At 34.0% G+C, this 62,374-nt stretch overlaps 2 protein-coding genes across 2 annotated transcripts in view; both read right to left on the bottom strand.

Annotated features, from left to right (window-relative positions):
• Positions 1-5,717, bottom strand: part of LOC148940227 (uncharacterized) — a 132,020-nt gene extending 126,303 nt beyond the window's left edge. Inside the window, exon 1 of the mRNA XM_089106102.1 lies at positions 5,671-5,717. Coding sequence (XP_088962228.1) covers positions 5,671-5,691 — 21 coding nt within the window. The 5' untranslated portion in view covers positions 5,692-5,717. The remainder of the gene's footprint in view (positions 1-5,670) is intronic.
• A 10,989-nt stretch (positions 5,718-16,706) lies between these two features.
• LOC148940228 (uncharacterized) lies at positions 16,707-54,295 on the bottom strand. Its single transcript, XM_089105922.1, has 5 exons — positions 54,213-54,295; positions 33,043-33,463; positions 29,141-29,400; positions 19,857-20,011; positions 16,707-17,045 (listed from the first exon to the last, which is right to left on the bottom strand). Exons 2-5 carry the CDS (start codon positions 33,458-33,460, stop codon positions 16,916-16,918), a joined length of 963 nt encoding a protein of 320 aa, XP_088962048.1. The 5' UTR covers positions 33,461-33,463; positions 54,213-54,295; the 3' UTR covers positions 16,707-16,915.
• Between the last annotated feature and the right edge of the window lie 8,079 nt (positions 54,296-62,374).

Below are 62,374 nucleotides of genomic sequence, written 5' to 3' on the forward strand. Positions count from 1 at the left end.
AGGATGACAACCCCTCTCCCCACAGTCTTCAGGGCAAGGGTTTTAAGTTATGCCCTGGGGGCATATAAAGTTCTTATTGAAAGCGTTGTAGTAGAAACTTCCAAAGGGCTCATTCAATTGGAAATTGAAAGGGCTAATGTCTTTTTTAATAGTTGAAAGTGATTGGATAGCGACTAACGCCCCTCTCACGCCCATCATTTTCCATAACACATCCGATCAAAATTTTGAGATAACAATTATTTTCAACGTAGTTGAAAGTTCTGGAAATTAGGTCTTTTAGGATGATTTTTCCCTCACAGCCCTCAGAGCAAGAGTTGTAAGTTATGCCCTGGGGGGGGGGGGCCTATAAAGTTTTTATTGAAAGCGTTATCGTAGAAACTTCAAAAGGGCTCATTCAATTGGGAATTGGAAAGGCTAGTGCCTTTTTTAATAGTTGAAAGTGATTGGTTAGCGACCAACGCCCCTCTCACACCCACCATTTTTCTAAACATATCTAATCAAAATTTTGAGATATCCATTTTGTTCAACATAGTTAAACGTTCTGGAAATTAGGTCTTTTAGGATGATAACCCCCTCAGAGCCCACAATGCAAGGGTTGTAAGTTATGCCCTGGGGGCATATAAGGTTTATATAGAAAGTTGTTGTATAAATCACAGGCAGCGCAATCGTGCTGCCTATGTAAAGAATGGGGACACTCGAGAACAAGACAAGAAGCGGGGACTAAGAAAAGAGGAGGACACTCCCCCACAACCCTTAGGGCAAGGGTTTTAAGTTATGCCCTGGGGCATATAAGAACGATGTTGGCACAATGTATTACTTAATATTTTTTTTGCTTTAGAGCAGGCCACTTCGTATCGAAGAAGTTGTCGTAGAAACTTCGAAAAGGGCTCATTCAGTTGCAAATTGGAGAGGCTTCTGTCCTTTTCAATAGTCGAAAGTGATTGGAAGGCGACTAACACCCCTTCCACGCCCGCCATTTCCCGAAATAAGTCCAATAAAAATTTTGAGATAGCCATTTTGTTCAGCGTAGTTGATTTCCAGATATAAATTATGTTTTTGAGGAAGACAGTCCCCCGCAGCTCTTAGGGCAAGGGTTGTAAGTTATGCCCTGGGGGCATATAAGGCTTCTTAGAGAAGGCGTTGTCGTAGAAACTTCAAAAAAGGCTCATTCAATTGGAAATTCAAAGGGCTAGTGCCGTTTTTAATAGTCAAAAGTGATTGTAAAGCAACTAACACCCCTTCCACGCCCACCATTTCTCTAGACACATCCAATAAAGATTTCTAGGTAGCCATTTTATTTCACGCAGTTCAAAGTTCAGGAAATTATACCTTTGAGCAGGACAATCCCCCCACAGTCTTCAGGGCAAGGTTTATAAGTAATGTGCTAGGGGCATATAAGGTTTTTATTGAAATTTTTGTCATAGAATCTTCAAAAAGGGCTCATTCAATTGGAAATTCAAAGGGCTAGTGCCCTTTTTAATTGTCGAAAGTGATTTGAGGGCAACTTCTCACACCCATCTTTTCCCAAAACACATCCAATCAATATTTTAAATAGCCATTTTATTCAACGTAGTTGAAAGTTTCGAAAATTAGGTATTTAAGGATGACAATCCCTCCCCCCCCACAGCCCTCAGGGCAAGGGTTGTAAGTAATGCCCTGGGGGCATATAAGGTTTTTATTGAAAGCGTAGAAACTTAAAAAGGGCTCATTCAATTGGAAATTGAAAGGGCTAGTGCCTTTTTTAATAGTTGAAAGTGATTGGAGAGCGATTAACGCCCCTCTCTCGCCAACCATTTCCCCAAACACATCCAATGAAAATTTTGAGATATCCATTTTCTTCAACGTAGTTGAAAGTTCTTGAAATTAGGTCTTTTAGAATAATAACCCCCTCAGAGCTCTCAGTGCCAGGGTTGTAAGTTATGCCCTGGGGGCATATAAAGTTATATAGAAAGTTGTTATAGAAATTTCAAAAAGGGCTCATTTTATTGTAAATTGAAATTGCCCTTTTTAATAGTCAAAAGTCAGTGGAGAGGAATTAACCCCTTCTGACGCCCACCATTTCCCTAAAAACATTCCATCAAAGTTTAGAGATAGCCATTTTGTCCAGCGTAGTTGAAAGTTCTGGAAATTATGTATTTAAGGATGACTAACCCCCCAGAGCCCCAAGGACAAAGGTTTTAAGTTCTGTCCTGGGGGTATATAATTTTTTATAGATAGAGTTGTCGTAAAACTTCAAAAGGGGCTCATTCAATTCGAAATTGTGTCCTTTGGGCCTAGTGTCCTTTGTAATAGTCGAAAGTGATTGGAGAGTAACTAACCCGCCTCTCACGCCCACCTCTCCTCCAAATACATCCAATCGAACTTTTCAGATACCCGTTTTGTTCAACGTAGTAGAAAGTTCTGGAAATTAGATCTTTGAGAATGAAAGCCCCCTCAGCACTCAGGGTAAGGGTTGTAAATTATGCCCTGGGGGCATATAATATTTTTATTGAAAGTTTTATCTTAGAAACTTCAAAAGGCCTCATTTGATTGAAAACTGAAAGGGCTAGGGCCATTTTTAATAGTTGAAAGTGATTGGAGAGTGACTACCACCCCTCTCACGCCCACCATTATAGTTCTGGAAAGTTGGTCTTAGAGGATGACAACCACCCTACCAGACGTTAGGGAATGGGTTGTAATTTATGCCCTGGGGGCAAATAAGGTGTTTATAGAAAGCGCTGTCATTTTCAAAAGGGCTCATTTGATTGGAAATCTAAAGGCCTAGAGCCCTTTTTAATAGTCGAAAGTGATTAGAAGGTTTGACATTTTTATAGTAAAGATCGATGTGGGTATAATGTATTATTTTTTGTTGTCCAGATTTTTGTTGTCCAGATGTTGTCCAGATTTTTAAAAGTTTGTATGTTGTTAAAAATTGCTGAAAATTTTTCTCCAGCATACGAATAGCAGGCCAAACTACAAAGTCTTAAAAAAACGAAAAGATTTAAAGTATTATTTTCTTTTTCCCTGAAAAGACTATGTCAATATAAAATGAACAGAAATTAATTAAAAAACTTTTTCCATAGAATTAGTTTTTCAAAGAAAAGTAAAGAACTCCATTGAACAAAAAAATGAGCAAAAATAAAATAAAATAATCTACCAAGCGTGAAACTACCACAAATCAGCATCGATAAATAAATGAAACCCAAAACGAACAGAAATTACAATGAATAACCGAGTCAAACTCAAAACGAGCAGAAATTAACATAAAAAACCCCTATGCCTTCCCAAGGCCAGAACAAAATTTGCACTTTACTGAAAAAATACAAATGAATGTGCATTGTCAGTTTAATATACATATACTACTATTTAGTTATCAAAATGTTAATTATATTAGATTTATTAAAGTTATAAAAGTAAAAACATTTATATTTTTTCAGTAAAGTGCAAATTTTGTGCAAATTGTGTTTTGGGACGAGGGAATTTACCAGAATTCTTATACAATTTTTTTTTTTATCTGATTTACTTTCTTTTTGCCAATTAAATTTTACACGTGGAGATATTCCGGGAAAACTTCTCAGGGAAAACTGTCAAATGACAAAAAACAGATTGTCTAGGGAATTTTTCTGTGGGGGGACTTTCTGCGGGAGAGATTCTCTGGGAGAGATTCTCCCGCAGTCGGTATTAGAGGATGACAACAACCCTAACAGACCTTAGGGTAAGGGTTGTAATTTATGCCCTGGGGCATATAAGGTGTTTATAGAAAGCGTTGTCGTTTCCAAAAGGGCTCATTCGACTGGATATCGAAAGGCCTAGTGCCCTTTTTTTAGTCGAAAGTTATTAGAAGGCTTGACATTTTTATAGTAAAGATCGATGTGGGTATAATGTATTATTTTTTGTTGTCCAGATTTTTGTTGTCCAGATGTTGTCCAGATTTTTAAAAGTTTGTATGTTGTTAAAAATTGCTGAGAATTTTTCTCCAGCATACGAATAGCAGGCCAAACTATAAAATCTTAAAAAAACGAAAAGATTTAAAGTATTATTTTCTTTTTCCCTGAAAAGACTATGTCAATATGAAACGAACAGAAATCAATTAAAAAAATTTTTTCCACAAAATAAGTTTTTCAAAGAAAAGTAAAGAACTCCATTAAACAAATTCTTTTTGTATTCGAGAATTCTTATACAATTTTTTTTTATCTGATTTACTTTCTTTTTGCCAATTAAATTTTACACGTGGAGATATTCCGGGAAAACTGCCCAGGGAAAATTGTCAAATGACAAAAAACAGATTGTTTGGGGAATTTTTCTGTGGGGGGACTTTCTGCGGGAGAAATTCTCAACGGGGAAATTTTACACGGGAAAAACTTTCCATGGAGACATTGAGAGGGGAGAACTTGAAAAAAACATTCAATAGGGGAAAGATTTCCGGCATGATTTGAAAAACGATTAGAAATTGAAAGAAAAACAAGTCTTTTTTCAAACGAAAGTAGGCTTAAAAATAATTTTTAGGAGGAATGGTCCACAAGAAGTTATTTTGGGGAATTTTCAGCAAGGATGGAATTGTCTGGAAATGGGAGATCTTACGCGGAAGGAACCTTCCTAGGAGGAATTTTCCTGGGGGGAGAATTTTCCATGGAGCAAAAAGACGGATTTTCTGGTCTTTAAAAACCCCGTTTTTGCTCGTTTTTCTTTCTTTATGTTTTTTTCTGGTATTATTTTAAAAACAATCAGACTAAATAAAAAACAAACTTTTTCAACTGAAGGTAAGGAGAAATGAGAACTTAAAACGAACAGAAATTATCCTCAATACCTCACTCTTTACCCTAATTTTAACTTTTTATCCCAGCTACTTAAGAACAACTCCTGAAACATATTGTTTAAATACAAAAAGAAATTCTGGCGTGAAGAGCAAGGATTGAGGAGGAGTTATCCCCCTAATATATGGCACTATTTCTCTTCTTTTGATTTTTAGTCTTGCTCCTAACTTTCAGTAGAAAAAACAACGATTTTTAAGTTAATCACTGAAAGGCTGAACCAATTCTCAGGGGAAAATATTGGCATGTTGATCATTTGAATAGCCAAAAATAGCCAATAGCTTATTTTTTTTTACCCTGAGCCCGAGTAATTCCAAATCATGGAATTAATATTCGTTCATGTAATAGAAGTTTTTTTTTTATAATTTATTAAAAATTTGGGAAAAAATTGTGCAAAGTACTCTTTAATTACAAATTTTGTCCTTGAATTCTACCAAATCCTAAAGTTAATCTGAGCAAGAAACTGATCTGAAATATCGAAATCGATATATCAATTATCGAATATCCAAAGTAAAAATATCGATATATGTGTATATCTCTTAATCAAATTATCACCTAAAACAATGTATATATATATATATATATATATATATATATATATATATATATATATATATATATATATATATATATATATATATATATATATATATATATATATATATATATATATATTTATATATATATATATATATGTATATATATATATATATATATATATATATATATATATATATATATATATATATATATGTTATTTATATTTGTACTATTTATGTTTCTAGTGTATTATATTTGTATTACACATATAATACAATATAGTGCGTATGTACGTTTGTCTATACAAAGAAAATTAGTTTTATAATATTGTGTTAATGACCTGCAAAGTAGATTTGATCATCCTATTTCAACTTCACCAGTTTGAACTAAACTAATGTAATCTATCATAAAACCGATGAATTTTAAAGTGTCCTTTTATTAAGTTAGAAAATATTTACTCAAGTGGAAATAACACAGCTTCAATTTTATGTTTCTTTTATTGTTCTTTTTCATTGTTTGAAGAATAATAATCAAAAATTTCTTAGTTCGCTGGCAGCTCTCTTCTATGAATTCGAATTTACTGGAGCACAAAATTGGAGCAACTTGAATTCACAAAAAGGTTCTTTTTTCAAAACTTCTGTACTAAATTAGTGTGTCCCTGATTAAACCGTAATAGAAAGCGACTATTAAATTATAAGGTTAGGTAAGTTTGGTAAGTAAGGTAAGTTAGTGAGGTAAGTTAGTTAAACCTCGAGAAAAACCCTAACGGTTAGTCGTATGCGGAATGGCTTAAGTAAATTAAATATAATTAGGTGTCCCATTCCCTATTAAAATCCAAGCAAGTTCCATCTACATTTCCTAATTACAGAAAATAGAGACTAAGAGACTACAAAGTATACATTGTTACAAGCGACGGGAAATGAGTTATATTGGGCTATTAAAGCCTATGTCACTACTGGTTATGACAAAGCAGTCAATTATTAGTACACTAGACGTTAGGTCTGGTGAATAGTAAATCTATTTTGATCGATTCTAACAACTTTATTTTCATCAATTCTAACAATTGGTATAAAAATTCGCCTGTTAAAAAAGATTTTTTCTACCCAACCGTTATACATGTAGATGGCATACCCACCAGGGTTGATGCCACGGTCAGTTCCTAAAATACTACAATGCCCAAATTTGCGTGCTACACAGCGATTTTCAGTGCTACAGTTAACAAATTTTTTGCGCTTGTCACGGCTTGCGTCTCGACACGTGCATGTTCCGTTTAAGTGTACTTCGGTTAATTTTTAGGTCAATTTTATAATCTTTTTTAATTTAAAAGAATAAAAGTGTATCCTGGGCTGATCAGAGCAGTGAATGGGAAAATGTAAGCCCACACGCATATCCTGTATTTAAATATATTTATAATTATTGTCATGCGTAAAAGAAAGTTCTGACACATATTTTGATTTGAGACACATCACGTAATTGCGTTTTATATGTGCATATTTTCAGTTTGGTCACATAAGAGAAAAAGTGCTACATTCAATGTAGGACGTGTTACAGTGCTACATATGACGAAATAGTACTAAAATAGCACTTTCGGGCTACAGGTGGCAACCCTGATGGATACAGATATCTGTATACTGCCTCAATTTTACAAAGAGTTTAGTGTGTACCGTGTTAATTTCTAATTTACTGCATTTTTCTAACTAATATATAATCTTTGACCTATCTGCACGTTATTTATATATCCTTTATTGAGTACAAAGGACAGCTAAAATAAAATCTTATTGTTTGAATTTGTTAAGTGAAAACTACAGAGCTCTGTATGAATTAAAAAAAAATAGGAAAAAATATCCGAAATTCAATTTCTAATGAAAAGGACTGCAGGTTTTTGTAATAGGAGCAATAAATCAAACAGTTTGAGGTAACGAACTGTAAGTAAGGAGTGACCCGGCTCAATTGTAACCGAAACTCTACAAAACGGGTTTTTGATACCAATAGATACATCAAAAGAATCAGAATTCAATGCTGAATTCAAATATATAACTTTTACAAATATATAAATATATACCCATCAAAAGTTACGCGCCTGAGAAAATTTGGCTGATTTTCAAAAAAAGGGGGAAAGACCCCCTAAAAGTTATAGAACCTTAATGAGAATCACACCTTCATATGATGGTGTGAGAACCCTACCATCGTATCAGAGAACCCTACTGTAGAGGTTTCAAGTTCCTATCTACAAAAATGTGGAATTTTGCATTTTTTGCAAAGATCACGGATGCGTGTTTATTTTTTATTTATTTATTTATTTTTTTTTTTCCTGGGGGTGATCGTATCTACCCAGTGGTCCTAGAATATCGTGGGAGGACTCATTGGAACGGAAATTAAAAGTTCTAGTGCCCCTTTTAAGTGACCAAAAAATGGAGGGCAACTAGGCCCCCTCCCACGCTCATTTTTCCCAAAGTCACCTGATCAAAATTTTGAGATAGCCATTTTGTTCAGCATGGTTGAAAATATGATAACTATGTCCTTTAGGAGGACTTAATCCCCCGAAGTCCCCGGGAGGAGGGCTGAAAGTTATGGACTTTACCCAACGTTAACATATAGTATTGGTTATTAGGAAGTATACAGACGTTTTCAGCGGGGATTTTTTCTGGTAGTAGCGGGGTGGGTGGGTCGGGGGTTATGTGGGAAGATCTTTCCATGAAGGAAGTTTTCTTGGGGGAAGGGACATTGCTATGAAGGAGGCGCTGGATTTCACAGCATTATTTAAAAAAAAGATCAGAAATTAAATACAAAAAAAAACAAGTTTTCCAACTGAAAATAAGGAGTAACATCGAAACTTAAAACGAACAGAAAATATTACGTGTGTGATTGGGTTCACCCTCTAGTCAATACCTCGCTATTTAAGCCAACGAATTTTTAATACTTTCATAAGAGCTATTTATTCTAAATCAAGGGCATTGTGATTAAGGGGTAATTTATAAATAATTGGAATAAAATTCAAACTTTAGCTTCAAGAGCAAGGTATTGACTAGGGGGCGAACCCTCTAATATACGTATTAAAAATATATGAATCTAGAAGTTCATTACGTAAGTTAATTCGTAAGTTACGCATATTTATTACTAATAAAAACGTTCGTAAATAAAATTAAAGAAGTTTCGAGAAAGCCATTTAACCAAAAAAAAGTAAAATTAATATGGAATTTGTTTTTTTTAATTATTCATGTACGGTGAGCCAAAATCAAACCTGCATTAATTCAAAAATGTTCAAAAGTTAAATAAAAAAAAACAGGTTTATTTAACTGAAAGTAAGGAACGACGTTAAAACTTAAAACGAACAGAAATTATTCTGTATATGAAAGGGGCTGTCCCCTTCTCAATGCCTCGCTCTTTACGCTAAAGTTTGACTTTCTCACAACTCTTATTTTTTTTTAAACAATAAAAAACTTTAGCATAAAGAGAGAGGCGTTGAGGAGGGGACAGCCCCTTTCATATACGGTAAAATTTCTGTTCGTTTTAAGTTTTAACGTTGTTCCTTACTTTCAGTTGAAAAAACTTGTTTTTTTTATTTAATTTGAAAAAAAGAAGTATGGGTGAAAAGTTAAAAAAGGCTGAAAGTCTATTGCGCAAAACAGGTTAAGAAGGCGTGGCTTTCCTTAAAAGGTGTTGTCTTTATGAATTGATAGATTGGGTGTTAAGGTTCGAGTTTTTACGGATGACAAGCATTGTCAAATTCAACTAATTAGTTTTGCTTATTTATTTTCAAGTTTAAATGTGGCAACACTGATTTAAACGGCACAACTTAATAAATTTTTAAGCAACAAAATTGTTTATAGACATTCGTGGTTTTCAGATATGAATAGACGTAATGTGAGTCCAGGAGGCAAAAAAGTTTTATTTTAATATCATTGCTAATTTAAATTATATTGAATAACCTTCATAATGAAACTGTTTACCCTAGGTAGACAGTTTATACCCAAGGAATTGTTCCCCTAAATGGCCTACAAGGTGGCAAAGGAAAGACTAGACATACTAGGTTAAAGGATGCCAGATGCTACCGCTTAATGCCTATTATCACTTATATTTTGGCAGTCAGCTATATCGGGATTACTCTTTGTTCTTGTTCTTCTAATTTGAAATTATTCACCCGCTCTTTCTTTGCCAAAGGAAATTATACGCTCATTCTTTGCCAAAGGACGCTACCTGGAAATCTTAAATCTGGTAGCCTTTCGTAACCAGGGTTGCCACCAAGGTTACGTTCGTACCATTTAGGTACGTTTTAAATAAAACGGTACGTTTTAAGTTAAAGTCCAAAAAATGTTACTTTTTTGTTACGTTTTTGAATTTATGTCGCGCTTTTGAATAGTGAGGAAGTTTCACATTTTCTGAGTATTTTTTCCCCGTGAAAAAATCCGCTGTTCCCATTTTAATTACACTGACATGAGTATCGACATTTTTTCACATTTAATCTTACCAAACAATCATTCAGTTATTAGGATGGGAAAATACCCACTTCGCTTACTCGCACAGTAAGTTAAGATAACATTTTCTCTCACGAGCATAAGATTATCATTTGTATAGTGACAAGTAACAATAGTCAGTTAGTCATCTCACCAACTTTCAAATTCATTAGTTGACTTTGAATCTTGTTCCGTCAACAGTCATACTAAAATTATCAAACAGTTCGTGGTAACGAACTGTAAGTAAGGAGCGACCCGGCTCAGTGGTAACCGAAACTCTAAAAAAAGGAAATTTGATACCAATAAATACATCAAAAGAATCAAATTTTAATTATAATTATAAATATATAAGTTTCATCAAGTTTAATCTTACCCATCAGAAGTTACGCGCCTGAGAAAATTTGGCTGATTTTCGAAAAAAGGGGGAAGACCCCCTAAAAGTTATATAACCTTAATGAAAATCACACCATCATATTCAGCGTATCAGAAAACCCTACTGTAGAGGTTTCAAGCTCCTATCTACAAAAATTTGGAATTTTCCATTTTTTGCCAGAAGAATGATCACGGGTGCGTGTTTATTTGTTTTTTTTTCTTTTCCCCATGGGTAATCGTATTGACCCAGTGGTCCTAGAATATCGTAGGAGGGCTCATTAGAACGGAAATTAAAAGTTCTAGTGCTGTTTTTAAGTTACCAAAAAATGGAGGGCTACTAGGCCCCCTCCCACGCTCATTTTTTTCTCAAATTCCCCTATTAAATTTTGAAATAGCCATTTTGTTCAGCATAGTCGAAAATCTAATAAATATGTCTTTTAGGATGACTTAATCCCCCACAGTTCCCAGGGGAAGGGCTGCAAGATATGAACTTTGCCCATTGCTTATATATTGTATTGGTTATTGGGAAGTATACAGACATTTTCAGGAAGGATTTTTTTCTGGTGGGGGGGGGGGCTGGAGGAGGGGGTTACTAGAGGGAATCTTTCCGTGGAGGATGCTTCTTTGGGGTATGGGACATTTCTATGAAGGGGCGGCGGATTTCCAAGCATTATTTAAAAAACAATCAGAAATTAAATTAAAAAAAAAACACTTTTTTTCAACTGAAAGTAAGAAGCAACATTAGAACTTAAAACGAACAGAAATTATTACGTATATGAGGGGGTTCTCCCCCAAGTAAATACCTCGCTCTTTACGCGACAGTTTTTTTTAGTGCTTTAAAAATAGCTATCTATTATAATTAAACGGCCTTTGTGATTCAGAGGTTTGTGAATTAAATTTTTTTTTACTTTTAATGTAAAGAGCGTGGTATTGACTAAGGGTAGAACCCCCTCATATACGTAATAAAATATACGAAATAAAAAAAAACAATAAAAAAAAAAAAAACAAGCGATACGGCTCAATAGTAATCAAAACTTTTAAAAACGGAATTTTGATGTCAATAAATGTATCAAAAGAATGGGCTTATAATGCTGATTATAAATATATAAATTTTATTAAGTTTTGTATTACTCATCAAAGGCTATGAGTCTGATTTTTTAAAGAGGGGTGAAACATCCCCTACAAGTGAAAGAAATTTAATGAAAATCACACCGTCAGATTCAGCGTATTAGAAAACCCTTTAACATAGATTTCAAGCTCATATCTGCAAATATCTGCAACTTTGTATTTTTTGCCAGAAGAAAAACATACGAATATGGAAGTTCGTTACGTAATTTAATTTGTAAATTACGTCAGAACCAAATTGAGAGACAGCCATTTAGAAAAAGAAAAGTAAAATTTTTATGCAAATTTTGTTTACTTATTCAATAACGGTGAGCCAAAATAAAAGCTGCATTAACTACAAAACGATCAGAAATTAATTAAAAAAACAAGTTTTTTAAACTGAAAGTAAGGAGCGACATTAAAACTTAAAACGAACAGAAATCATTCCGTATATGAAAGGGGCTGTCCCCCCTCAACGCCTCGCTCTTTACGCTAAAGTTTGACTCTGTCTCCCAACTTTATTTTTTAAAACAATAAAAAACTTTAGCCTAAAGAGCGAGGCGTTGAGGAGAGGACAGTCCCTTTCATATACGGAATAATTTCTGTTCGTTTTAAGTTTTAACGGCGTTCCTTACTTTCAGTTAAAAAAACTTGTTTTTTTTATTTAATATGGAGAAGGAGCTAGTTTCATTAGTTAATGCTAATAAAATAAAACAAAATATGATGAAAATAAAAATGTTTAGAACCAAATTTGGGCGATATATTTGCACATTAGGGGGTTAGGGGTGGGTCCTCTCAATTTTCAATCGAATGAGCCCTATTTGAAGCTTCTACGACAAAACTTTCTATAAAAACCTTACATGGCCCAAGGGCTTAACTTACGACCCTTGTCCTGAGGGCTAGGGGGAAAGCGTTGTCATCCTCAAAGAAATAATTTCCAGATCCTTCAACTACGTTGAACAAAATGGCCTTATCAAAATGTTGATTGGAAATGTTTGGGGAAGTGATGGGCATGGGGGGGGGGCAATTCTCCCTTTGATTACTTTCGATTATCAAAAAGGACACTAGTCCTTTCAGTTTCCAATTGAATGAGCCCTTTTTGAAGTTTCTACGACAATGTTTTCTAGGCAAACCTTATATGCCCCCAGGGCATAACTTACAATCCTTGCCCTGAGGGCTCTGGTGGGGTTCTCCTCCTCAAAAACATAATTTCCAGATCTTTCAACTACGTTGAACAAAATGGCTATCTCAAAGTTTTGATTAGATATGTTTGGGGATATAATGGGCGTGGAAGGGGTGTTAGTTGCCTTCCAATCACTTTGGGCTATTAAAAAGGGCACTAGAATTCTAATTTCGAATCGAATAACCCATTTCGAAGCTTCTATGGCAGCTCTTTTGATACGAAGTGCCCTGGTCTAAAGGGAAAAAAATAATACATTGGGCCAACATCGTTCTTTACTTAGGCAGTGCTATTGCGCTGCCAATGATTTTTTGCCAGTGATTTTAAAAAAAGGTGATTTAAAAACCTCTACAAAGATGATTTTTTAGGGGTTAGTTTCTTTTTCTCGTTAATATTAGTCAAATGTTACTTGTAAATTGTACAAGCAAGTGAGAAACTAGCAATCAACTGTACAGTTGTCTACTGTAGCCACTAATCCTCTCCTTGATTCTTACCAATTATATTTACTCAAGTTTAGTATATACATATTTTTTGAAAAAAGTATTGAGTATCTTCCGCTGAGTTTTCCAGAACCCAAGTTTTAATAGAACCCAATAGTCGAAAGTGATTGGAGGGCAACTAACGCCCCCCTCACGCCCACCATTTCCCCAAACATATCCAATCAAAATTTTGTGATAGGCATTTTGTTCGAAGTAGATGAAAGGGTAAATATCTACCAAATCATATTATTGACTTACACATAAAGTGAATATACCACTTGATGCCTTTTTTTTATGCTGATTACAAATATAATAATCATTTCTATCGGAAGTGAATTTCAGCCCCCCTATATATGCCAATTCAGGGTATATATTTCTACATTAGGGGGGGGAAGGTGTTGACAAATTTCGTTTCTGATGTAAATGGGAGGTAAGTTTAAACTTTACCCCCCCCCCCTAATGTAGAAATATATACCCTTAATTGGCATATATAGGGAGGGGGGCTGAAATTCATTTCCGGTAGAAATGATTTTATATTCGTAATCAGCATAAAAAAAGGCATCGAGTGGTATATTCACTTTATGCGTAAGTCAATAACATGATTTGCTGGAAATTAGGTCTTTGCCAGCGTTGTCGTACAAAACTTAAAAAAGGACTCATTCAATTGGGAATTCAGAGGGCTAGTGCCCTTATTAATAGACAAAAGCGATCGGAGGGTGAATACCCCCCCACGCCCATGATTTCCCCAAATACTTCCAATCAACATTTTGATATAGCCATTCTGTTGAACGTAGTTGAAGGGTCAGGAATTATGTTTTTGAGTATGACAACCCCTCACAGCCCTCAGGGCTAAGGTTGTAAGTTATGCCGTAGGGGCATATAATGTTTTTTATAGAGAGTGTTGCCGTAAAAACTTCTAAAAGGGCAATTTCGATTGGAAATTGAGTGGGCTATTGTCCTTTTTAATAGTCGAAAGTAATCAAAGGGAGAATTCCCCATCCCCCATGCCATTCATTTCCTGATGTGCCTGTAGGGCAACTAACCCCCGTCTCAAACCCACCATTTACCCAAACACATGCAATCAAAGTTTTGTGATAGCCATATATTTATGGCTATCTGAAGAGGTTTACAAAAACCTCTTTTCCATACCATCCAAGAGGTAAAGATCTTGGTACTCTTTTTAGAAGTTTCGGCCGATGCTTTTTCTCGTTAAGATTAGTCAAATATTACTTGTAAATTGTACAAGCAAGTCCGAAACTAGTAGCCAAATTATCAGTTGCCTACTGTAGCAACTAATCCTCTCCTTGTATTTTATCAATTATATTTACTCAAGTTCAATATAATATGTATATATATATATATATATATATATATATATATATATATATATATATATATATATATATATATATATATATATATATATATATATATATATATATATATATATATATATATATATATATATATATATATATATATATATATATATATATATATATATATATATATATATATATATATATATATATATATATATATATATATATATATATATATATATATATATATATATATATATATATATATATATATATATATATATATATATATATATATATATATATATATATATATATATATATATATATATATATATATATATATATATATATATATATATATATATATATATATATATATATATATATATATATATATATATATATATATATATATATATATATATATATATATATATATATATATATATATATATATATATATATATATATATATATATATATATATATATATATATATATATATATATATATATATATATATATATATATATATATATATATATATATATATATTTCAAAAGTATGGAGTATCTTCAGCTAAGTTTTTCAGAGCCCAAGTTTTCCCATATGAAGTAACTGTAAGGGGTATGTTTATTTTTTAGTATAATTCGAATAAAACACGTTATGGTCAGCATAACTAAAATAAAACATTCCAGTGTTCGAACCTTTTTAATAGTCAAAAGGGATCGGAGGGCAACTAACGCCCCTCTCACACCCACCATTTCCCCAAACATATGAAAATCAAAATTTTTGAGATAGACATATTGTTCAACGTAGTTGAAAGTTATGCAAATTAGTGCTTTGCCAGCGTTGTCGTAGAAACTTCAAAAAGGACTCATCCAATTGGGAATTGTGTTATTAATAGTCAGAATCGATCGGAGGGCGAATGTCTCCCCCCCCCCCCCCCCTTCACGCCAATGATTTCCCCAAACACTTCTGATCATCATTTTGATATAGACATTTTGTTGAACGTAGTTGTAGGGTCAGCAAATTATGTTTTCGAGTATGACAACCCCTCACAGCCCTCAGGGCTAAGGTTGTGAGTTATGCCCTGGGGGCATATAATGTTTGCCCCCAAAGCATATAATGCTTTGGGGGCATATAATGGAGACACATAGGATTTTTATAGAAAGTGTGGTTTTATAAACTTCGGAGGGGGCTCATTGGATTGGTAATCAGACGCTCTAGTGCTCTTTTCAAGATTCAAAGCTAACAGAGGACAGCTACCCCCTCCTCCTACACACTTCTTATTGCCCCGAAATACGTCTAATAGAAATTTTGAGATAGCCATTCTATTCAAAATAAATTCTATTCATGTAAATATCATATAACAAGGCTTTTGGGGTTGAAACAAACCCCAGAGAATAGGGGAAGGGTTGTAAGCTATGCCCAGGAGGTATTTAAAGTTCTTATGGAAGGGACGGTTGTTTAACTTCAAAACAGGCTCTGTCTTTTTCCCTGAAAAAGACTATGTCAATATAAAACGAACATAATTTAATCAAAAAAAATTTTTGCACAAAATACGTTTTTTCAAAAAAAAAGTAAAGAACTCCATTAAACCAAAAATAAATAAAAATATAATCAGATAATCTACCAAGCATATAACTACCATAATCAGTATCAATAAATAAATGACACCCAAAACCAACAGAAATTAAAATAAGTCAAACTCAAAACCAGCAGAAGTTCTAAACCTTATGCTTTCTAAAAGCCAGAATCTAATTTGTACTTTACTGAAAAAATTCTTTTAAAAGTTTTCACTTTTCTAACTTTAAGAAATCAAAAATTATTTAATATTTTAAGGAATAAATATCAGCAAATGTATATTAAACTGACAATGCACATTTTTTTTCACTAAATTCATTTGAATTTTTTTCAGTAAAGTGCTTTTAGAAAGCTTACAAATGCTTTTAGAAAGCAGGAGGAACCCTACTCATATTAATTTCTGCTCCTTTTGAATTTGATTCTGTTATTTATTTTAATTTCTGTTCGTTTTGAGTTTCATTTATTTATTGATACTGATTTGTGGTAGTTGTATGCTTGGTAGATTATTTGATTCTGTTTTTGTCCATTTTTGGTTTAATGGAGCTCTTTACTTTTTTTTGAAAAATGTATTTTGTGCAAAAAATTTTTTGACTAATAAATGTGCCACCATCGTTCTTGACATAGGCAGCGCTATTGCACTGCCTATGATAGAAGGATAATAAGTAATTTTTTAAATACAACCTGACAAGATCGACTTAAGCATATGATGTAAAAGCAGGTGAGAATCTGAGGTATCTGAGGTAGCTGGGGTATTGGAGGTTAGGGTAGTATGGCATCTGGCGCCTATTACTGACCCTTATTACAGGCTATCTCTTTAATATAAGATTTTGAAACTAATAGGGCACCTGAACTTTATGTTACTAAAGATGTTTATGACTAAAGAGATTTTATTTCATAACTATATTTAAATATAATTCATAAACAATAACACTGGCTAATTAAAGACACTAAAATCTAGTACATATATACGCAGTTTTAAACATACATAAAAACGAAATAAATATGTATCTTTGGCTGCCTTATTCATGCACTTATACTCATAATAAAGCTATGAGTCACTCAGCTTCGCTTTAGTTGCTTCGTTTTAGCTGGTTAGCTCCGGACATTTGTGGAGGTAGCAACGTCCCTGTTCTGAACCATGTTTTGCTGCTACACGCAAACGATCTTTGAAAGCCGGGCTTACCATTTTATTCCCCATGATACTGTGCAAAACTCTAGAATAAATAAATTTGTTTTAATATGTTTGGGCTGTCGCAAAGGGGTTGCGCACTTTTGAATATCGTGTACACCATATGGCTCATACCACAAGCGGTAGAAGTGGGTTAAGTGTGCCACAGTCAAACAAGTGACCCTGCAAGATATGCACAAGGTGTCAGAGAGTGGGCAATCCCTTGGCTAAGATTTTGACCTGAAGAGGAATTTGGAACTTTATTGACACAGTTTTAGTAGGTTTACTTTTTTGAAATATCATTGTTTGAGATGATGCTCTGGATCATTAACTAAGAGATATATATTCTATATTCTCCTTTTATTGCCAAATTTAATGCTGTGCCCAAACACAATTCGGGCTAAATTTTCCTTTTCAAATTCTTAATGAGGAATGAGGGGAGCAAAAGGATTATGATTTCTATAAACAAAAGGGAAGAAAAATAAAAAACCATTGGCGGATCCAGGGGGCCGGCCCCCAAAGATTTTGCTCATTGGCACCCTTGTTACATTTTGCTTCAGATCCGCCGCTGAAATTAACAACAACAAAAGAGAGGAAATAGAAGATGAAATTCCATTGAAGTATTAAAAATATATAAACAGATTAAAGAAAAAGCAAATGTAACACAAAACAACGGAAAAAAAACGCATGATTCTACTCCCGTGGCTATATTCAACTAAAAAAAAAAAAATCTACAGTCACTTCACTACAAGCAAAAATTTCTGCTTTGAAATTAAATTAATATATTGTTTAATCAGATGTCTCTCACCCGAAAAGTGAGAGCCACTTTTTGGGTAACAGGGAAAGTGTTTATTACCACCGCTTTTGTAATGTTCCCAGATAATTCCCTGCATTAATGCTTACTAATGATCACGGCTAAGGACAGAGAAAAACCATATCTTATGTAAACGCCATCTTTTGATAGTGTTGTATGAAAAATCTATGTCACTACAGCTTCTGTAAAGATCCCTGTTTAAAGTTTCGGCTACTGGGTCAAGTTTCGCTCTTTACTGTGCTGCAGTTACTGCTGCAGCCATAATAACTTTAAATGCCTCCGTATGATTTGAGGCGGAAATAATGAGACAAAGGAATCTTATAATAGAATGAAGTCCAAATGCTTGTGCACTGTCAGTACTTTTTTTCATTGTTGGTTGCAGCATGCACAGTCAAACACTCCCTAAAAGCCGAACTTCGAAGACCTAAAAGTATCTTTAAGAACATCACTTGCCGGTTTAGGTCCTGTCCATTCTTTCTTTCAGCCTCTAATGAGAAAACATTTGAAGAGGCTGGCTGCACTAATTCAAAAGAGGTTATACTGCATAGCATAATTTTTTGTTAGAAAACGGAGACTAAACCAGCTATTTCTATAATACATATGTTTCCAGAGCTCGCTTATGAGGCAAAACAAGCTTTATAAAAAAAAAGCTTTATTTTATTTTGACTGTAAAGAGACTACTGGGATTCTGAAAAATAGAAATATCTAAATTCCTTCACAAACCAACCGAACCATGAATTATTTGGTTTAACTCGTTTAAAGGATAGGGTCTTACTGAGATGATATATATATATATATATATATATATATATATATATATATATATATATATATATATATATATATATATATATATATATATATATATATATATATATATATATATATATATATATATATATATATATATATATATATATATATATATATATATATATATATACCTTTTATCTTATTAAGAAGTTTGCCAATAAACATTTGTCAAGGAAGCTTGCCATAGAGAAGAGAAGCCAACTAACGACAATATGAGTCCCAGGACAACGAGCCGAGCCTCTCATAGAGCTGAAAGGAAAATAACATCGAACGACATCACTTGTAGCTCTTTCAATAGACTCTAATGAAAAGCTTACCTCCCTCCAGTCATAATGGAAGCTTAGCGTAAGAGAAAACAAGTTTTTTGACGAGACCTAGAGTTCTCATACAGCGAATCAGACTTCTTAGCTCTGACAGATAAACAAAAGAGGCTTGCTCACATTGTAACTAAATCACTTTCAAGATCTTTTAATGAGCTCTCAGTTTTCTAGCCAGCAGTCATCAGAGAAGTTTGCTTCTTAAGGCTGACAGAGAAATAGAAGAAGCATAATCACATTGAAAAGACGCCACTTTCTAGATCTTTCAATGGCTTTCAGTTTACAAACTAAAAGTCATCAAATAAATTTGTCGAAGAAGCCTGCAATATAGAAGAGAATCCAACTAATGAGAATATGAGACCCCTGACAACCAGCCAAGCTTCTTACAGTTGAAACAAAAATTGAAGAAATACACTCACATGGAATGACGTCACGTTGAAGGTCTTCCAATGGAATCCAGTGAGAAGCTACCCACCAACCCGTCATAAGAAAAGCTTAGCGTAAAGGATAAGAAGTTTATCAACGTAAACTAGAGCCCAAAACAGCCAATCAGGTTTCGTATTGCTGACAGAAAAGTGGAACTCTGAGTTTACCGGCAAGCACTGAACTCTGAGTTTACCGGCAAGCAGTCACCAGAGAAGCTTGCCGCAAACGAAAAAAAGTTTACTGACGTGAACTAGAGCCCCAAATGGCCAACCAAGCTATTTAGACCTAATGGAAAAACAGAAGAAGTATTGTCATATTGAAATGATATTACCTTCTAAATCTTTCAATCGGCTTTCAGTTTACTAGCCGATATTCATCGAAGAAGTTTGTCGTAAAAGGAAAGAGCTTCGTTAACGTGAACTAGAGTCCCAAAACAGCCAATCAGGGTTCTTTAAACCTGACAGAAAAATAAAAGAAGTATACTTACATTGAAATGACGTCACGTTCAAGATCTTCCAAAGGACTCTCAGGGTCTGAGTATTCACAGACAATGCGATCCATGCATTTATTTGACGACTCCATAAAACCAGAACAGCTTAAATACCCAGCCATCAGCTTTTCATTTGAGTTTGTGGATGGAATCTGAAAAGAAAATAATTGATGAAAATAAAACAGAAATTGATAATTTTTTATCGTTGTCATCCCTAAGGATCGTAATTGATATTTTCACACTTCCAAGATCACTGTGAAAAAAAATTTGCTAAGCTGCTCTCAATGGGAGCATTAGCAAATCGATATTTTTTCGATCGCACATTGATCCTCCTGATCTAAATTGTTCTCATAATCCTCTTTTTAGAAAGAGGTTATCAAAGTGTTTTGGTAATTATCTCGGAAAAGTAAGCATGTCGAATCCAGCCCTTAGAAGTGAGAATGATAATTTCTTTGTTTTACGAAATGCTTGTAACGAATTTTGCTAGTGTGTTTCTGAGAGCCATAGAGGCTGTCAAATTAATTTGCTTAAACTACGGGTCAAATTAAGGGCTTAAATTACTGAGATTTCCTTTGAAGTTTCTTACAACTTTTAAAGGTCCCTTTTTCAGTCTGAAACTCAATCTAGATAGAAGTTTTAGTTATCCTATTAATACCAAAAGTTTCGGAGAAATTAATCATCCTCTAATCTGATTCAATAAAATTTTGGTAAGTACTGAAAATTAGGTTGACAATCTGGGCAAGTAAAATTATTCTATAGGGAAAAATTGTAAAAGTCTTACAATATTGGACTTTCTGCGCTTCGGCTTTTGAACTTTCCTCAGGATTTATATCACTCTGAATTTCATGTTCTTAAGGAGGACAGAAGCGAAATGTCTAGTATGACAATAATTTCTGTATGAACTAAGGCCAGGGACATAATTTGCTATGGGACAGGGGGTCAACTACCCCTCCAAAACCCTCTTTTGCCTAATCCCCCGTCCCAGCTGAAATTTGGCTTCTTCAAAACTCTTTTCAAAACTAAGACAAGCCTGCACAGTTTAAGCATCAACAGAAATGGTTCAGTTTTCTTTAGTATATCTTTACCTGTATGGTACTATATGGCTCATTTTTCAGTTTTCACTGTCATTTTCAGTTGATTTGGGAAAGTTGGCTCCAACTTTGCCCCCCCCCCAGGATTTTAATGGAATTACGCCACTGACCAAAGCCCATGTAAAATCTTGGCCAATCAAATCAACCCATAGGACAACCCATAGCTATACAAAGGATTATCTTGAAATAATATTTGGTTGTTGCGTCATCGGGTATTCACATAGTGGGATAAAGGTATTTATAATTATGTGAACCCTTCATATGTGTCAATTGGTAAAACTATAGAGGGAAGTAAAATGTACTTTTCAAAATCCAAGGGAGAGCAATTTTACTGTTTCTTCAATGTTTTTCAGTATAAACACCAAAAATTGGTATTTTTCTAAGCCTAGCGTGAAAGGGACTCTAGGCAGGGAAAATGTCTTTCCTGTCCCCCTCCCCAATAGACCTGACTGAAATCCCTAAATTCTTCCTTTAGGACGAGTGACCCGTTTCTGAGTTAAGGAAAGGACCCCAACCTTGAAGAAGACAGTGAAATGTATACTTTAGGCGTTCTGCTACCAATTTCTTAAGTATATTGTTCAATAGGTTAGCTAGGCCCATCTAGGATAGGTTAACTGACCCCATCCAAAAAGGTTAGCTAACCCCATCTACCAGCCATGAAGTGAAGACCCTGACCCTGCAGACTTGTAATAAAGGGATGTTCTACATTAATAGGCATCTTCTTACAGTTAAAACTCAGTCAAAACCAGTCCATCCAAGCCAGCTCAATCTAAAGCCCTTTTCAATACCAAGAATACCGGGAGAAATGGTTTGTCTGTCAATTTGAACTGGTTTATACTTAACTCTCAGTAGATATTGAAAAATGAATTGGAACTCTGGATAAGTGAATTTGGCTCATCGAAGGAAAAAATTGTAAAGGCATATTTTCAATTTCGGATTTATGAAACTAAGAGAGGATAGAAAATTTCGAACTCTTATCTAGAATAACATCAATTTGGAGTTGTTTCCTCCAGCAACGGGAAATGAAAAACTTATCCTAATCAAAAGATGTTTGAAGAATCACAGATGGATGTTCTTCAAAATTGACTTTTACATCCGCACTCAAGCTTCAATACCAAAAAATAAATATTTTATTAAATACGAATAAGGTATAAGTAAATTTAAAATAAATCAATATAAAATTTGAATAAATTGATATAAATACAATCTCCACCAAAAAATATCAACCATAATTAGCAGCTGTTGTTGGGTCTTTTGTAAGTCTAAACTGTCACTGAGAACGCTGTTTTGATAAATCGCGCTACTATTTGAATAAATTTTGAGTAGTTACGAGGAGTGACGAGTAGTAGTAGTACTCGTAATTGGAAAATTTCTGAAGCCTTCACACAGTTCACTATTCGATTATAGTTGGTTTGTGCTAAGGGGAGATTGACCCCTGAGATTTGGTATTCTTAAACAGGAAGAATACGAAGGTTTCTTAACGGAAAAATGGAAAGGTATTTTTCTCAAGGTTATACATTTCGCTCGGTTATGCCTACCTTTATCCCCTCACTAAGATTATCGGGCCAAGTACGGGCCCTTAACTTCAAAACATTCAATGTGTACATATTGTTAGGTATTCCAACTTGGGATTATGTTACTTGAGTAGAAACATATTTCCAACAGTTTGTAATTGCTTGTGAAAAATTGGATAAAATACAAGTAACTTTCATTGATTTAGGAAGCAATATTAAAAAGATTTCTGAAAAATTCATTATTTGAAAAGCACGGGTCTATTATTAGTCTAGGCCCAATCATGTCCTGCTTCTCTTACCTCCTACTGAGTAAAAAAAAAATAAAGAAAGAGACTTAATGAAAGAAAAAAAAAAACTTTTTTCTCCTGCTTAGGAAAAAAAGAAAAAAAGAGACACCTCAACGCTAGCCATTAAAGAATGGAATTGATTTTTGTCGTCCAAGGTGGGAAACCCTTAGCCTTATATTAAGGGATCTTGGAAACAGGGCTTCCACTATCCCTGAATTTTCGGGGATTTCCCCGAAAATCTATGCGTCTCCTCGAAAAAAAATTCGGTTCCCTGAATCCCCGAAATTTCCCCGAAAATCATTCAATCACGGTGTCACCCCTAGTGACTATCCCTAGCAAACATTACTTTACATACCATAATTTTTCACTACACTTTTGTTCGTTAATTTTCGTCACCTGTGGTACTTTGCATAAAAACCAGGCCGATATAATTTAAGTATTGACGGTTCTTCATATTTTCACAAAAGTGTCATTTTTCCTGGATTTAGATAAAATCATTTTGAATGCAGTATTCCAAATTCTATAAGATTCTTTCGTTTATGGTCATTCGTGGTCAAGAGACTTTTGACAAAATTGGCCAAGAATTATACTTGAAGTTGTTGAACGGAATACTCAGCTGGATTTTGTGTTTGGGAGTTGAGCTTCTAAAGAAGGAGAAAGGCTTTGAAAGTCGAATCATAAGTTTAAAATTTTGTTTTCTTTTGCTATTTTTGGTTTTGGACTTACTGCACTAATGTTTAATACTTAATGATTGAACGCATAACACATTGAAGGAATTGATCTTTTTGCCAGGAATTCTTACCATTAAAATTTATCTTTCATTCGGAGTGTAAATTTTAAGTTGTTTTTTTTTATCTGAGAATTGTGCTTGTCACACCACCCTTTATCGTCAATTCACCTTCCCTTCCCCTCACAATTATTATTCTGGTCCCTTCACCTGTGTAATATTTTCAGTGGGCGGAGTATTTTAAACTGCAGTTTTAGGATCTTTTTACGGTCTTGCCAAACTGTTAGTTAGGCAAAGAAAATTTTACGGAAAATATGTTCTGCTAAAATTCAGGATAGCCAAGTAAACTTGTTTAAATATTTAGGCCTATCTTTGTACCCTCTAATGCTAGAACAAATAGTAACCCTTTATGAAGGCTAATTCTAGGTTAAAAACAAATTAATTTGAAGAATTTGTGGTGTAATTATTTCTCCTTCAAAACTATCCCTAAACACCATATTCTTAACATTAGAAATGCACAACCTCCTCCCCCTCCTAATGGGGTAAAACTTAGCCATATACTATGTACAAGGTTGGGAAATAAGGGATTTAAGCGGAAGTGACCCCAAAAATATTATTCATAAGAAAATTTTTATTACAGCTTAAAGTAAAAATTTGGTTATTAGACTCATATTGTTTTCTTGTCTAGATTTATATTATTGTTGGACTTATTTATCTCGAACTGCTGGTTAATAATGCCAAATAATGTTAGTGTGAAGAAAAATAATAAGTAACTTTTATATAATTTGTAGCCTAAAGCTATCATGTCCAGGCATTAGATGGGCTGTTAAAAAAAATTGAGATTGCAATAAGTACTACATTTGGAACAGGGATGGCCGCAGGGTTGGTGGGAGGGGTGGAAGTTAATCCGTGACCACATAGTAATTATAAGGTAACGAATGGAAAGGAAAGCGTAGCAGAAACAAACAATAAAACAAATATATTTTCCGCAGGGGGGGGGGGTATTTTCCGATTGTATTTTCCACGGGGGTAATTTCTGCGGGGTATTTTCAGTGGGAGAGTATTTTCTGCGGGGGTATTATTATGAGGGGGAGGGGTATTTTTTGGTTTCGGTACTTGTTGAGAATCCAGTAAACATGCGATAAGTGAAGTTTCGTTAAGGTTAATGAAATAAAACAAAGTATGATAAAAATATAATAGTTTAGAAACAAATTTGGGCTATTTATTTTCAAATTGGGAAAGGGGGAGGGTGGGTTTAAGCATATAATATATTAAATGCGTAGCCTAACCTAACCTAGGTTAACTTTTTTTGCCCCTTCAACCCCAAAAAACTGGAGTTCAAACATTTTTCACGGAGTGAGCAATAAGTCAAGGCAACGGAAACCTGTTTTTCATTAGAATTTCATTAGATTCTAAATGTGATTCTCGACATGTTTACCAAATTCTTAATAAGTACCCCGTTTTTTTTCGCGGGGGGATTTTCCGGAGGGGGGGGGCGTAAACACCTAAAACATTAGAATCAGTATGAAAACCTAATTTCATTTAGTTCTTGTTTGTTTTAATATATATATATATATATATATATATATATATATATATATATATATATATATATATATATATATATATATATATTGCTGTCTGAACACTTTTAATTATAAGAATTCCAGCTATCTCTGTTTTATTTACACTTTCCGGAAACTTTTATAATGCTCCTCTTAGAGTCAAACACTATCCAATTAGAAACTGAAGTTGCCCCTCTCGAAATCAAGAGTAGCCGAAGGAGTGTTTTTTTCTTCCTATTGACTCTAGATATTTCTTCGCAAATATTGGGAATTAAAATTGGTAATTTAGATAAGTGCAGTCAGCTCAACCAAAAAGAAAATTTAGGAGCAATATTCATATTTTCAGTTTGGACTTTGGACATCAATCTTTTTGTGTATTTACCCAAGGAATCTCAACTATATCTTTGAGGATAAAAAGATACAAATACCCCCCACAAATATTTTTCCAACAAGCACTGACGATGTTTTTAGAAAAAAATCCTTATCTATAACTCAAGCTTAAGTATATTGACTAAAAACTTGATTTTAAATGAGAATGAAAGTGTATTTGAAAATTGAACTAGTAAAAGTTTCTCTGTCTAAGATGACGAACACTCCTCTCGTGAAGGGAACTTTATCCCTCTAGTTCAAATAAATTGTTATTACATCTTAGAAAATTGAAAGACTACTGGATGCTCCTTGCAGGGTTGCCACTTTTACTAACCTGTCACTTATTTAAATACTTTTGTTTTTTCTCTATATATTTTTTTTCTTCCCTAATTATGTTTAAAATATTATAAAGAATACAAAATTTGTATTTTCATTTTAAGAAATGAATTTAAATGGATCTCTAAAGTCAAATGAAAATAGCCTCCAAGTTCAAGCACACGATACTAATTTTGAAGCTTTTTCACTGGATGATTGATGCGCTAAAATCAAAGCCACGAGCAAATCATGTCTTGGTTCTATCCTCTTTTCTATTTTGTGAACTGGTTTCTTGGTGGTTAAAATAACTTTCTTTTAGTTACATCTTAAAAGTTTTTACATCTTTAGTCACATCTTTCGTACTTGTATGATATAGCCCCTATCGATCAAGTTGTTCATTCATTGACGCATTATAGAACCGGTTTTTTCGTTTCAGCTTTCAGCTTAGTGTGAGAAAATACACAGAGAAGTGACAGAATAAATGGGAAATATATAGTTTGGGCTATATATTTGCACATTAGGGGGGGGGAAGGGGTGGTAAAGTATTTGGACAGCGTGAATTTAGGAAACAATCCTTACTTCATAATATGCAGAATAATTGTAGCTAACAAACTTTACATGCAGGCCCGCTGTACTTTACCCCACACCCCTTATGTGCAAATATATAGCCGAAATTTGTTAATAAAGTATTATATTTTTATCGTACTTAGGTAGATTTTATCAGGATTAACCTAACTTCTCTTTTGGAATGGTCGGGAGTATATCATACAAGTCCCCTATTTTTATTTTGTGGTCTGGGTGGTTAAAATGGCTTTCTTTTAGTTATATCATAAAAATAATTTAAAGTTGAATTGAAAAATAAATAAAAACTGAAATTTTCTGATATCGAGCGTAAAACAGGCTTTCCTTTTGAAGCCAGTTTGAAGTCTACTCTAGAATAAACTTAATAATGGAGAGTAATCTATAAGTCTACCTGTATAAGTGCCTAGTATCCGTAACTCTAAACCATTGACCAGTTTTCAACTCTTAAAACAATTGTACGACATTATACAACGGGTAACTGCAGCCCGCAATCAAGTGATTATTACTCATAAAAGAGGATGCATATAGTCAGAAGGTTTCGTTAAAAGGTGACAAATATCAAGATTATGCATAGATGTAAAAATATTTTCCTCCTTAATTTTGGGTGGGAGGACTGAGGGGTAACGATATTTTAAATGTTTGTGAGAGAAGGCCCAATATTTTTTCACCGTTTCTCCTAAAAAAGTGCACGCAATTTTTTTCCCTTTTTTATATTTATTTTGTCGTCTTAAAAGCCTTGCTAAGAGAAGATATATAGATTAGAAATAAGTTTCAGAAAAATAGAAAAAACTGTTGGCCTCTGAGATTGAGCTGAAGTGCCACCGTAGAAAAATGGAAAAATAGGTGCTAAAACTTGTACGTCACTTCATCAGGGCGGGGGGGGGGGAGGAGCTATATGGAGAGGAAAAAATCAAATTTGTTCATAATTCAGTCAAAGCCAGAGTTTTAATTTTTGTATATCCTCTTTAGAATGTGATTTTCGCCTCTTTTTTTCACTGAAACTACAAAAAAAGAAGAAGAAGAGATTTGCTTGTCCCTGTGTCTCTTTTTCTTCCCCCTGATTTGTCCAATTATTTGGAGAGGGGGCTCTGTGGTCCTGCCAGCAAATAGTGCTCTTTTAGAATTTTTTTCTCTGCTGTTTATTTTATGAATAAAGACATTAGAAAATGATATATGCCTGCTTTTTTCACTTAAAACACTGAACTAAAACCAAAATCCTTAAGTTTATTCTAACGATACTTTTTTGTGTTACTAGTAAAAATCACTTCCTTCCTTTAAATGATAGAATGGGTAAGATTAAATTGGTCTCCAAATGGCTCATAAGACCATCATTCAGTTAAATTTATCAAAGGTCCATTTTTTATGTTTCCGGTTTAGAACTTAATGTCTGCACTCCCTGTTAGTTTAAAAAACCCTAAAAAACTCAAATAATATTTTTCTCTGTTGCTATTAAAAATGTTTACACCCCTTCAAATAATTCATCTCCATTATAGCATTTAAATCATTGTCTTTCCAAGCTATCTTTATAGACTCCTTTAAAATTAAACCTATACTTAAAAATTATATGTCTAAAATGAAATATGGTTAGGTATATTGTCAGCAATTCATTCATTTTCTTTTTTTATTTTTGTTTAACGAGGGCCCTCTGCACATAACATCACTTACAACAATGAATATTTTCCCTCCTTTTCAGTATATTTGCACGCCCAATTATACACATATTTCCTCGTTATCCTCTGCCAAGCCTTTTAAATTCCAGCTTTTCGCTACATTCTCGCTACTGAACGTTATTTAAACTCGTTCAGGTCTTTCTTGCTTTCTTTTATTTTTAGTGTCTTCATTAACAAATCAAGTTAGTTCAAGCAAGAAGCCAGCGGAGAAAGCAACAGAGATGTTTCAGGATCTCACGGGCTAGACTTTCTCCTGTAATGCGAGTTATATTTGAAAATACATTTGATGTTGGTTCCTAAAGAGTAGTCATGGATTATTTTTAACTCTTTTTGTGTCGTGCGTTTTGGGATTAATCAAGTTGCATATATCTTAGGAATAGGGTACAAATTCAAATGAAAAGTGGCTTCTGGCCTGAGATCAGGCCAGACACAGCCTAACATTTGGTAGGGAATTTGCTAAGAATAGAATATATAAGAGGCATTTAAGTGATTGGACAGCAGTTTGAATAGAATAATTGAATATACTACGTGCTGCTTTTTTACTGCCCCGGCATCTAAGTTGTACATGTCACGCTAAGAAATACCCGGAAAATACCTGGGTCGTTTGATTCTTTTTTTGCATTGTCATTATTTTCTATAACTCAATGACCAGTTTGATGTACCAGTTAGAGTGGACATATTAAAAACCCTCTAAAGCTCCAGTAACATATTGAATTCTACCAAATCATCCGCGAAGTTATAACCACTGCTAATAAGTAAAAGTACGTATATAAGGCGTTTTACTCCTTTCCAATTGATCGGCATAACAAAAAAAGAACTTGTTAAATTAAATAGTATAGATGAACAGAGGTCAGAGAGGACAGAGGACTCAAATAAAAAAAGAATTTGGGGTATGCTCTTTATTTTTTCAGAAGGTGTTTCATATCAATATCGGGGGATGTACTTACTGAAGACATATACTTTTCTATTGTTTTTTTTTTCAAGGGGTGCTTCAGAACAATATTAGGGGGTTTACTCACTGAAGACATATACTTTTCTAATGTTTTTTTTTCAAGGGGTGATTCAGAACAATATTAGGGGGTTTACTCACTGAAGATATATACTTTTCTAATTCTTTTGTTTCAAGGGGAGTTTTAGATCAATATCGGGGAATATACTTACCAAAGATATATACTTTTCTAAAGTCTGTAGTTCCTGTACTTTTTCTGAGAACAGTGGATCCAAGTTTGTTATGTTCATATTATCCAGAGCTAAAGATTGTAGATTATCTTCCACTTCACTTGCACCTCTCTTTTTTCGCCCACTTGTTAATACAGCAAGTGTTAGTAGCACTGGATTAGTAGCGACAGCAGCTGCAGCACCAAGAAGTGCCAAACCTGCTAAGGGAGCGATCAGTGATGCCACAGGATTTGCACTTTTACCTAGATAGTAAAAGTTGTGTAAGAATCTCATATTGACAAGTATTGAGTGGTCAAGGGTTTTGGGTTAGCCCCTCCCTTCAATTTTTACACTAATATTTCATCAGTTCGTCATTGATCAGCGATGCTTATCGACTGCACTGACTTTTGTACTAATCTTGTGGCTACTGGAATCAAACTCTGTGCCATGTACGTAGTCTATTGATATGTTTTAGATATATACTTTGTTATATATGTTATATGAATATCCAAAACATTATATGTTTTGGATACTCTTGATGCTTTGAAAAATTTAACCTCTAAATTGGTCCTTTCAAACTAAATAATTTTATGAAGGGTAATTGAATAGACTAGTTAATATAACTAATTAGCTTAAACCTTTATGAAAAAAAATCATGTGTCTATAAGTCAAAAAATGAGTTAAAGCCAGCAACAACAGAAAATGGGTAAATATCACAAACTGTCATTAACAACTGTTAATTTTATATCTAGTAACAAAAATGGAATTAGAAACGTAAAAAAAAATATACATATTCTGACCGCTTAGTCGCATATCTAGAAACTTCAAAAAATGTCTCTGAATATTTCTTAGCCTTCCAATGATTTCTGAATAATATACAGCTTGTTTACCTGTTTTCTTAATTGAAAAAAAAACTAAAATTTTAAAAAAATAAGAAAAAAGGGGATACCGCAGTAACAGCATACGTGTGTCAGGTCCAAGCATTCACAAGGTTCTTACGTATTTAACGAAGATACCGTGCATGATCTAAGTAATGACGTTTTTCCTTTAAGCCAATTCACATTAGAAAATTCTTTTTTGTTAGAGATGAATTCCTTTATTTGGATGAGCCCTCTCAAAGTGAGAAGGGAAGTAACTTCAAAGCTAGGGCTTCTTCTCTAATTGGGCCTCTACCATTAATTATATCCTTTTTTATTAGTTCTACCCTCTTTATAATTTTCCCTCTCTAATTTTTACCCTCTCAATTTTTATCATCTCTAATATACCCTTTCGAATTGGGACAAGTAAACTCTCTTACGTGCACCACTACGACAACCCTTCAAAAACTTAGTACTACCAATATTCTATGACAAAGTTTATCGTTTCCAGTCTACATTCCTATTTTCTAAAATTAATTTAAAAAAACTTTCCGAAAAATAAGTTATCAAAGAAAAGTAAAGGCTATTTTAAACTTAAGCTCGGGAGATATGAATACCTGTTAAAATTCAAACTCAAAACGACCAGAAATTACTATTAAAGAATAAATGAAACCCATAAGGAACAGAAATTAAATAAACAATCATAGCAAAAAATATACAACAAGTAATAATATAAATGAATAAATAGATTCTAAAGCGAGTAATGCTTAGATTTAATATGAAAATAAAGCTTAAAAAAAAAAAAAAAAAGTTTGCTATTAAAGTATAAATGAAACTTAAAACGAACAGAAATTAAATAAACAATCAATGCGAACAAATATACAATATATCTTAATGTAAATGAATAAATAAATCTTAAAACGAGTGAAACTTAACTTGAATATGCAAATCAAGTTTGAATCGAATAAAAATAACTACAAACAAGAGTTTGGCTATCGCCTCAGTGCAGAAGCCTAAAACCTACTGCGTCATTGGCGCCTTACTGAAAACTATATGAGTCTTGAACAGTCTTGGAAAGTATAAACAAAATCAAATTGAATATTAGATATATAATGATATTAATCGTTGAAAGATCCATCAGTGCAAGATTTTTTTTTTCACTGTAATTTTTATTTTCATTTTCATTGCTGTAAGAACTGGAAAAGAATAAATTTGTAATATAAGAGTAATTCGTTTTCAGTGAAGCGCCAATGACGCAGAAGGCTTTAGATTTTTACAGTTAAAGAAGGGGGCAGAATCCAAATTTTGTTTGTAGTGAAACTATAATTTTCTTGACCAATCTTGAAAAGAACTAATAAATTAAACTGAATATTTGATGTATAATTATATTAATTGCTGAAAGCTCATCAGTTCAAAATTTTACTGTAATTTTAATATTTATTTTCAATATTCAGTACAAAAGAAAACATTTGTAATATAATTCGTTTTCAGTAAAGCGCCAGTGACGCAGTAGGTTTTAGGCTTCTGCAGTCAGGCGATACCCAAACTCTTGTTTGTAGTTATTTTTATTCGATTCAAACTTGATTTGCATATTCAATTTAAGTTTCACTGGCTGATAAAATCCTCGTTTTTTCACCTTTTTTGGTTTTATTTTTCATTTTGTTATTTTCTTTCCTCTCTGAGTTTCATTTGTCTCTGTCACTTTTTCTCTCTACTTTTTTCTAGATGCCTTTGTACCTCTTTCTCTATCTCTTTATTCCTCTGTGGGTCTGTCTGTCTGCCTCTCTCTCTCTCTCTCTCTCTCTCTCTCTCTCTCTCTCTCTCTCTCTCTCTTTCTTCTTAGTATCTTTTGTTTTTCTGTATCTAAAAAACAAAAAGATACTCAACAAAGGCTTTTACCTTCCAGTGATATCGTTAAGACCGTTGGCCATATACCTGGGTATCCCTAATGGCACCTGTATTCACCACATTTGTAGTCTTCTGATTGCTCACATTTCCCGTCAACAATCTGCCCCCTATGCTCTACAAGAAATTTCGTTTCAACTATTTTACCTTGCCAATCTCTACAATACTGTAAAAATACCACGTTCTCTGTATGCTATGCCTTCCTGGAAGATTTAAGATAAAATTGATAGAGTAAATATCTGCCCAACTTCTTCCATTTCACCAAATTTCTGCTCCACATACCACCATGGATATACACCTCAAGACTTATTAATAAACGTGGCATAACCGACTGAGAAATTTCCGTTTCAAAACTATGTGAAAAAATTAAAAAAATTTCACAAAAACAAAATTGCAGGTCACCAATGCTTTAAAATTCCAATTTGGTAATCAAATTGTCGATTTTTTTCTTATTATTTAATAATTTACAATTTATTGCTGTTACCATTCTTTTGCAGGTGAAGATAATCGTTCAAATATTCATTTTTCCCCCTTGCTTTTCAATTTATATTTTGTCATTTTCTTTTTTGAGAAGGCGGATTTTCAATTAAATTAATTGCTATTAATAAGGAAAGACCTAAAAAGATGCACATACTGCATTTTGAAAACTGAAGATCATATTGTAAATATTGACGAATTAAATTAATCATAGGAACAAGTCAATCTGATCAATAAACTGAAAAAAGGGTTAAGTATGGGGTTTTAACGGCGAAGAATGATACATACCAATATATTCTTATTTGTAATTCAATTGTATACTTCTACCGTTTTTTCTACCTATATCGGTAAAAACCTTGTGTTAACTATCACTTTTAATTCACTTATTAGATTAATTTGTATTGAACAGTAAATTGTAAAGTAAAAAACTATAAAATGGTTTCTGGTGCGCCAAATTACATGAACACTATGGAAAGCTACCCAGGCTTGTGGGTCAACCCCCAAACGAACGGGAATAAAAACAAAAAATGACAAAATAATTTATAAATTCTTTTGTAATTTATAGATCTTTTAAATTATTATAAAGCTTTTGTAATTCCTTTATGATATTATAATTATTTTATAATCTATAAATTCTAGTTATTATCATTTACAGGAAAGACTCACCGTATCCCCCACTATAGCTTCCACCGTAACCACTACTGCTATAAGATCCTCCATAATTTCCTCCATAGCTTCCGCCATAACTGGTTCCATATACTCCACCATAGCTATTTCCTTCATTGTAATTCCCTCCATAATTGCTGCCTCCTCCACCATAGCTGTTAGCACTGTAAGTATTTCCTGAGTTGTAAGATCCACTGTTTGTGCTGTTGCTAGCATTGGTGCCTGTTTTTACATTTTGCACAGCGTTACCATCTCTCGCCATGGTGGCATATCCTCCTTCGTATGCAGCAAAGATGTTATTGTCCTTAATCGCATTTTTATCTTTATCCTTGTTTGTTTTAGCGCGACCAAAACTAAAACGTGCATGAACGCATAACAGAAGTGATAGAAGAACTCCGAACAAGAAAAACAGCTTCATACTCTGTAAGATGTTGAACTTTGTCTTATTAATTCAACCAAACAAAAATTAAAGCTTAGGAGCAAAATAAGCTATAGTACTATGACATCTATTTAAGTCAAATTAGTAGCCTACACTGAATATTCCTCAAACTATCAAGAAGTTTAGTTTCTAGAAGTTTAGATTCTGTGTGTGTTAGACACACACACACACAAAACACACACATACACATTCTTATTGAACTCAATTAAAGGGTAAGGAGCGATAGTATTGTGTTAGACTGTTTCACTGGATAAATAACTCGATTAAAAGGAAGAAAATTCCCCCTCCCCTTTAATCGAATTAAAAAGTAATTGTTATTATCTTCGTATTAACTTCGAAGAATACGTATTCTTTACGGAAATAGGTATTTGTACAGTTATAGTTACAGTAAATAGGTATTTGTATTGTACGCCCTCTTTTTATTGAGAAGAGGGCGACCTCCCTCACATGCACAATAATCTCTGTCCGTTTTAAGTTTTAAAGTTGCTCCTTACTTTCAGTTGAAAAAAACCTGTTTTTATTTCTTAATTTCTGATCGTTTAAAAAATCCCAAAAGCCATTTAATTAGAATAATAACCTCTTTTAAAAGCTCTAAGGAAAACTTTAGCGTAATGAGAGAGGTATTGAGGAGTGGACGACCTCCCTCATATGCATAATAATTTATATTCGTTTTAGGTTTTAATGTTGCTCCTTTAAGTGAAGTGCAAATTTTGTTCTGGCCTTGGGAAGGCATAGGGGTTTTGCACCCAACTTAGGTTAATTTCTGCTCGTTTTGATTTTGACTCGGTTAATTATTGTAATTTCTGTTGGTTTTGGGTTTCATTTATTTATCGATGCTGATTTGTGGTAGTTTCAGGCTTGGTAGATAATTTGATTTTATTTTTGTTCATTTTTTGTTTAATGGAGTTCTTTACTTCTCTTTGAAAAACTTATTTTGCGGAAAAAGTTTTTTTAATAATTTCTGTTCGTTTTATATTGAAATAGTCTTTTCAGAGAAAAAGAAAATAATACTTTAAATCTTTTCGTTTTTTAAGACTTTATAGTTTGGCCTTCTATTTGTATGCTGGAGAAAAACTATCAACAATTTTCAACAACATACACCTTTTTGAAAATCTTGACACAAATAGTACTGTTTAATTTAGTTATACCTCCGCTAGTTGACCTGATATGGAAAACTTGATACCATTCCCATAAAAATCTGTTTACTTTCTTTTATAGCATGGATACACTTACGCTATTTTGATTTTGTCAAATTTTAAGAGCAGAAGTAGCCCCGAAAGTTTGAACATAATACCCTCAGTCGTTCTTGGGATACTGCTGAGATGCCTTATTTGTAATGAGCATTATCACAGTTTATTTTGATTTAATCTTAAGGCAACATTTAGTTTTTAACCATATTCGACAAATGAGAGGGTGGGCGAGGAAGGGGGATTAGTTGCCCTCCAATCACTTTCGACTATTAAAAAGGGCATCAGCCCTTTCTATTTTCAATCGAATGAACCCCATTCGAAGTTCCCACGATAACTCCTTCGATACGAAGTGCCCTGGTCTAAACAACAACAACAACAAAAAAATATCACTAATCACTTTCGACTATTAAGAAGGGTACTAGCCGTTCGAATTTTCAATAGAATGAGCCCTTTTTTCAAGTTTCTACGACAAAGATTTCAATAAAAACCTTATATGCCCCCAGGACATAACTTATAGCCCTTGCCCTGAGGGTTGTGGGGGAGTGCCCTGCTGAAAAATAAATTTTATATCTGGAAATCAACTACGCTAAACAGAATAGCTATCTCAAAATTTTATTGGATGCTTTTGGGGGAATGATGGGCGTGGGGGGTTAGTTGTACTTCAATCACTTTCGACTATTAGAAAGGGCACTATACTTTTGAATCTCCAGTCGAATGAGCTTTTTTTGAAGTTTCTATGACAACGCCTTCTATAAAAACCTTATATGCCCCCAGGGCATAACTTAAAACCCTTGCCCTGAGGGCTGTGGGGGGTATCCTCCTCAAAAACATAGTTTCTATTTGAAAATCAACTACGCTGAACCAAATGGCTATCTCAAAATCTTGATTATGTGTGTTTGGGGGAATGATGGGCGTGGGGAGGGGGGTTAGTTGCCCTCCAATCACTTTCTACTTTAAAAAGGGCACTATGCCTTTGAATTTCCAATCGAATGAGCCTTTTTTGAAGTTTCTAAGACAACGCCTTCTATAAAAACCTTATATGCCACGAGGGCATCACGTAAAACCCTTGCCCTGATGGTTGTGGGGGAGTGTCCTCCTCAAAAACATATTTTCCATCTGGAAATAAACTACGCTGAACAAAATGGCTATCACAAAATTTTGATTGGATGTGCTTGGGGGAATAATGGGAGCGAGGGGGGGGGGGGCTGGCTGCCCTCCAATCACTTTTGACTATTAAAAAGGGCACTAGCCCTTTGAATTTCCAATCAAATGAGCCCCTTTTGAAGTTTCTACGACAACACCTTCTATAAAAACCTTATATACCCCCAGGGCATACCTTAAAACCCTTGCCTGAGGGTTGTGGGGGATATCCTCCTCAAAAACATAGTTTCTATTTGGAAATCAACTACGCTGAACCAAATGGCTATCTCAAAATCTTGATTATGTGTGTTTGGGGGAATGATGGGCGTGGGGTGGGGGGGATAGTTGCCCTCCAATCACTTTCTACTTTAAAAAGGGCACTATGCCTTTGAATTTCCAATCGAATGAGCCTTTTTTGAAGTTTCTAAGACAACGCCTTCTATAAAAACCTTATATGCCACGAGGGCATCACGTAAAACCCTTGCCCTGATGGTTGTGGGGGAGTGTCCTCCTCAAAAACATATTTTCCATCTGGAAATAAACTACGCTGAACAAAATGGCTATCACAAAATTTTGATTGGATGTGCTTGGGGGAATAATGGGAGCGAGGGGGGGGGGGCTGGCTGCCCTCCAATCACTTTTGACTATTAAAAAGGGCACTAGCTCTTTGAATATCCAATCAAATGAGCCCCTTTTGAAGTTTCTACGACAACACTTTTTATAAAAACCTTCTATATCCCCAGGGCATAACTTAAAACCCTTGCCCTGAGGGTTGTGGGGGAGTGTCCTCCTCAAAAACATATTTTCTATCTAGAAATCAGCTACGCTTAACATAATGGCTATCTCAAAATTTTGATTGGATGTGTTTTTGGGGGAATGATGGGCCTGGGGGGGGGGGCTAGTTGCCCTCTAATCACTTTCGACTATTAAAAAGGGCACTAGCCCTTTGAACTTCAAATCGAAGGAGCCTTTTTTGAAGTTTCTACGACAACGCCTTCTATAAGAACCTTATATGCCCCCAGGACATAACTTAAAACCCTTGCCCTGGGGGTTATGTGGGAGTTTCCTCCTCAAAAATATATTTCTATCTGGAAAACAACTACGCTGAACAAAATGGCTATCTCAAAATTTTTATTGGATATGTTTGGGGGAATGATGGGCGTGTGGGGGGAGGGGCTAGTTTCATTCCAATCACTTTCGACTATTAAACAGGGCACTAGCCCTTTGAATTTTCAATGGAATGAGTCTGTTTTGAAGTGTCTACGACAACGCCTTCTATAAAATACTTATATGCCCCCAGGGCATAACTTATAACCCTTGCCCTGAGGGTTGTGAGGAAGCGTCCTCCTCAAGAACATATTTCTATCCGGAAATCAACTACGCTGAACAAAATGGCTATCTCAAAATTTTTATTGGATGTGTTTGGGGGAATGATGGGCGTGTAGGGGGGGGCCTAGTTGCCCTCTAGTCACTTTCAACTATTAAAAAGAGCACTAGCTCTGTGAATTTCGAATCGAATAAACCATTTTTGTAAGCTTCTGCTACAACGCCTTCTTTAATAACCATATATACCCCCATGGCGTAACTTAAAACCCTTGCCCCGTTGTTTGCGGGAGAGTATCCTTCTCAAAAACATATTTTATGACTAGAAATCAACTACGCTTAACATAATGGCTATCTCAAAATTTTGATTGGATGTGTTTTTGGGGGACTGATGGGCGTGGGGGGGGGGGCTAGTTGCCCTCTAATCACTTTCGACTATTAAAAAGGGCACTAGCCCTTTGAACTTCCAATCGAAGGAGCCTTTTTTGAAGTTTCTACGACAACGCCTTCTATAAAAACCTTATATGTCCCCAGGACATAACTTAAAACCCTTGCCCTGGGGGTTATGTGGGAGTTTCCTCCTCAAAAATATATTTCTATCTGGAAACCAACTACGCTGAACAAAATGGCTATCTCAAAATTTTTATTGGATATGTTTGGGGGAATGATGGGCGGGTGGGGGAGGGGCTAGTTTCATTCCAATCACTTTCGACTATTAAAAAGGGCACTAGCCCTTTGAATTTTCAATCGAATGAGACTGTTTTGAAGTGTCTACGACAACGCCTTCTATAAAATACTTATATGCCCCCAGGGCATAACTTATAACCCTTGCCCTGAGGGTTGTGAGGAAGCGTCCTCCTCAAGAACATATTTCTATCCGGAAATCAACTACGCTGAACAAAATGGCTATCTCAAAATTTTTATTGGATGTGTTTGGGGGAATGATGGGCGTGTAGGGGGGGGGGCCTAGTTTCCCTCCAATCACTTTCGACTATTAAAAAGGGCACTAGCCCTTTGAATTTCCAATCGAATGAGCCTGTTTGTAAGTTTCTACGACGACACCTTCTATAAGAATATTATATAACCCCAGGGCAAAACTTAAAACCCTTGCCTTGAGGGTTGTGGGGGAGTGTCCTCCTCGAAAACATATTTTCTATCTGGAAATCAACTACGCTGAACAAAATGGATGTCACAAAATTTAGATTGGATGTGTTTGGGGGAATGACGGGCGTGGGGGTGGGGGGCTAGTTGCCTTCCATTAACTTTCGACTATTAAAAAGGGCACTAGCCCTTTGAATTTCCAATCGAATGAATCGGTTTTGAAGTTTTTACAACAACACCTTCTATAAAAACCTTATATGTCCCCAGAGCATAACTTAAACCCTTGCGCTGAGGGTTGTGGGGGAGTGTCTTCCTCAAAAACATATTTCTATCTGGAAATCAACTACGCTTAACAAAATGGCTATCTCAAAATGTTGATTGGGTGTGTTTGGGGGACTGTTGGGCGTGGGAGGGGGGCCGCTTGCCCTCTAATCGCTTTCGATTATTAAAAAGGGCACTAGTCCTTTGAATTTCCAATCGAATGAGCCTGTTTTGAAGTTTTTACGACAACGCATTCTATAAAAACCTTATATGCCCCCAGGGTATAACTTAAAACCCTTGCCCTGCGGGTTGTGGGGGAGTGTCCTCCTCAAAAACATATTTTCTATCTGGAAATCAACTACGCTGAACAAAATGGCTATCTCAAAATTTTGATTGGATGGGATTTGGGGAATGATGGGTGGGGGGGGGGTAGCTAGTTGCCCTCTAATCACTTTCGACTATTAAAAAGGGCACTAGCCACTCCAATTTCCAATCGAATGAGCCCTTTTCGAAGTTTCTACGACAACTCCTTCGATAAGAAGTGCCCGGGTATGGAGAAAAAAAAGCACATTGTGGCCACATTGTTCTTTACTTAGGCAGCAGGGAAATCTGGCGCCCCCTTCATAGAAATGTCCCTTCCCCCATGAAAATATCTTCCGTGGAAAGATCCTCCCCCGTAACCCCTACTCTGACCCTGACCCCCCACTAGAAAATAATTCTCCTGAAAACGCCTGTATACTTCCCAATAACCAATACTATATGTAAACAATGGGCAAAGTTTATAACTTGCAGCCCTTCCCCCGGGAACAGTGGGGGATTAAGTCATCCTCAAAGACATAAGTATAGTCCTTCTATTGAATTCTAAGGGCCCTCCGTACCAAACAGGTTTTTCTGGTAGGTAAAGATTTCTACAGGTCATTACACCTTTCAAAGAGACGGGTTTTCTATTGTGACATCGATTTTTTGAAAGTCAAACTCATGGATACATGTTTATTTTTTTTTTTTTAAACTGGCATTTTTTCAATGAAGTCCATAGCACTTTGCAGAAACCCGTGAATGTAGGACTGAAAGTCCAATTACTAATCAAATTAGTGTGACCGCCATTTTTGATCTGGTTAAGTGGGTATAATCTGGTTTGGTTTGTTATTGCGAGAGGATTGCTCAATTTACATCTTAGTATTAACTGAGCAATGACTAAAGGAACATTTGAAGGTGGAGAAAAAAAAGGGGTAATTAGCGATTGGATAATTTTAACAAGAAATGACCGAAAAGTGTTTTGGTTTGCACAGTGTTGTCAATTTTAAATAGTTTAGAAATAAAAAATTAACAAGAAATGGCTGAAAAGTGTTTTGAGGGAGTTGAGTTGCACGAGGGTTCAGTTACATGCGGATTCAGTTACACGGGGATTAGTTAGATGGGGTCGAGTAGCACGGAGGTTCAGTTGTACAGGGTTTCGGTTATACAGGGGTTCAGTTACATGGGGGAGTTCAGTTGTACGGGGTTTCGGTTATACAGGGGTTCAGTTACATGGGGGGTTCAGTTATTTTTTCTGATTTTGTGTGTTTTCGCAAGAAAATAACTGGTCTTTTAGAAAACTTAGCCATAGCTACCTGAAACTCTGCATAAATATCTTCATTTTTAATCTAATTACATAGCTATTTGCAAAAAAGGGGTAATTAGTGAGTGGAAATTTTTTTAATGCATTTACAATCGGAGATGTTTGATTAACCTTTGCAAAAAAAGGGGTAATGGGATTTGTGAATGGGAGGAGATGCCATGATTATGTACTGTATAATACACTAGTGATTTTTTGGAGCTTTTTGTCTATTGAACGAGAAAATGACTGAAAAGTGTTTTGAGGGAGATGGGTTGCATGGAGGGTTGAGTTGCATGAGAGTTCAGTTAAAGGGGGTACAGTTACCCGGGCGATTCGGGTATACAGGGGTTCAGTTACAAGCGGGTGCATCGACAGGGGGGGGGAGTCAACTGGGGATTGAGTTCCACGAGAGTACGAGAAAATGACTGAAAAGTGTTTTGAAGGAGATAGGTTGCATGGAGGGTTGAGTTGCATGGGAGTTCAGTTAAAGGGGGTACAGTTGCAAGGGGGTTTCGGTTATACAGAGGTTCAGTTACAAGGGGGTTCAGTTGCACGGGGGTTGAGTTAAATGGGGATTGAGTTCCACGAGAGTAGTGCTTTGTCGTGGTTTAGCTTGTCACAGTTTTAAAAGAGCTTTACGGGGATTGAGAGAGTCAGTTGCATAATTCCGTGTGATTTTTCTTTTCTTGATGGTCATTAAAAACGAAATTTTTGTGTTAAATAAGTAGTTTTTGTATCTTTTAAAAGAGCTTTAAGGTGTTTGAGAGACTCAGTTGCCTGATTCCGTGTGGTTTTTCTTCACTTGGTGGTAATTAAAAACGAAATTTTTGTGTTAAATAAGTAGTTTTTGTATCTTTTAAAAGATCTTTAAGGGGTTTGAGAGACTCAGTTGACTTATTACGTGTGGTTTTTCTTCACTTGGTGGTCATTAAAAACGAAATTTTTTTGTTAAATAAGTAGTTTTTGTATCTTTTAAAAGAGCTTTACAGGGTTTGAGAGACTCAGTTGCCTGATTCCGTGTGGTTTTACTTTACTTGGTGGTCATTAAAAACGAAATTTTTGTGTTAAATCAGTAGTTTTTGTATCTTTTAAAAGAGCTTTAAGGGGTTTGAGAGACTCAGTTGCCTGATTCCGTGTGGTGGTTATACAGGGGTTCAGTTACAAGGGGGTTCAGCTGCACGGGGGTTGAGTTATATGGGGATTGAGTTCCACGAGAGTACGAGAAAATGACTGAAAAGTGTTTTGAAGGAGATGGGTTGCATGGAGGGTTGAGTTGCATGGGAGTTCAGTTAAAGGGGGTACAGTTGCACGGGGGTTTCGGTTATACAGAGGTTCAGTTACAAGGGGGTTCAGTTGCACGGGGTTGAGTTAAATAGGGATTGAGTTCCATGAGAGTAGTGCTTTGTCGTGGTTTAGCTTGTCACAGTTTTAAAAGAGCTTTACGGGGATTGAGAGACTCAGTTGCCTAATTCCGTGTGATTTTTCTTTACTTGATGGTCATTAAAAACGAAATTTTTGTGTTAATTCAGTAGTTTTTGTATCTTTTAAAAGAGCTTTACGGGGATTGAGAGACTCAGTTTCCTGATTCCGTGTGGTTTTTATTTAATTTGATGTAAATAAAAAAGAAATTTTTGTGTTATATCCTTATGTTTTTTATATTTTAAAATAGATTTAAAGGGTTTGAGAGACTCAGTTGCCTAACTCCGTGTGGTTTTCCTTGACTTGGTGGTCATTAAAAACTAAATTTTTGTGTTAAATCAGTAGTTTTTGTATCTTTTAAAAGAGCTTTAAGGGGTTTGAGAGACTCAATTGCCAGATTCCGTGTAGTTTTTCTTTACTTGGTGCTCATTAAAAATAAAATTTTTGTTTTAAATAATTATTTTTGTTATCTTTTATAAGAGCTTTAAGGGGGTTTAGAGACTCAGTTGCCTGATTCCGTGTGGTTTTTCTTTACTTGGTGGTCATTAAAAACGAAATTTTTGTGTTAAATAAGTAGTTTTTGTATCTTTTAAAAGAGCTTTACGGGGATTGAGAGACTCAGTTGCCTGAGTCCGTGTGGTTATTCTTTACTTGGTGGTCATTAAAAAAGAAATTTTTGTGTTAAATAAGTAGATTTTGTATCTTTTAATAGATATTTAATGGTTTTGAGAGACTCAGTTGACTGATTCCGTGTAGATTTTTCTTTACTTGATGGTCATTTGTTGTATCTTTTAAAAGAGCTTTACGGAGATTGAGAGACTCAGTTGCCGGATTCCGGGTGGTTTTTCTTTACTTGGTGGTCATTAAAAACGAAATTTTTGTGTTAAATAAGTAGATTTTGTATCTTTTAAAAGAGCTTTACGGGGATTGAGAGACTCTGTTGCCTGATTCCATGTGGTTTTTCTTTACTTGGTGCTCATTAAAAACGAAATTTTTTTGTTAAATAAGTAGTTTTTTTATCTTTTAAAAGAGCTTTACGGGGATTGAGAGACTCAGTTGCCGGATTCCGTGTGATTTTTCTTCTTTTCAGTAAAGACACTCGATATCCTAAAAGTGTTTAATTCAAACTTTTTTAAAACTTCGAAATTTTTCAACTTTATTTATTTTTTTCTTTTTGTACATAACTTAAAATGTCAAAATATGCTTACAGTTCTAACAATTGCGCTCTATGAATGGTCAGAGACACGATGTGACTTTCCCACTGGTATTTTATGACCGGTTATTGACACTACCTAATCTATTGCATGTATTAAATCAGTATTTTTTACGCAATGGAACGATAAACACATAAGTCATATCTTTAAAAAAAAGTGAAGATGGAGCATTTTAATAAAGTGTGTTTACATAAAAAGGTTATTGTAGCATTGAATGCTGACAAAGAAAAGCATTTAAACTTTGAAACAAGTACAGGTGGTAGCACTATTGGAAATGTATGCATGTATTGTCATGACAGTAAGGAATTAAATTTCTTTGGAATACCGAAAAAATTCAACTCTTATGTTGGTGGTTATGCGAGATTGAGATCTCCAGAGATGATTGCACTCAAAGAGAATGCCAACATAAAAATAATCATTGATGATAGAGGACAACTCCTTGCTACTGCTGCAGGTAACACATTACCTACTGATATATCCAATCGTCACCTTTCGGGTATTAGCATTCAACGGAAGATCAATAAGATAAAGGCCTACTCTTCTACTAATATCGTAAACCATATCTTGTCTACGTGCCGAAACTGTTACCTGTGTAAAAATAATGTGATAATAGACAGTGAAATTGCCAGAAAAATAAAAAGGGCATTGTCAGAAAATATAACGATGGAATATAAAGATGAATCGATGAAAAACAAAGCACCAGCAAACGTTACTGCCATAGATCAAACAGTCATTGAACCAAATAATACCAAAGACGAAAAGCATATTGAGCCTGTTGATGAGACACCAGTAAAAAATGTTGTATGACTCAAAATGGAATAATGATTATTCTACTGATTACGAACTAAGAGAAGACAATAATTATAATATCAAGAGAGAACATGGTGAACTATTTTATGGAACAGATTCAAAATGTCCAAAGTTAATCATTGATATTAATAATGTAACATAATATATTTTTTGTATTAATATTCTACATAGCATTATTTCATTAAAAATATATTATGCATTACATTGTTATGTGTTCATTATTTTTAGAGTAAGCTAGCATATCAAACGTTTAGAATGTCTAATAAAACGTCGGAGATGTAAGGCAAGGATTTTGCATACATCTATTGTCAGACACATGGGAACAAATTCTTTCATGAATTCGCCTCCTGGATAAATAAAAAAAGACATTTCATTCAAGAAATTATGACGAAACTCTAAGTAAGCAACAAACTCTTTCTTGAAGTTACCTCATGGATACACAATGCAGACATTTCATTTAAGAAATTATCAAAAATTGTAAGTAAGTAGCAAATTCTTTCAAAAATAAGAAAATACGTTTAAGCAATAAATATATTTAAGCTTAACCGGTCCTTATTCTGTAGAATAGTTTTATTCATTTCATTAAATTATGAAGAAATTGTAAGTAAGTAACAATAGCTTTCTTGAATTCGCTTCCTGGACACAATACATATATTTAATTCAAGAAATCATAATAAAATCGCAAGTAAGTAATAAAGTATTTATTGTTTTCACCTATTGGACGCGCAATACTGAAATTTCATTCTTGAAATTATGAAGGAATTGTAAATAGTTAACACACTCATGTTATCTCATGGATACACAATGCAGAAATTTCATTTAAGAAATTATCAAAAATTTTAAGTAAGTAGCAAATTCTGTCTTGAATTCGCCTCCTGGGCTAATAAAAAATACAGTTCATTAAAGAAATTATGAAAAAATTGTAAGTAAGTAGCAAATTCTTTCTTGAATTCACCTACTGGATAAACAAGAAAGAAATTTCTTTCGAGAAATTATGAAAAAATTCCAAGTAAGTAACAAACTCTTTATTTTTTTCATGACTTAGATACAATATGTAGAAATTTAATTCAAGAAATTATTAAAACATTCTCAGTAAGTAGATAGTTCGGAATATATGACAACAAATTTGAAAAAAAACAGGTATTAACAATTGGTAATTGATGAAAAAAAAAACAATTTCTTTATTTTATCACTAAATTTGATGAAACAAAAATACATTTAATTAGTTAGCAAAAGTCCATCTATGTAAGTAAGTAACAAAATCTTTAATTTTTAACCTCTTGGATATACATTACAGATACTTCATTCAAGAAATTATGAAAAACCCGCAAGTAAGTAACTTTTTTTCTCTTTATCAAAAACAATTTTCACTTAGCTACACGATGTAGAAATTTAATTCAAGAAATTAGGAAAAAAATCTCAGTAAGTAACAATTTATTTCTTGAATTCAACTCATGGATACACAATACGGAAATTTAATTCAAGAATTTCATGACTTAGATACACGATGTAGAAATTTGATTCAAGAAATTATGAAAAAATTCTCAGTAAGTAACAATTTCTTTCTTGAAGTCATCTCTTAGCTACACGATGTAGAAATTTAATTCAAGAAATTATGAAAAATTCTCAGTAAGTAACAATTTCTTTCTTGAAGTCAACTCTTGAATACACACAATACGGAATTTTCATTCAAGAAATTATAAAAAATATATGTAAGTAAGTAACAAGCTCTTCATTGATTTCACCTCTTGAATATACAGTACAGATACTTAATTCAAGAAACGTGATTAAACACGTTTTGAAACTACATGCTATTTGTATGCCTTTTCTTGGCACCTTTCCAAACGAGCGGGGAGTCCCCACTGGGTCCTACACATTGCAAAAAAGTGAGCAGTACGAAAACTCCACGTTTTCAACCAGACTGGTTTTTTAGGGAGCAATCCAGAGAGATATGCAAAGTCATCATCGCTTTATTTAATTTTTTTAAGGTTCATTAAGCCGAGGTTACGTGCGCGCCCGAAACTTCGTCTAAATGAACCTTAAAAAAATGAAATAAAGCTATGTCGACTTTGCATATCTCTCCTGATTGGTCCCTAAAAACCAGTCTGGTTGAAAACGTGGAGTTTTCGTACTGCTCACTTTTTTGCAATGTGTAGGAACCAGTGGGGAATCCCCGGTCGTTTGGAAAGGTGCCAAGCAAAGGCATACAAATAACATGTAGTTTCAAAACGTGTTTAATCAAGTTTCTTGAATGAAGTATCTGTACTGTATATTCAAGAGGTGAAATCAATAAAGAGCTTGTTACTTACTTACAAATATTTTTTATAATTTATTGACTGAAATTTCCGTATTTTATGTATACACGAGTTGACTTCAAGAAATAAATTGTTACTTACTGAGAATTTTTTCATAATTTCTTGAATTAAATTTCTACATCGCGTATCCAAGAGATGACTTCAAGACAGAAATTGTTACTTACTGAGAATTTTTTCATAATTTCTTGAATCAAATTTCTACATCGTGTATCTAAGTCATGAAATTCTTGAATGAAATTTCCGTATTGTGTATCCATGAGTTGACTTCAATAAAGAAATTGTTACTTACTTATAATTTTTTACCAATTTATCGAATTAAATTTATAAATCGTATAGCTAAGTAACAATTGTTTTTTATAAAGAGAAAAAAAAAAGTTACCTACTTGAGGGATTTTAATAATTTATAGAATGAAGTATATGTACTGTATATCAAAGAGTTGAAAACAAAAAGGGTTTGTTACTTACACTTAAAAATATTTTTATAATTTCTTGAATGCAGTTTCCGTATTGTGTATCCATGAGTTGACTTCAAGAAAGAAATTGTTTTTTTTTCATAATTTCCTAAAATAAATTTCTGTATTGTGCATCCAAGAGTAGATTTCAAGAAAGAAATTGTTACTTACTGAGAATTTTTTCATAATTTCTTGAATTAAATTTCTACATCGTGTATCTAAGTCATGAAAACAATAAAGAGTTTGTTACTTACTTGGAATTTTGTCATAATTTCTCGAACGAAATTTCTTTCTTGTTTATCCAGCAGGTGAATTCAAGAAAGAATTTGCTACTTACTTACAATTTTTTCATAATTTCTTTAATGAACTGTCTTTTTTATTAACCCAGGGGGCGAATTCAAGAAATAATTTGCTACTTACTTACAATTTTTGATAATTCCTTAAAGGAAATTTCTTCAATGTGTATCCATGAGGTAACATGAGTATTTTACCTATTTAGAATTCCTTCATAATTTATTTAATGAAATTTCAGTATTGTGTCTCCAATAGGTGAAAACAATAAAGACTTTATTACTTACTTGCGATTTTATTATGATTTCTTTAATTAAACATATGTATTTTGTCAAAGAAGATAAATCAAGAAATATGTTTTTACTTACTTAAAATTTATTCATAATTTAATGATATGATTAAAACTATTCTAAAGAATAAGGACCGGTTAAGCTTATATATATTTATTGATTAAACGTATTATCATATTTTTTAAAGAATTTGCTACTAATTTAAAATTTTTGATAGTTCCTTAAATCAAATGTCTGCATTGTGTATCCATGAGGTAACTTCAAGAAAGAGTTTGTTGCTTACTTAGAGTTTCGTCATAATTTCTTGAATGAAATGTTTTTTTTATTTATCCAGGAGGCGAATTCATGAAAGAATTTGTTCCCATGTGTCTGACAATAGATGTATGCAAAATCCTTTTCTTACATCTCCGACGTTTTATTAGACATTCTAAACGTTTGATATGCTAGCTTACTCTAAAAATAATGAACACATAACAATGTAATGCATAATATATTTTTAATGAAATAATGCTATGTAGAATATTAAAACAAAAAATTTATTATGATACATTATTAATATAAATGATCAACTTTTGACATTTTGAATCTGTTACATAAATTAGTTCACCATGTTCTCTGTTGATATTGTAGTTATTGTCTTCTCTTAGTTCGTTATCAGTAGAATAATCATTATCCCGTTTTGAGTCATACACAATTTTTACTGGTGTCTCATCAACAGGCTCAATTTGCTTTTCGTCTTTTGTATTATTTGTTTAATTGACTGTTTGACCAATGTCAGTAAAATTTGCTGGTGATTTGTTTTTAATCGATTCATATTTATATTCCATAGTTATATTTTCTGACAATGCCCTTTTTATTTTTCTGTAAATTTCACTGTATATTAACACATTATTTTTACAAAGGTAACAGTTTCGGCAAGTAGACAAGATATGGTTTAAGATATTAGTAGGAGAGTAGGCCTTTTTTTTATTGATCTTCAGTTGAATGCTAATACCTGACAGGTGACGATTGGATGTATCAGTAGCTATTGTGTTACCTGCAATAGTAGCAAGGAGTTGTCCTCTATTATCAATGATTATTTTTATGTTGCCATTCTCTTTGAGTGCAATCATCTCTGGAGATCTCAATCTCGCATAACCACCAAAATAAAAGTTGAATTTTTTCGGTATTCCAAAGAAATTTAATTCCTTACTGTCATTACAATGCATGCATACATTTCCAATAGTGTTACCACCTGTACTTGTTTCAAAGTTTAAATATTTCTCTTTGTCGGCATTCAATGCTGCAATAACCCTGTTATGTAAACACACTTTATTAAAATGCTCCATCTTCACTTTTTTTTAAGATATGACTTATGTGTTTATCGTTCCACTGCGTAAAAAATACTGATTTAATACATGCAATAGATTAGGTAGTGTCAATAACCGGTCATAAAATTCCAGTGGGAAAGTCACATCGTGTCTCTGACCAATCAAAGAGCGCAATTGTTAGAACTGTAAGCATATTTTGACATTTTAAGTTATGTACAGAAAGAAAAAATAAATAAAGTTGAAAAATTTTGAAGTTTTAAAAAAATTTGAATTAAACACTTTTAGTATATTGAATGTCTTTAATGAAAAGAAGAAAAATCATACGGAATCCGGCAACTGAGTCTCTCAGTCCCCGTAAAGTTCTTTTAAAAGATACAAAAACTACTTATTTATCACAAAAATTTCGTTTTTAATGACAACCAAGTAAAGAAAAACCACTCGGAATCAGGCAACAGAGTCTCTCAATCCCCGTAAAGCTCTTTTAAAATATACAAAAACTACTAATTTAACAAACAAATTTCGTTTTTTATGACCACCAACTTAAGAAAAACCACCCGGAATCCGGCAACTGAGTCTCTCAATCTCCGTAAAGCTCTTTTAAAAGATACAACAAATGACCACCAAGTAAAGAAAAAACTACACGGAATCAGGCAACTGAGTCTCTCAAACCCATTAAATCACAATTAAAAGATACAAAAACTACTTATTTAACACAAAAATTTCATTATTAATGACCACCAAGTAAATAAAAACCACACGGAATTTGGCAACTGAGTCTCTCAAACCCCGTAAAGATATTTTAAAATATAAAAAAACGACTTATTTAACAAAAAAATTACGTTTTCAATGACCACCAAGTGAAGAGAAAACCACACAGAATTAGGCAACTGAGTCTCTCAAACCCCGTAAAGCTCTTTTAAAAGATACAAAAACTACTTATTTAACACAAAAATTTCGTTTTTAATGACCACCAAGTAAAGAAAAACCACACGGAAGCAGGCAACTGAGTCTCTCAAACCCCTTAAAGCTATTTTAAAAGATACAAAAACTACTGATTTAACACAAAAATTTCGTTTTTAATGACCACCAAGTAAAGTAAAACCACACGGAATTAGGCAACTGAGTCTCTCAAACCCCGTAAAGCTCTTTTAAAAGATACAAAAACTACTTATTTAACACAAAAATTTCGTTTTTAATGACCACCAAGTGAAGAAAAACAACACGGAATCAGGCAACTGAGTCTCTCAAGCCCCTTAAAGCTCTTTTAAAAGATACAAAAACTACTTTTTTAACAGAAAAATTTCGTTTTTAATGACCACCAAGTGAAGAAAAACCACACGGAATCCGTCGACTGAGTCTCTCAATCTCCTTAAACTTTTTTTAAAAGTTACAATAACTACTTATTTAACACAAAAATTTCGTTTTTAATGACCATCACGTAAAGAGAAATCACTCGGAATTATGCAACTGACTCTCTCAATCTCCTTCAAGCTCTTTTAAAAGTGTGACAAGCTAAACCAGGACAAAGCACTACTCTCGTGGAACTCAATCCCCATTTAACTCAACCCCCGTGCAACTGAACCCCCTTGTAACTGAACCTCTGTATAACCGAAACCCCCGTGTAACTGTACCCCCTTTAACTGAACTCTCATGCAACTCAACCCTCCATGCAACCCATCTCCCTCAAAACACTTTTCAGTCATTTTCTCGTACTCTCGTGGAACTCAATCCCCATTTAACTCAACCCCCCTGTAACTGAACCCCCTTGTAACTGAACCCCTGTATACCCGAACCCCCCGGGTAACTGTACCCCCTGGAACTGAACTCTCCTGCACCTCAACCCACCATGCAACCCAACTCCCACAAAACACTTTTCAGTCATTTTCTCGTTAAATTGACAATACGCTCCAAAACATCACTTGTGTATTATACAGTACATAATCATGGCATCTCCTCCAATTCACAAATCCCATTACCCCTTTTTTGCAAAGGTTAATCAAACATCTCCGATTGTAAATGCATTAAAAAATTTTCCACTCACTAATTACCCCTTTTTTGCAAATAGCTCTGTAATTAGATTAAAAATGAAGATATTTATGCAGAGTTTCAGGTAGCTATGGCTAAGTTTGCTAAAAGACCAGTTATTTTCTTGCGAAAACACACAAAATCAGAAAAAATAACTGAACCCCCCATGTAACTGAACCCCTGTATAACCGAAACCCCGTACCACTGAACTCCCCCATGTAACTAAACCCCTGTATAACCGAAACCCTGTACAACTGAACCTCCGTGCTACTCGACCCCATTTAACTAATCCCCGTGTTACTGAATCCACATGTAACTTAACCCTCGTGCAACTCAACTCCCTCAAAACACTTTTCAGCCATTTCTTGTTAATTATTTTATTTCTAAACTATTTAAAATTGACAACACTGAGCAAACCAAAACACTTTTCGGTCATTTCTTGTTAAAATTATCCATTCGCTAATTACCCCTTTTTTTCTCCACCTTCAAATGTTCCTTAAGTCATTGCTCAGTTAACACTAAGATGTAAATTGAGTAATCCTCTCGCAATAACAAACCAAACCAGATTATACCCACTTAACCAGATCAAAAATGGCGGTCACACTAATTTGATTAGCAATTGGACTTTCAGTCCTACATTCACGGGTTTCTGCAAAGTTCTATGTAATTAATTTAGAAAATACCATTTTAAAAAAAAAATAAATAAACATGTATTCATGAGTTTCACTTCCAAAAAATCGATTTAAAGATATAAAACCCTTCTCTGAAAGGTGTAATGACATGTAGAAATAAATACCTACCAGAAAAAACCTGATTGGTAGGAAGGCGCCTTAGCATTCAATAGAAGGACTATACTGACATATTAATGACTTACATATCATAATATTAGTAACTAATTACTAATTAACTAATTACTAAATAGCTAATTACCGTTATTAGTAACGGTATATTAGTAATATACCGTAAGTAACTAATCCTATTAAGTAATTAAATAAAAAAACAGTTTATTTTTAACTGAAAGTAAGGAGGAGCTTGAAACCACTATAATAGGGTTCTCTGATACGCTGAATCTGATGGTGTGATTTTCATTAAAGTTCTATTACTTTTAGGGGTTGTTTCGAAAATAGGGCAAATTTTCTCAGGCGCTTAACTTTTGAGAGGTAAGACTAAACTTATATATTTCAAATCAGCATAAAAATCTGATTCTTCTGATGTATCTATTGGTATCAAAATTCAGTTTTTTAGAGTTTCGGCTACTATTGAGCCGGGTCGCTCCATACTTACAGTTCGTTAACACGAACTGTTTGACAATAGTTCACGGTGAATGGATAAGACCTGAAACTAGTGAATCAAAATCTTATCCTGTTGGTACAAGTTACAGCTGCAGGGGTGTTTCAAAAACGATTGTTTCAGAGGGAAAGCATAAAAATTCCGTCCACAATAATTTCTCTTAGTCCGCCACGAACTATTAACCTACATAATTTACCATTTTTCACAAAAAAAAACGTTGCCAAAGGACTTTATTATCATACTAATGACTTACATATCGTAATATTATTACCGTACGTAACTAATCCTATTAAGTAATTAAATAAAAATAACAGTTTTTTTAACTGAAAGTAAGGAGCGACATTACTTTAGCGTAAAGAGCGAGGTGTTGAGGAGGGGACAGCCCCTTTTATGTACGGAATAATTTCTGTTCGTTTTAAGTTTTAATGTCGCTCCTTACTTTCAGTTAAAAAAATTGTTTTTCTATTTAATTTCTGAACGTTTTTGAATTAATGTAGGTTTTAATTTTGGCTCACCGTACAAGAATAATTAAAACGAAATTTGCATATCAATTTTGCTTTTTTATTTTCGTTAAATGACTTTCTCGAAAGTTATCTAATTTTATTTACGAACGTTTTTATTTGTAATAAATATACGTAACTTACGAATTAACTTACGTAACGAACTTCTATATTCATATAATTTTATAACGTATATTGGGGGATTCGCCCCTAGTCTCTACCTCGCTCTTTACGCTAAATTTCAGATTTTGTTCCAATTCTCGACCTCTTAATCACAAAGGCTGTTAATTAGAATAAATCGCTCTTATGAAAGTACTAAAACACCTTAACGTAAAGAGCGAGGTATTGACTAGGGGGCGAACCAAATCATATACGTAACAATTTCTGTTCGTTTTAAGTTTTGATGTTGTTCCTTACTTTCAATTGAAAAACTTTTTTAAAATTAATTTCTGGTCGTTTCTTTAAACAATGGTGGGAAATCCGGCGCCAACTTCATAGCAATGTCTCTTCCTGAATGAAAACTTCCTCCCTGGAAAGATCCTCCTACGTAACCCCCGAAACCCCCTCCCTCCGCCACTACCAGAAAAAATTCGCAGTGAAAACGTCTGTATACTTCCCAACAACCAATACTATATGTAAACTGTAACTATAAAATGTACTATAAGGCAAAGTTCATAACTTGCAGCCCTTCCCTCGGGATTGTGGGGGATTAATCGTTCTCAAAGAAATATATATTATATTTTTCGACCATGCCAAGCAAAATGGCTCTCAAAATTTTTATCGGGTGACTTTGGGAAAAAATGAGTGCGGGAGGGCCTAGTTGCCCTCCATTTCTTTTGGTCACTTAACAAGGGCACTAGAACTTTTAATTTCCGCTCAAATGAGCCCTCTTGCGATATTCTAGGACCACTGGGTCGATACGATAACCCCTGGCAACTAAAAACAACAAATAAACACGCACCCATGATCTTTCTTCTGGCATAAAATACAAAATTCCACTTGTTTGCAGATAGGAGCTTGAAACCTCTACTGTAGGGTTCTCTGATACGTTAAATCTGATGATGTGATCTCCATTAAGGTGCTATGACTTTTAGCGGGTGTTTCCCCCTTTTTTCGAACATAAGGCACATTTTCTCAGGCGTGTAACTTTTGATAGGTATGATTAAACTTGATCAAACTTATATATTTGAAATCACCAAAAAAATTTGATTCTTTTGATGTATCTATTGATTAAAAATTCCGTTTTTTAGAGTTTCGGTTACTATTGAGCCGGGTCGCTCCTTACTTACAGTTCATTACCACGAATTGTTTGACTGGATTTTGCTGGCTTATATCTTGATAGTCTACGATCAGGCTACACCAGGGAAAGTTATCGAAATTATATTTCCCCATCTCTCCCAAAGATTTATATCTGTTTCATTTTACTATTGACCTCTTTTTTTATTTTTTACAGATATATTTTTTCTCCTCTCAAAAGAACGCTATCCCCCTGCTTCTGTAAATGGATTTACAATAACTGAACAAAATTTACTAACAATCCAAAATTCAAACAGGTTTAGAAAAAAAAAACAACAATAAAATAATTTGTTGTTGCTGTTTTCCCCCGCCCTTTGTTCTGAGGAGTACTTTTGACTAAACCTCTAATATGGATGCTGCGCGAACTGCTCGAGCAGAAGAGAGCTGCGTGAGCTGCTCTCTTATTGCAAGACTAATATACGTGTCATATAAAAGGTTATATTTATGTACTTACCTGTGAAGAAGTAGGAGGGGTGGTGGGATTGCTTTAAAAAAGAATTTTTGAAGATCTCCCGCTGAAAAACGTAAAAATGACGACACAAAATTCCTTGTTGATTTTTCAGAGCCCCCGCCCCACCTCCTTAGAAATATTTAAAGGTTACACTTTTTCGGGGGGTGATCTTCATTCACAGATGATATAAGAATCGCTGCACGCATAATAAACATAACTTATAAAATTTTGGTTCAGGGGGGGGGGCTAGTCGTTGCCACGCTTCCATTTAAGAAAGCTTGGATAATTAAAGCGTTGCTTTATATAATAAAAACTTATTAAAACTGTAGATATAAGCATTGCTGCACGCCTATTAATTATGAGTGAAAAAACTCTGGTTGAGGTGGGGGGGGGGGTCGCAGCCCCTATTACATTTAAGATAGCTTGGATAATTAAAATTGTAGCTTAATGACTTACTCAAGTTAAATTAAACGAAATACTGTTTGTGGAAGCAAATGACCTATCCTAGTTATACTACTCGATAACAAATACTACTAAAAAACATACACCGATAAACATTAATATTTGTCCCAGTTTTTTTTAAGTCAAAGTAATTGATTCAACATTTAAACGGTACTATAAAAATCGTTTCACACCATTGAGCATAAAAAATTTAAGCCAACCAAAGCTAATAACCATAAAAATAGCTGCCATCACAATCGAAGGGTTAGCCACTTAAAAAAAAACAACTATATAAGCCACATCGCATGCGGCATGTGCCATGGGAAATTACGACAGGTTTGGTGCAAGAAAATACAGCGCGATGTACGTGTACCTCTGTTTAGCTCAAAGTATGCTATACATGATAGAACAAGGGGCGTACCGTCTTGTACTGTAGGTGATGGAGAGTAAACAGCCCCTCGTTCATAATTGCCAACGAGACAAAATCATCCGATAAGAACATCCGTGTTTCTGATATTGATGAATTGGAATGAAGAGGTTAAATTGTGTATAAACTAGAAAATCGAATGAAAACGAATTTTTACGTATTAAGACCAGGTTCTGATTAGTAATTAATTACACTCAATTGATTAATTCCTTTGCTTTCACTTGCTTACAATAGCTTAAATATCAAAAATTCATGGTATGGGACTATGAGCAGAGCCCTTCCAGGGGGAGCGATTGGGGCTGTTGCCTCAAATGCCGTGGCTTGAGGGGTGCCGCGGCTGGCGAATTGCCCACTTTGATCCAATTTTTCACTTTGATTCTGTTTTTACTTATTTTTGAGTCAAGAGGGGGTGCTGAATTTTTAAAGAAACAGAATTAAAGACTAGAATTTGCACCAAAGGAATTTTAGTTTTACACTTATTCTTGTTCAAGTTTTTTTCTTTTTTTCTGTAGGCACTTCTCAAAAGTTATTAGCCTATCTTTATAATTTGGGAAAAGGGACAATAACACATGAAGTCTCGAGATGGTGATACACATTACATTACCGACTTCAACATGGGATTACAGTCCTCTATCTACAAAACGAATTTTTGTTGTCAATCCGGACACATCAAGGACAATGAAACCCCTTATTATATACTAAATAGTTTCTGTTTATTTTTTGTTTTAAAGTTGCTTTTTACTTTCATTTGTGAAAATTTAATTTGAAATCTGTTAGTTTTCAATAACAAATTCAGGTTTATCTCAAATACGAGGGGGGCTACCACCCCCTCAATTTACAATCTTCGAAAGAAGGTTTGAAGTTATACTTTGTAACAATATGTTATAAAATGGGCTCATTTAGGTGTGTTCATTTTTGAAAAGAATTTCAATTTTTGTTCTCAGCCGTGTTTGTTCTTCAGCCGGTGTGAAAAGTTTTGTTCTCAGCCGTGTTGTGGCGCATAACGACACTATTCAACCGTACGTCGTGGCAATAAAGCGGGGAGGCTAGATAAATAACTTTTCGCAATAAATTGTAACTTGATTCGTTTTCTCAAAATTTCAAAATTCAAAAAAACACACTCAAAATTTTCACTCGATAGCTTTTGTTCCTAATCATTACTTGTTTTTGGCACCACGGAATAAGCAATATAATATTGGGCCTACTATTTTTTTTTTATGGTGGAACTATTTGTAGTAGCAGAGAAAAACACAATAACTTATGCTCTCAGTAAGCAACAGAATATGTTAGAATAAAAGAAACCTAAGCTCATAAATTGATTTCTAGAATGGAGCTATTTCTTACGAGATGGAGAGAAATATGTCAGAAAGTAATCAGAAGACACGTGCAAGGAATGTTTGAACGACTATGTCACGAAGTAATGCATAACCATGGCATAAAATTGAAAAAATGGGGAACTTGTTTAGCCACAATGTTTGGTACTTTTTAGTCGAATCGCTCACCAGAGGGGATTGTTTGCATAGTGTATAGGTAAATTTGTACGAATATGGTTCTTATTCAACTGATGGGCAGTGAGGCTGATAAGTTGACCAGGGCGAGTCTGGTCTCTTTTGGGATTTTTCAGAGACTTATTTACTGTAAAAACTTCTGTTGAATTTCCTTCCAAATTTTCTTTGAATAGCCTTTGTGAATTCCTCCAAAAAATTATGAGTTTTATTATATGTTTATATGTAAACATTTCTTCAGAAATTAAGGGTAGAGGTTGTATCTCGCTGTATGACTTAAATTACATATAAGGGGTATTTTTCCCTGTGTTTAATTTCTGCTGAGAACAACTGTCAACAGAGACAACCGTACCACGAACATTCAAAAAGTTTATGATACTGTATTTTAGCTGTTTGTTAAGTTTAAAGGACTCGACGTGTATTTTTTGCAAAGAGAAGTACAATTTATGTTTATTTATTTCTATTTATATTAATAAAACCCGATTGAATATGAAAATTTGACACACAGAAAAAAGTGCGAAATTCTTTAGTTCCCCCTCCTGCCCCCTCCCGCCAATTTTATTTATTTAAAGGTGCGCAATTGAATGTACACACCTTTCTAAGCTACAGACAGCTCGACTGAGCGACATTTACTGTCTACTACAGACTATGGGTGTGTTTCAACCGGCTCAATTACAGATGACAATTGTTAGCAACAATTTTTTGCGCATCCTAACAGAAGTTAACTGCTAAAGGAAGTACAGCATTAATAAATGAAGTGAAACTATTCTTCTGTTAAATAAGGTAAGGATAGATGTAATTTTTCCTCATCATGACTGTGATCATTTTAGCCTTTTTGTAAGTTTTTTCATAAAATATACCTGAATATATTGTTATATAATTTTATAATTATATAATGTTATACAAGGCAATAATTATATTGTAGCCAATATAACTAATTATACATATTTACTTGCATTTAATATTTAATGAGCCACATTTTCTGAGTAGCTTTTTAAAAACGTATAGAAAGATCTCTAAGGCTTTGCAGATAAAATTTTGTTTCTTTAAGCTGCTTGTAACACTTTTATTTGAACATGGTCACTACGCCGTTTATGCATTCTAGTTTGTTGATGGTAATAAATGTGCAAATAAAATATCCCAAGCTTAAAATCATTTTTCAAACGAACCTAAGGTGAGTTTATCCATCTTATGAAATTGCAAGAATCCCTTTTGAAGATTTTCAGACAGTTTTTTCTTCACTATTGATCGGGTTCTACTTCTCAAATTAGCTAGACAAAAAGTTTCTAGATTGGTTAGAAATGAAAAAAAAACAAGAGGGAGGAATGATCAGTGCTCAACTTCCTGGGACTTTTTGGAATCTTCTTCTTATTTTTATTCCAGAAAGTGCACAGAAAATAGCTGAAATTAGTTGAATAGAACAGGTATTTAGCCAAGGATATATGGAAAATAACAAGTGTTTATTTACATAGTAGAATCTGGTGTCACAATGGGATTGATTTCTGAGGACCAGAGTTCAAGCTCAGACGCCACATGGTCAGACATTGCGTGGAGATCATGCATTAGTGTCGCCAAACAACCAAACAAGAAGAAGAAGAAGAATATAGAACAATCTGGTTTGCACAATGGGATCGGTTCCTGATGACCAGAGCTCAAGCTCAGCTGCCGTTTGGCCAGGAATTGTAAGGAGATTACGTATTAGCGTCTCCAAATAACCACACAACAAGAAGAAGAAAAATATAAGATAATTTGATGGCACAATGGGATCCATTGATGAGGACTAGAGTCCAAGCTCAGCTGCTGTACGGCCAGGAATTGCAAGGTTTATTATGAATTAGCTTGTTCAAACAACCAAACCAAAAGAAGAAGAAGAATACAGTATAATTTAGGGGCAGAAAGCGATCGATTCTTGAGGGTGAGAGTTCAAGCTCAGTTGTTGTATGGCCAAGAATTTCATGGGGATTATGCATTAGTAGTAATCAATGTTATACTTTGCTCGGGGGTATAGCAATTACCATGCTATTCTATGTTCCTTCCATTGTTATTCTATGGGACCTCTATACGTGATTAAACACGTTATAAAACTATGTGCTATTTGCTTATGTCCTGTTGGTACCATTCCAAACGATTTTGGAGGTCAGTTTTGGAGGGAAAAACAAAAATGCTCAGAATCGAAAATAAAGTGGGATCTGCCTCAAGGGCAAGGCTCAGAGGCCCCGCCTTCCTCCATTTCTGAGGGCAGGGGAGGGGGGGGGGTCAATTTTGGAGGGAAAACCAAAATAACTCAGACACTAATATCAATATTTGTAACGATTCTATTTGAACTTTCTCCAAGTTGATCAAATTGATCTCAAAAGGGTTCATGATAAAAAAAAAATAGTTTGGGGCAAGGAAAAAAAAAACTAAAATAATATCGTGAAATCATTTTCAACACTCAGAGCAGGGGGACGTTGGGATTGAATCATAGAGAAACATCGAGTTTACTTAAAAAAAACTACCGCTACTCAACATATATAAATGAATGAAACTCAAACCGAAGAGAAATTATATTAAATAATCGAGCCAAACTCAAAACGAGCAGAAATTAACATAAGTTGGGGGCAAAACCCCTATGCCTTCCCAAGGCCAGTGTGGGGAGTTGGGGGTTAGGTGGGAGGATATTTCCATGGAGGGGGCTCTGGATTTCCCAGCATTATTTAAAAAGCTTCCTATGCTAATTAAACAAAAGTTTTGGATATTTTTGTCAGTTTGTAGTTTACGCACTAATATCAATATCAGTAATGATTCTATTTGAACTTTCTCCAAGTTGATAAAATTGATCTCTATAGGGTTCGTGATAAAAAAAAAGTTTGGGGCAAGAAAAAAAAACTAAAATAATGTCATGAAATCATTTTCAACACTCAGAGCAGGGGGACGTTGGGATTGAATCATAGAGAAACATCGAGTTTACTTAAAAAAAAACTACCACTAATCAGCATCTATAAATAAATGAAACCCAAACCGAAAAGAAATTATAATAAATAATCGAGTCAAACTCAAAACGAGCAGAAATTAACATAAGTTGGGGGCAAAACCCCTATGTTGTCCCACGGCCCGGGTGGGGGGGTGGGGGTTAGGTGGGAGGATCTTTCCAGGGAGGGGGCTCTGGATTTCCCAGCATTATTTAAAAAGCTTCCTATGCTAATTAAACAAAAGTTTTGGATATTTTGTCAGTTTGTAGTTTACGCACTAATATCAATATCAGTAATGATTCTATTTGAACTTTCTCCAAGTTGATCAAATTGATCTCAAAAGGGTTCATGATAAAAAAAAAAAAATTTGTAGTTGTTTTCATTTTTGCTTTATTGTTCGACTTGATAGGAATTCTGAAAACGGATAGTTGTTGAAATTAATTAATTAAAAAATCTTTATTTTTACTAATAAAATTCTTTATATTCTATGTTTGTTATAGTTTTACGTATAAAATTATAAATATTTAAAAATATGTATTTTGAGTCGTCCTATAAAGACATTCATTTTAATCTGTCTATAATTATAAAAGTTATATTTTTAGAGTTATGTTTACTTTCAAGTGACTTACAATTTACTTTCATCTTGTTTCCCAAAAACTGTTTAAAGTTAGGGTTTTTTTGTAGTTCTTTTCGTTTTTGCTTTTTTGTTCGACGTGATAGGAAGTCCGAAACAGGATGACCATTGAAAGGTTATAATGTCTAAAGATTTTGTTTTTCTTCTAAAGGGCAGAATATTATCAGAGTTTCAGCTTGTGGTAAACAATATTAAACACAACAAAATATTTTAATTTTGAGTTTGCGTGTCAAGCAATAACATTTCATGTTTCGATTTCTATTGCAGGAAAATTTTTAGAGTTCCGGTTACTTTTGAGTGATGTACACTTTAAGTTCACTTTGTTTACAAAAAGCAGTTCAAAGTTGGGGTTTTTTTTAGTTTTTTTCGTTTTTGCTTAATTGTTCTAAAGGATAGGAATTCTGTAACCGGATAGTCATTGAAATTTCTTAATGACTAAAGATTTTGTTTTTGATCTAAAAGGCTTAATTTTCTCAAGGTTTTAGCTTTTGGTGGATAACATTAAACCTAAGAACATTTATGTCCTTTAAATCCGTCTGTAAATCCCTTCAATTTCGTAGATCTATAATTAACAAAGTTCAGTTTTAGAGTTACGGTTACTTTCGGACGAGTTACACTTTAAGTTCACATAATTTTCCAAAAGATGTTCAAAGTTGTTGGTTTTTTTGTAGATGTTTTCGTTTTTGCTTTATTGGTCGACTCGATAGGAATTCTGAAAGAGGATGGTCGTTTAAATTTCTTAATGACTATAGATTTTTTTTTTCTTATAAAAGTAATAATATTATAAAGGTTTTTGCTTTATAAAGATAACTTTAAAACTAATAAATTTGATGTGTTTTAAATCAGCCTATAAAGCCAATCATTTTCATGTATCTATAATTATTAAAATTCTTTTTTTAGAGTTATGGTTACTTTCGGACGAGTTGCACTTTACTTTCACCTAGTTTCCCAAAAACTGTTTAAAATTAGGGTTTTTTTTGTAGTTGTTTTCGTTTTTGCTTTATTGTTCGACTTGATGGGAATTCTTAAAGAGGATGGTCGTTGAAATTTATTAATGACTAAAGATTTAGTTTTTCTTCTACAGGGCTTAATATTCTCAAAGCTTTAGTTTTTGGCGGACAACATTAAACCTAATGAAATATATATATTTGGAGTTAGCGTATCAATTACATACATTTCATACATCTATAATTACTAAAATTAAATTTTTACAGTTCTGGTTACTTTCTTACGAGTTAAATTTTAAGTTCACCGTTTTCCACGAAAAATGTTCTTAGGGGTTGGTTTTTTTGTAGTTGTTTTCGCGTATGCTTAATTGTAAAAAACGACAGGAATTCTGAAACATAAGGGTCGTAGCATCTTTGCCCTTAAAAATGATTTTGTTTTTCTTCTAAAGGGTTTATTGTTGTAAGGATTATAGCATTTTGCAAACATCAATAAATACAAGAACATTTAGGTATATGAGGCCTGTCCATTACGCAAATACTTTTAATATATCTATTATTACAAAAGTTCTGTTTATGGAACTACGGTTACTTTCTGATGATTTGCACTTTACTTTCACCCTGTTTCCCAAAAACTCTTTAAAATTAGGGTTTTTTTTGTAGTTGTTTTCGTTTTTGATTTATTGTTCGACTTGATAGGAATTCTGAAACAGGATGGTCGTTGAAATTTCTTAATGACTAAAGATTTTGTTTTTCTTCTAAAAGGCTTAATATTCTCAAGGTTTTAGCTTTTGACGGATAACATTAAACCTAAGAATATTTATGTATTTGGAGTCAGCGTATAAAGGCATTAATTTTTGTGTATCTATACCAATGAATTTTCTGTGTTTAGTGTGATGATTACAGCTGACCAATGGAAGCATGGCTTTCCACTCGGGCCCCAAAAACTGTTTAACGGTAGGGTTTTTTTTGTAATGGTTCGCGTTTATGCTTTTCTTTTCGAAAGTTTAGAAATTCCGTCTCTGAATAAGCGGTGTTGATACTCGAAGGATAAATATAATTTTTTTCTTCAAAAGTTTTTAATTTTATAAAGATTTTTGATTTTGAAGGATAACAATAAACCTAAGAAAATTTATGTATTTGGAGTCAGCGTATAAAGCCAATCATTTTGATGTATCTATAATTATTAAAATTCTGTTTTTAGAGTTACGGTTACTTTCTGATGAGTTGCACTTTACACTCACTTTGTTTCCCAAAAACTCTTTAAAATTAGGGTTTTTTTTGTAGTGTTTTTCGTTTTTGATTTATTGTTCGACTTGATAGGAATTCTGAAACAGGATGGTCGTTTAAATTTTTTAATGACTAAAGATTTTGTTTTTCTTCTAAAAGGCTTAATATTCTCAAGGTTTTAGCTTTTGACAGATAACATTAAACATAATGAAATTTCTGTATTTGGAATCAGCGTATAAAGCCAATCTTTTTCATCTATCTATAATTATAAAAATTCTGTTTTTAGAGTTATGGTTACTTTCGGACGACTTGCACTTTACTTTCATCGTGTTTCCTAAAAACTGTTTAAAATTAGGGTTTTTTTTTAGTTCTTTTCGTTTTTGATTAATTGTTCGACTTGATAGGAATTCTAAAACAGGATGGTTGTTGAAATGTCTTAATGACTAAAGATTTTGTTTTTATTCTAAAAGGCTTAATATTCTCAAG

Source organism: Artemia sp. Qi Xiang Cuo, chromosome 20 (assembly GCF_049724085.1).
Source record: "Artemia sp. Qi Xiang Cuo chromosome 20, ASM4972408v1, whole genome shotgun sequence".
Taxonomy (NCBI): Eukaryota; Metazoa; Arthropoda; class Branchiopoda; order Anostraca; family Artemiidae; genus Artemia; species Artemia sp. Qi Xiang Cuo.

What these genes read in the sequence shown, in the direction of transcription:
- LOC148940228 (XM_089105922.1), bottom strand. Translation starts at nt 33,460, where the DNA reads ATGAAGCTGTTTTTCTTGTTCGGAGTTCTTCTATCACTTCTGTTATGC. An exon ending in TAGAAAAGTATATATCTTTG is followed by an intron (nt 20,012 to 29,140) that starts GTAAGTATATTC and finishes TTTTCTTTTCAG; the next exon opens with ATTCCATCCACAAACTCAAA. An exon ending in GAACGTGACGTCATTTCAAT is followed by an intron (nt 17,046 to 19,856) that starts GTAAGTATACTT and finishes TATTTATTCTAG; the next exon opens with AGTTTTGCACAGTATCATGG.